Source organism: Hevea brasiliensis, chromosome 18, assembly GCF_030052815.1.
Source record: "Hevea brasiliensis isolate MT/VB/25A 57/8 chromosome 18, ASM3005281v1, whole genome shotgun sequence".
Taxonomy (NCBI): Eukaryota; Viridiplantae; Streptophyta; class Magnoliopsida; order Malpighiales; family Euphorbiaceae; genus Hevea; species Hevea brasiliensis.
In genome coordinates, this window is record NC_079510.1 from 9,701,427 (window position 1) to 9,773,515 (window position 72,089).

Sequence of the window (72,089 nt, forward strand, 5' to 3'; positions counted from 1 at the left end):
CTTAGTGCATTTTAATGCAAATTCTTTGGATTAGGGACACTGGTTTGACCTAACCGGACGATCCAGTTCCTCGGTTTCGGGTCTCGGTCGAAACTACAAACTTGTAGATTTAGGTCTTATGGACTGTGGTGCAAAATTTCAGGTCAATCCGAGTTAAGTAGACCGAGTTATGGTCATTACACTCTTGCTGGTCAAATGGTACCATTTTAGGTCAATTTTAGGTCAAATTGGTCAATTCTGGTTCGGCCAGTTTTTGGACCCGAACTTGTGCAAGTTGTTTGACTTGCTTATGGTCATTTCTGGGCTTTGGTGTCTTCATAAGACTTGTAGGTATGGGTCTTAACTATTCTTGGTTAAAATTTCAGGTCAATTGGACCTGGTTTGAGTGAGTTATGGCCCAAACACTCACTGCTGCCCAATTGGTCATTTTTCAGGTCCTAATTGCACCTAATCCGAATTGGTCATTTTTTTAGGTCACCTTGCAAGCAGAATTTTGGCATGGTTTCTCAATGAAAGTTGGCACATTTTGTGCCTAGTTTCACCTCAAATTGGTCTCATACCAATTGAGGTTACACATTTAAGGTTATAGGCTAAAATGTGTACTGCCCTCAATATGCTTTTCACACCCCATTCAAAACACATATTTACCTTGCAAAGTTTACTTCCATACCCTACCAAATCAGTTTTGGTACATTACCAAAAGCACTTTCTACTTTACATTAACATTATTTTGGGCAGATTCCAATCAGCCTCAACACACCAATATCATTCACAATTACAATTTCTAAGTACTATTACAAACACACCTAACCATTACAAATTTTACACACACTTTACAAGATCAATCTACATACATATCATCAATCCTTCTAGGTTAATATTCTGCATACATTTCCTTCAATATATACCATTACTCAAGTGTCCCCAAGCTGCCACAAACCATTCTTCAACATCAAAGTGCCGTCCATTTTACAATTTCCCATCCAAGTGCATAAATCACCACATAAACATGAAATAATTCACTAGGTTACTAATTCATCATGATCAACACCATTTCTCATCAATTATATGCACAAATATCTCATCAAAAACATGACTCATGGCTGTCCAAAATGAAAACAACAATAACCCTTCAAACTCAAAATTTTCTTTCACCAAACTAACACCCATAACATGAACATAAACTTTAACAAAGAAATTCTCAAAAATGCAAACTTACCTTTAATTGTAACTTGCTAAACCTTCATCAAACTTCTCAAAATTAGTATCAATATCTTCCTTGTGATGTGTAGACAAAGTTTAATGAAGAACACTAAGAGGTTGGAGTTGAAAATGGAGACTTAAGAAAGCTTGCATGAAAAATGGCTATGGAGTTTCCTTCACTCTTCAATTCGGCAATTTGAATGCAAATGAGGAAGATGACTTATTCAGCAGCATTTTAAGTGTACACATGTCCCACTATGTATTTAATTAATCCCCTTAGTGGTCCACTTAGTCACTTAATCATATAATAAAGTAATTATTCATTTATTCCACATTTAACCCATAATTTCCACTATTTATTTTAGGTACCACCAATTTAATTTTTCATTTTATTTTCTAAGTGTAATACTATTTATTTTTAATGGAAATTTAGGTCAAAAGACACTTCGGGATGTCAAATGACCATAATGCCCCTGTTCGGGTGGCATTCATGATTTTTAGGTATTACCGGGTTTTGTCTGTTTTTCGATTTCTCACTTTTCTTTGTACTAATTATTTAATTTTTCTTTGATATTTCTAATGATATTTATTCTTCAACAAGGGTCTATTTATGTCCCAAAAATGTTTTCCAGGTTTCCCCGCAGTCCAGGGCCAGTCAACGGTCCACGCCGTGACTTCCCAGTGCGGTCACCCATCGTTAGGTTTCCCGGCTCGTTTAACTTGATCACATTTCTTTGCAATCATTTTTCCTTTGTTTTTCTTGTACTTTCTTTTCTTTTATTTCATTATTTTATGTCTCCTCACTCTCATTGAAGTGTGGTTCTAGGCATCCTAGCTGTCCGGACAACACTGGTCACTGGAGCAGTGAGCAGCACTCTGAACTTAGGGGTGTTACAATTCTCCCCCCCTTAAATAAATTTCGTCCACGAAATTTTACCCAGTAATTATCTTACAATAGTCATACGTTTATTTTCTCCTTTCTATATGATCGTAAGACTTTTAACAATCTAATACAATGTTTACTTTGTTTGGATAACACCAATCTCCTCTTACTATTATGTTGTCTAATATTTCAGCTCACGTTCCTTCTTGAATGACCCTTGAGGTCATATTAGAATCATTCATCAGGCATTGGTCCTCTGACCATTCTAGTCCATAGTCTTCCTCACATTCAGAATATTTCTTTGTTACACATGAATCAACTAGTCAATTCTCTACTTTCATAACTCTTTTTATCTGTCAATGTTCTATAACTTACTTCCTTTTGTACTGAATGATGCATACATTTTGCATAATCATTTAAGTTTAATTTCATAGCTATTTTATTTGATTATTAGTCACTTTTAGCTAATTTCATTAGTTATTTAGTTAGTTTTCCATAATTGTCAATTTTGGATTAATTTGTAATTTTTACTTTGTTTTGTAGGAAAAATGGTGTTTTTGAAGGACTGAAGAGAATTTTGCCATTGAGGAGTGTCTTCTACAGCCAAAGATGTCAAAAACAAGTTTTCAAGCTGAAATATGCATTGACCAAATTGTGCATAACTTGCCGCATAAGCTATGCAGATCTGCATAAGGAGAAAGATCACTGTTTCAGAAAATCGCATAAGGGATCGCATAACTTATGCGATCCACTTATCTGATCCATAAAGAGTTCATTAATGAGCTGGCAGAAGATTCCCTCAATCAATTCCTCCTAGAACATACTATTTTAGGGCTCCATGTCAGAAAAATGCTATAAATAGTCCCATTTTCTCATTTTAGAGAGAGACAAGGAGCAGAAAAGGAAAGGAGAAGAGAGGCAGAATTTGAGGAGTCACTTTCACCTTCCACACCATTCTCAACCAAGATTTGCAGATTTCTTTCTTCCCTTACATTTTTCTACATTTATAGTGTTTAATTTCTTACTTCTTAGCTTAGATTAAAGCTTTATTTCCATTTAAACTCATCATATCTTGTAAGCATTATGGATAGTGAGTAGTTTACTTTGATTCTGGAGTAAGGGATGTAATATTTTAGTTATTTTTGTGGATTTGAACTGGGTTAGTCCCAATTTAATGAATTTATGAGGTTTAATCCATTTCTTGTGTGCTTATTCACATGCTTAATGAAGGGCCCCATTAAGTTATGTTCTTAATCCTTGGTTGAAGCACCGAAAGGAGAAAACCAAGTGATAGTTAATCAAGAAATTGGACTTAATTAACTTAGATCTAGAAATAGACTAAGGGTTAAGAGGGTTTTAATAGATTGATTAAAGAACCTAATGGGTCTTGGTTAATTTTAACTCCACGAAAGTAGGATTAAGTTAATTAAGGCACTCTTTGTCTCACTCGAAAGAGTTTTCAAAGGATTTTAGAATTAATCTCCTTTAAACCCATAAATTTCATGGATTGGGCTAGCTAGGAAAAATCCCAAAATGACTTAAATATGAACCCTTAACTCCAGAATCGTCTTTCATCAATTATTGGTTGGAATTTTACTTTTGAGTGTTTAGTTTAATCTTATTTTATTAATTTTCATTATTATCAATTTCTTTATTTTGCGAATTATTAAATTAGTCATTGTTTGAATTTAGTTTTGCATTTTCATACCTTCTGCTTCAAATTCCTAAATTTCTTTTATTAATTTGATTAAAATACAATTTTAACATATTTTATTTTACATCAAAAATTCAATCATTAACACAACTCCTCGTGGGAACGATATCTTTTTCTATACTACTTGAACGACCCGTGCACTTGCGGTAGGGACACATCACTGAACTATAACCTTTCGATATTTTAACTTTTGAGTTTTAGATCCCTAAGTAGGATTTTCAAACTTATTTCTAACAATTAAATTCTGTCCTGGCATAACTATGCCAAAACAGATGCCGTTGGCAACTATTCTCATCTAGGTGTACTATCGGTTAGTACGTAGCTCTACACAATAATCTCAAGTTAGTACTGTAATCTGCAGCTTACAGTATAAACATCAAGAACATTGCATAGTTACTACGATACATCCCAATAGATCAAACTTTGTTATCTTTTATTCTTTTTGAATTCACTGATATTCGAATCTTATTCTGATTACAATATCCATTAGCAATTTCTAACAGTAACCTCCTTACCCTCATCTAGAGCAATTCCATTACTGCATCTTACTTTTGTGTCCTCTTGCCTTACATTAAGTAGGCTCGCCAATTAACTTTATAATTTATGGTGTGTTAGAAAATACTTTTCGCCGATAAACTCTTTCAAAACTAATTTCACTTATTATCACAATCCTTATCTTAAGGGCTAATCACTAATGCGTCAAAATTTATTCCCCTGTAAAGGAATAACAACAGAACATATAGTTCTAACACTAACGTAAAAATATGCAAATTCCAGGTCAAACAATACATATATATATCTTAGTTGCTAATTGAGAAAGTACCAGCAATGATGTCAAAAGTCTCAGTCTCTTTTCTGTCGTATAGCGTGTACTCTAGTTGAAGCATCACCCTGTTTTGGCTGATTCACAGTAGTCTGACTTCTAGGTGTACTACCCCTACCTCTACCTTTGCCTCTACTAACTGATGGTGAACTATTTGGGGTAGAAACTTGGGTTGATCCCTTTGGTGTAGTAAATGATCCAGAACGACCTGGATTTACACAATCCCTAGCAAAATGACCAGTCTCTCCACAGTTAAAGCATGCTCCTACGGCTTTATAACATAGCCCACTATGTGGTTTACCACAAGTTTCACAAAGTCGATCTGACAGCGCATTTCTGGGTTTCTGTTGAGTTTCTTTGATCGGATCGAGGTGGTTTCGTCCAAAAGATCTATCTCTACCTGACTTCTTACTATCTCCATCGTATCCCCAAAGTTTTCCTCTTTCCAAGAGGACCACTAGAACTACTCACGACTTTCCCTCTTTTTCTGCCTTCTCTGATTTCTTTTTCTCAAGAGCCGCTTCAGATTCAATTCTTTCTAATTCTAGTGCTTGAGAAATAAGTTCAGAGAAGTTGTTATGTTTGAATCCGACCACTTGTAATCTGATACTAGGCTTCAAGCCGGTTTCAAACCTCTTACATCTCTCCCTGCTGGTAGAAAGTAGACTTACTGCATAATGGCTTAGGCGGGAGAATTCCCTTTCATACTCAGCCACTGATCTGCCCCCCTGTTTCAGACTTAGGAATTCTTGCAGCTTCTGGTCTACATAAGCATCAGGGACATATTTTTGCCTGAATTCCCTGAGGAAGTCATTCCATGTTAGCACTGCAGGTTCTATCAGACTGTGGGGGATGGTTTTCCACCAGTCATAAGCATCCCCCTGTAGCAAAGATACTGAGTACTCAAATCTAAGCTCCTCTGTACAATGCAGTTTCTTGAATACCCTATCCATCCTCTCTAACCATTGTTCTGCCTCTAGAGGATCTACTGTCCCCTTGAACTCTGTAGCCCCATACTTCATCAATTTGTCATATTGTCTAGCAGAAGACTGTGGTTGTACCACCGGTGTCTGTATTGGGACTTGAGTAGGCACATTACCATCCATTTGTTGGAACATTGCAGCCGTCTGCTGAGCGAACTGAGCAGAGAACTGCGGTACTGCAGGGGCTGGTGCTACTGAACCACTGACATTACGTAGGCATGGGGCATCCCCTTGCACTTCAGCCTCAATAGATTGATCGACTGAACGATCACCCTCTTCCATAGTCAATGCGAGGATTTTAGATCTCCTAAACCAATAACACAAGGAGATTTCCTCCCGTTAGTGCATATTTATAATGTAATGTCGTGTATGTAGCCAACACTGATAGTGAGCGGTTGTCTTTGTGAAGAAAGAATATTCAAATGACAGTGAAAACAGAATTTAAAACCTTTGCTCGATACCACTAAAACATGTCACACCCTACCCCTCTGTAGGCATAACATGATCCGTAGTATACCTAATGAATTACCAACTCCGTCATCGATAATCCATTAAATACACTACAAGGGATTTTAAAAACTTTTCTTACTTCTTTTACAATGGTGAGCACTATTTACAGTGTGAAAGACTTTGGTGAATCAAGTGAAACAACTAACTCATTTGGTTTATTTGGAATTTCAGAAAATTGTGGCAGAGTGCCATCGTATTTTGGACAAAGCAGTTCTTGAAACCTGTAAAAAGCACTTTAATATATTTTCAAATCTCAACTCCAACATTTTTATCAACACAACACATTTCTCAAGTCAAATCCACAGTGATTTTCAAAGACTAAGATACAAAGATATAACACAATTTTTACAAGCCAAATAACTCATAATTATTTTACAACTTTACTGTACAACTTAAATTTACAACTGCTCAAAACCAAGAACAAAATATACATACAGTGAATATACATTACAGTACAAAATGCCACATGTGGTATACTCACTATACCCAAAAATCTCTCGCTGGCGATACTAGCAGCCTAGCCTGCTGCCCTGTCTGTCTCTCTACCTGCGACAGCAATAAAAAGCTATCGCTGAGACAATGTCTCAGTGGTGCACAACATTAACCAAATACAAATTTTAAATCACAATTCATAAATCATATCAATAGTGGATACTTAAAACCATAGTTAAATTCAAGACAATAAATGTCAACAAGAATTTAAACTCCATTTGTTAATATCACAATAATTTTCAATAAGTCAGATCATGGTTGAATTCAATAGACAGTATATGTCAATAAGAGTTTAAATCAATTTCACAATCTCACAATACATAATAACACAATTCGATCAAATAACTGAAGAATACAGTGTTGCCAATCTATAACACAATTTAGGCCATGACACAATTTTTCCATATATGCCGTGTTGTACACCACGACAAGACATGCTCACCCCAATAATCGAAATCAATGAGGGAGGAAGCTAGCTATATAATGAGAACTCATCCATACTCACCTCAGACTGGGAAGTCAAAGAGGGAGGAACATAATCATACTCACCCCAGACTAATAAGTCAAAGAGGGAGGAATAATCACACTCACCCCATTAATGGAGGAGGAACATATTATCAGTGTCATGCCAATTGTGAGTCAAAACAATTCCTAACATTTTATTCAAATGATCCGTAAGAATCCAATAAATTTCCAAAGTTATAATTTCATTCACAAAATGGAAACACAATTCGTAATTCACTTCAATTTCCAAATTAACCATTTACAGTGCTTTTCAATCAATAAGTATCCATCAAATACCATTCAAACAATTTTTCACATTTTCAAACCATTCACAATGTTTTTCAATCAATAAGTGTCCACCAAACACATTTCCACAATTTAAAACAATGATATGCAAATAGTCAATATTTTTTCCATTGAAAATAATTCAAAAGAAAGCAGTTGTTGTGAACAAACCTCGATGGTATCCCCCGATCCGACTCGGTGTTTCCTTCCCTTTTCCTGAGTCTTTGGTAACTGAGAAACACAATTTGAAGTGTTTCAGTACTAATTTAAACTGTCTCTATCGATGGTGTTTGGTAAATAATGCACTGAACTCAATTATTCACTTAATCACCTAATATACCGACCCTCGTTGCGTTTTAGGTAAATTAGGTTTTAGTGTCGTTAATATGTCACATTTGATAGGGTTTTAGGTTTGGTATGTTTTACCAAAGTCATTTCCTTGCTTAGTGCATTTTAATGCAAATTGCTGGATTCCGGGACACTGGTTTGACCTAACCGGACGATCCAGTTCCCTCGGTTTTCGGGTCTCGGTCGAAACTACAAACTTGTAGATTTAGGTCTTATGGACTGTGGTGCAAAATTTCAGGTCAATCCGAGTTAAGTAGACCGAGTTATGGTCATTGCACTCTTGCTGGTCAAATGGTACCATTTTAGGTCAATTTTAGGTCAAATTGGTCAATTCTGGTTCGGCCAGTTTTTGGACCCGAACTTGTGCAAGTTGTTTGACTTGCTTATGGTCATTTCTGGGCTTTGGTGTCTTCATAAGACTTGTAGGTATGGGTCTTAACTATTCTTGGTTAAAATTTCAGGTCAATTGGACCTGGTTTGAGTGAGTTATGGCCCAAACACTCACTGCTGCCCAATTGGTCATTTTTCAGGTCCTAATTGCACCTAATCCGAATTGGTCATTTTTTTAGGTCACCTTGCAAGCAGAATTTTGGCATGGTTTCTCAATGAAAGTTGGCACATTTTGTGCCTAGTTTCACCTCAAATTGGTCTCATACCAATTGAGGTTACACATTTAAGGTTATAGGCTAAAATGTGTACTGCCCTCAATATGCTTTTCACACCCCATTCAAAACACATATTTACCTTGCAAAGTTTACTTCCATACCCTACTAAATCAGTTTTGGTACATTACCAAAAGCACTTTCTACTTTACATTAACATTATTTTGGGCAGATTCCAATCAGCCTCAACACACCAATATCATTCACAATTACAATTTCTAAGTACTATTACAAACACACCTAACCATTACAAATTTTACACACACTTTACAAGATCAATCTACATACATATCATCAATCCTTCTAGGTTAATATTCTGCATACATTTCCTTCAATATATACCATTACTCAAGTGTCCCCAAGCTGCCACAAACCATTCTTCAACATCAAAGTGCCGTCCATTTTACAATTTCCCATCCAAGTGCATAAATCACCACATAAACATGAAATAATTCACTAGGTTACTAATTCATCATGATCAACACTATTTCTCATCAATTATATGCACAAATATCTCATCAAAAACGTGACTCATGGCTGTCCAAAATGAAAACAACAATAACCCTTCAAACTCAAAATTTTCTTTCACCAAACTAACACCCATAACATGAACATAAACTTTAACAAAGAAATTCTCAAAAATGCAAACTTACCTTTAATTGTAACTTGCTAAACCTTCATCAAACTTCTCAAAATTAGTATCAATATCTTCCTTGTGATGTGTAGACAAAGTTTAATGAAGAACACTAAGAGGTTGGAGTTGAAAATGGAGACTTAAGAAAGCTTGCATGAAAAATGGCTATGGAGTTTCCTTCACTCTTCAATTCGGCAATTTGAATGCAAATGAGGAAGATGACTTATTCAGCAGCATTTTAAGTGTACACATGTCCCACTATGTATTTAATTAATCCCCTTAGTGGTCCACTTAGTCACTTAATCATATAATAAAGTAATTATTCATTTATTCCACATTTAACCCATAATTTCCACTATTTATTTTAGGTACCACCAATTTAATTTTTCATTTTATTTTCTAAGTGTAATACTATTTATTTTTAATGGAAATTTAGGTCAAAAGACACTTCGGGATGTCAAATGACCATAATGCCCCTGTTCTTGTGGCATTCCTGATTTTTCGGTATTACCGGGTTTTGTCTGTTTTTCGATTTCTCACTTTTCTTTGTACTAATTATTTAATTTTTCTTTGATATTTCTAATGATATTTATTCTTCAACAAGGGTCTATTTATGTCACAAAAATGTTTTCCAGGGTTCCCCGCAGTCCAGGGCCAGTCAACGGTCCACGCCGTGACTTCCCAAAGGCGATCACCCATCGTTAGGTTTCCTACTGCTTAACTTGATCACATTTCTTTGCAATCATTTTTCCTTTGTTTTTCTTGTACTTTCTTTTCTTTTATTTCATTATTTTATGTCTCCTCACTCTCATTGAAGTGTGGTTCTAGGCATCCTAGCTGTCCGGACAACACTGGTCACTGGAGCAGCAGAACGCACTACCGAACTTAGGGGTGTTACATCATCAAATTTTCTTTGTAATTTACACTCACTTAAGGTCCTTAAACATGAATTCAAAGTAAAAACCAAGGTTAGGTCACTAACCTCTATGGAGTGAGATTTTCCACTTGCTAGGGTTGCTCTTTTCCTTTTCTTTTTGCTCCCAAAAGAATCACCAAGATGCAAGAACACTTTTTTTTTGCTGGGTTTTGTGGGGTGAGAGCTAAGGAAATCAAGCTTTGAAAAAGCTTGCTATGGTTGGCAATGGTGGATAGGTCACGGCAAGGAAGAAATGAGGAAGAAGAGTTCTGATTTTCTTTTGTTTTCCAGCCCGTTTGGTCTCTTTTAAACAAGTTTATGCCATGTGTCAACATTGGGTTGGTTGGGAAAACTTTAATGCCATCACTATGATATCATAATGCCATTTTCTTTCATTTTCTCTCTATTTCTTATCTAATTAATTTCAATTAAATTTTTAACAACATTTAGTCATATTTTATGTTATATAAATTATTTATTTAACTGGACAAGTTGGCCAAAAATCATCTCTGAAGATGAAATGACCAAAATGCCCTCCGTTAGGCTTAATGAGCCAAAATTGTCTGTACCGATTGAAAAATTTTTCTAAGTATTTTCTTAGCATTCTAATCCCATAAGAACCTCAATGACCCTTCTCTGGAGTCCCAAAAATTATTTTATAATTTTTCTCCCGGGTCTAGGGCTCCTAGTTGCGAGAACGGCAACTTCTCAGTAGGTTACCCATCGCTAGGGCACCGGCTCATTTAACTTGGTTGTATTTTATTTCTAAAATTTTTTCTAAATTTTTCTTATTAATATTTGAGTTAATTATGGTTCCTCACTTTAATTTAAATATTTTTCCAAACGTTCTAGCTATTTGGACCGACTTTGATCACCAGAACAGTAGAATATACGGAGTTGCTACAAGGAGGGTGTTACAAGATACATACAAAATGATATGCTCTAGGGCATACCACTAACACTCTTCAAATTTAGGCACCAATTCTTCTTCAAGTAACTCCTTTTCTAGTGGAAACTTTACCAGTAAATCATTTTAAAAGGATTTTTTTTTATTTTAGTTGAGGCTTAACTTCTTTCATAGATTTAAATTCCCATGAAGTTTTTTCACCATTGAACTTGTTGTCCCTACCTTGCTTGTTTAATTCCTTCTCATAAAGTGATAGCTCATTGTTCATCATTAGGTTATCAAAATTTTTCAATTAAGCTACCGCCTCTTCAAGTTTCACTCCTTTCTCTAGTTGAAGCTCAAATGGTTGGTGTGAAATATTAGGTTGAAAAATGTGCAAGGGATATTAGTGACCTTAACCTTGAAGTAGAGGATCCCAATACCAATGCTAATCAAAACCCACAAGTAGGCTAAGCTCTATAATCTACTCAATTTCTTGTCACTTCATCCAAACCATCACAAAAAGTCCATGATCATACCATATTATTTGTTTATCCATGTATGCATGAGATGTATGGGAATATATGCAAGTATATGATATATGCATGCCAATTAGATAATGTGCAAAGTGGGGCCATAATAGTAATTAAGCCGACCACTAAATCTTCCAAACAAATGATTAAGTTGGAAATGTTATAATTAAAGTAATTATATCATGGCCCTCCATTGAGGTAATTATTTTAAGAAATTTTAAATACTTGCACGTGATGCATTTAATTTAAGAGATTTTCTTTAAGAATAATTGTTAAGCATGAGATGTTGTAAATATGTAAATAGTTGATGGCCAATAATGGATGTGCCTGAGGACATTAAAATTATTTGCATGTTTACTGGCTCAATGGGATCAACTTAACTAATGCAAGATAAATCAATAATGAATGTGCCTGAGATTTTGAGCATTAAGGGCTAAATAAATGATTGAACCTCACATGAGATGTGATGGGCAAGGAGTTGCACACTTATAGTTTATTGTAATTCCAATAATAGATGTGCCTAATGATGATCAATAAGACTATAAGAATTCAATCACCCACTAGAAATCCATCCAACTAGGATTTCCATTTCTTACTTTGGAAGTGTAGGATTTGCCAAGTTAGTGGGAGGACAAATTTGATTAAAAGACCATAATCATTTTGGTTAATTGCTTGATACATTTACTAATTAATCTAGTTATTTTCTGTAGTTAATTTTTTGATAATAATGAGCACACAACTGAAGGAGAGGAAGCATGAAAAACATAAATTTATATCATTGAATTCAAAAAATTTTCACCTAAGGTCACATGCATCATGCAAGATTCATTTTTGTCTATTTGATTTCAATGATAAATAGCATATTAAAACTCTTTTAATATGTTTTAGATCTAGATTTGCCATTTAAGATTTTAGAATTAATCAGATTAATTCATTAGAACCCTAGATTAGATCAAGAACAAGTGCACTAACCTTTTGATACAATGCAGTGTGTTTGACACCTTTGGGATGCGCCTTAGTACACCAGATGTTGTCCCTCTAGTTTGTCCACACCAAGATCACCTATGGCAACCCTTGAATAGCTTCTAAAGCTTTTTTTATGCATTAGAAAATCAAGTTTTGCCTTTTGAGAGATTACAGATATAAATAGGACACTAGAAATAATTTCTAGTATTTTAAATTCAAAAGATTATTTGCTAATCTCTTTGAATTGATGAGAGATGAAGAAGAAGAGAAGGGAAAGCAGCCAAGGGTGGCGGTACAAAGAGATGAATGGCAGCTTGTGTTTTTGTTCTTTCATCCTTACACTTATATAGTTAGGTCACCACTTAAAACCCTTGCCACATGTCACCCTCTGATTGGTTTTAGGTTTAATTAACCCAATCACATTGTGCGAAGTGTCAAACCTATATTTAATCTTGACTTTGATCATCTTACATGATTAAAAGACATTTGGCAAGCTTATGTGCAGTGCCATGTGTCACCCTATTAAATGACCAAAATACCCCTGTGACTTAATTTTGAGTTTTCAACCCAAAATAATTATTTCTCTTCTTCTAATCAATTTATATCAAATATAAATTAATTAATTAATCTTTATTTATTAATTAATTTCTCATTAATTAAATTCATATTTAAGCACTTTAAATATAAATTTAACTTATACTATACATCCAATAACCTAGATTTAGTTTCAAGCCATGCTAGGGACTTTGCAATCTAATTGCAAACCAAACCTATTTAATTAATCAATTAAACTCTTTAATTAATTAATTAAATCATATTTAATTTGGTGCTTACTTGTGTATGTGTGTGACTTACTAGGCTCATCAATAATTGACAATGAGACTTGATATCAACTCTTAATATCATTAAATCTCTTTCTTACCATAAATGATTTCTCTAAATCATTTTATGCACCTCATAGACTATGGTTAACACCTAGTATAGCATGCCATAGCCACCTAATCAGTAATAAGATTTACCTTAAATGAACCTATAATCATATGTTACCATGCACTAGAATCTCTCTGTTACAAAATCCCAATTCGAGTTGGAGTCATAGTTTATATCAAACCCCATTTGCTATGACTATTATGTTCTCTTTTAATTCCAGTTCTTGATTAAAAAGATTTTCTCATCAGAAACCCTTTTCTGATTAAATCTATCTGTCCTGGCCAGAAACTTGAAACATCAAGAATAATTAAATGAACATAGGATTTTATCCCTATTTACTTAGAGGAACAGATTCTATCTTGATCAACACCTACCTTAATATATAACTAATAGGAGCCAACACATGCCTATACACTACAAGAAAATATCGGAACAGAAATCGACTTTAGAAACGAATTTATATCGGTTTATAATTTAAAATAGCTTTTGCAACAGAAATTGAGTAGAACTAGTTAAATTTATCAAAAACCGATTAGAAACGGATTTGAAACTGAAATTTGAAACAGAAAAACATCGGTTTCAAAATTCCAAATTAGCAATAGTTTAGAAACCGATTAGAAACCGAAATCTAAAACTGACATATTTTTGTTTCTAATTTGGAGGCTCAAAATTAGTTCTATTATATTAGGTCATATTAGAAACCAAATAACGTCGGTTTCTAATTCATTAAATTTAATTTAGAAACCGATTGAATTCGGTTTCCACAATAAATGTATTTTCTATTTATATTTAGAAACCGATTTTTATCGGTTTCAAAATTAATATAATTTCTATTCTATTTATTAAATTTTAAAGTGAAAATAAAAACCGATTATTTTCGATTTCTAGTTTATTGTAGAAACCGATAACTTTCAGTTTCAAAATTTATTTATTGTATATTTTATTTAATAAATTTTAAAGTTAATTTAGAAACCGATTTGTTTTGGTTTCTATTTCTATTAGGTATATCTAGAAACCGATTTTGTCGGTTTCAAAATTAATATTATTTCTACTTTTTTATGAATTTTAATGTCAAAATAAAAACCGATTTTTATCGGTTTCTAATTTTCTTTTTGAAATTTAGAAACCGATATTTTTCTGTTTCAAAATTTATCTAATTGTGTATTTTATTTAATATATTTAAAGTCAACTTAGAAACCGATTTTATCGGTTTCTATTTCCAGTAATATTTAGAAACCGATTATTTTCGGTTTCAAACTAAATCTATCATCAATTTTATCGATTAAATTTAAAGTCAAATTAGGAACCGATTCACATCGGTTTCTAATTCTTTTGGCTAATTTTAGAAACTGATTATTTTCGGTTTTAAAAATTAAAGTGTTATTTAATTTCATTTAGAAATCAATTATTTTCAATTTCAAATTTAATCAAATTAGAAACTGATTCTTATCGGTTTCTAATTCTTCTATTTATATTTCGAAACCGATTAATTTTGGTTTCAAAATTAATCTATTATTTATTTTATTTATTAAAATATTAAAAGGAATTAGAAACCGAGTTTTATCGGTTTCTAATTTATTTTGTTATAATTAGAAACCGATTTGTGCAGTTTCAAAAGTTTACGTATACTTATGTATATTTAGAAACTGAATATTTTCGGTTTCAAAAAACCGTTGGATTAGAAACCGATTTTAGTCTGTTTCTAATTGCCATTTATTTATTTAAGAAAAAAAAACTCTCATCTAATTGAAGGAACGGAAGCGTGAAAAACACAAGATTATACCATTGAATTCAAAAATTTTCACCTAGGGTCACATGCACCATGCAAGATTTATTTTTATCTATTTGATTTCAATAATAAACAACATATTAAAACTCTTTTAATATGTTTTTGGATCTGTATTTTCCATTTAAGATTTTAAAATTAATCAGATTAATTTTAGAACCCTAGATTAAATCAAGAACGATTACACTAACCTCTTGATGTGCTGCAGCGTGTCTGCGCCTTTGAAATTCGTCTTCAGGACACCAGATGTTGTCCCTCTAGCTTGTCCACACCAAGAACACCTATGGCAGCCCTTGAATAGCTTCTAAAGCTTTTTCTATTAATTAGAAAATCAAGTTCTGCCTTTTAAGAGATTAAAGATGTAAACAGGACACTAGAAACAATTTATAGTGTTCTTAATTCAAGAGATTGATGGCTAATCTCTTTGAATTGATGAGAGATGAAGAAGAATGGCTGGAGAGGCTCAAAGTGGCGTGACAATTGAGAGGAGAGGCTGCTGGTTGTGTTTTCTTTTCATAACCCCACTTAAATAGCTAGGTTAACACATTAAACCCTAGCCACATGTCACCTTTTGATTAGCTCTAGGTTTAAGTGACCCAATCACATTGTGCCAAGTGTCAAACCTATATTTAATCTTGATTTTAATCATCTTACATGATTAAAAATATTTGGCAAGCTTATGTGTTATGCCATGTGTCACCATCTCATGGTGCCACGTGTCACACTGCAAAATGACCAAAATGCCCCTGTGTCTTAATTTTGAGTTCTTAACCCAAAATAATTATTTTCTTCTTTTAATTAATTATATCAAATATAAATTAATTAATTAATCTCTATTAATTAATTTCTCATCAATTAAATTCATATTTAAACACTTTAAATATAAATTTAATTTATACTACACATCCAATAATCTAGATTTGGTTTCAAGTCATGCTAGGGACTTTGCAATTTTATTGCAAACCAAATCTATTTAATTAATCAATTAAACTCTTTAATTAATTAATTAAATCATATTTAAATAGGTGATAACTTGTGTATGTGTGTGACTTACTAGGCTCATCACTAATTGGCAATGAGACATGATATCAACTCTTAATATCATCAGAACTCTTTCTTACCATAAATGATTTCTCTAAATCATTTTATGAACCTCATAGACCATGGTTAACACCTAGCATAGCATGCCATGGCCACCCAATTAGTAATAAGATTTACCTTAAATGAACCTATAATCATATGTTACCATGCACTAGAATCTCTCTGTTACAAAATCCCAACTCAAGCCGAGTCATGGTTTATGTCAAACTCCATTTGCTATGAATATTATGTTCTCTTTTAATTCCAGTTCTTGATTAAAAGATTTTTCTCATCGTAAACTCTTTCTCAATAAATCTATCTGTCTCCGACAGAACTTGAAACATCAAGAACAATTAAATGAACATAGGATTTTATCTCTATTTACTTAGAGGAACAGATTCCATCTTGATCAACACCTACCTCCATATATAACTAGCAGAGCCAACACATGCCCATATACCCATACATAGTACAAGTATGAAAGCAGATCAAACTCAAACTACCTATATACAAGATAACTGTGCTATCTCAGGTCTAAAGATTATATGCACTGATATGATTTATGACAAAACATTGACAAGAGTAAACTCCATGTGCTTGTCATAAGTGTCACTGGTTCGGCCTACTTATCATTTATAAGTGCCTATCATGTTTGTTATATGGCATGAGACTCACCATTCCATCTTATTTATATCTCATATAAATAACTTGGGAACAAACATGAATACAATCTTTCTGGATAAGTCATGTCCTTATTATGAAGTATCCTCGATTGTGAACCTATTTATGATACTTTGTGCTAGAAATATTGTCACTCATATTCTTAACAACTTAAGAATAATATTTCTAACAAAATATCAATGGACCTTTTCTATTACACATAAATATATTATGTAAACGGAAAAGTGGAAATGCCTTTTATTATTAAAAATATGTATAAGATGCATACTAAATGATATGCTCTAGGGCATACTACTAACAATCTCCCACTAGCACTAGAGCCATTCATTACAATATCTTAGACCTATCTTCTCAAGATGTCGGTCTAACTGAGTCTGTGACATAGGCTTAGTGAATGGATCATATAATTAACCAAAATGATTATGGTCTTTTAATCAAATTGGTCCTCCCACTAACTTAGCGAATCCTACACTTCCAAAGTAGAAAACGGAAATCCTAGTTGGATGGATTTCTAGTGGGTGATTGAATTCTTATAATTCTATTGATCATCCTCAGGTACATCCATTATTGGAATTACAATAAACTATAAGTGAGCAACTCCTTGCCCATCACATCTCATGTGAGGTTCAATCCTTTTGCTAGCCCCTAATGCTCAAAATCTCAGGTACATCCAATATTGACTTATCTTGCATTAGTTAAGTTGATCCCATTGAGCCAGTAATTATGCAAATAATTTTAATGTCCTCAGGTACATCCAATATTGGCCACCAAACCATTTACATATTTACAACATCTCAAGCTTAACAATTATTCTTAAGAAAATCTCTTAAATTAATTGCATCTCATGCAACTATTTAAAATTTCTTAAAATAATTGCCCCAATGGAGGGCTTATGTTATAATTACTTTAATTATAGCATTTCCAACTTAATCATTTGTTTGGAAGATTTTATAGCCATCCTAATTACTATTAAGGTCTCACTTTGCACATTATCCATTTAGCATGCATATATCATATAATTGCATACATTCCCATACATCTCATGCATTCATGGATAAGCAGTAAATATGGTATGATCATGGACTTTCTAAGGGATTCAATTATGAGCCACCAAGAATTGAATCAGGGCATTCCTAGGTGCATTTCATTCATTCATTTTACAAGAGTTGCTGAAGGAGTACATAATCAACACTTGATATTGAATTCCTCCCACTGGTCCCACCAATGCTCTTGACCTCCTTGAACTTCTTGCAATCCAATATTACATAGTAATCCTTGGCATACCAAGGCGAATTTACAAGAACTTAAATAAATGAAATTACAACCCAAAAATATTACAAACTTAATAATACATGCCCAAAATAAATTAAAATAAATTAATTAATTTACAATCCCAAAGAAACATAAAAGAAATAAATCCAATCACATTGGTCTTTTATAGTCCATGATCATCCATCATGCATATCACTATTTAACAATTAAATAAAACATATATTCTTAAATTAAATTGAATATCTCATATTCAACTTAAAAATCCAGATTTGAATATGATTCAAATAAATTTAAAAATTCAGATTTGAATCTCATTCAAACAAATTTAAAAATTCAGATTTGAATCACATTCAAACAACTTCAAAAATTCAGATTTGAATCACATTCAAACATTTTTTAAAAAATCAGATTTGAATCACATTCAAATATTTTTTTAAAAATCAAATCTGAATTTTATTGAATCAATTTTAAAAAATCAGATTTAAATATGATTCAAACAACTTTAAAAATTCAGATTTGAATCTCATTCAAACAACTTTTAAAATTCAGATTTGAATCACATTCAAACATTTTTTAAAATTCTGATTTGAATCATAATTTAATTGTGTGATTAAAACAACTAATTAAACACTTTAATTAGTCAAAGAATAGGCCTTAGATCATACAACAATTGCAGAATTAAAAGCCAAACCTTGAATCACCCATGGAACCATTGTTGCCGCCACCAATGGTGGCTTCTCCATGTGTGACGCCACATCTCATGATCCAACCAGCAATGAATCTCTTGATCTCATGATCAAACACACAATTAAATTATATAATCAACAATCTAAATGGCAAATATAGTGGCTCTGATACCAATTGAAGGAACGGAAGCGTGAAAAACACAAGATTATACCATTGAATTCAAAAATTTTCACCTAGGGTCACATGCACCATGCAAGATTTATTTTTATCTATTTGATTTCAATAATAAACAACATATTAAAACTCTTTTAATATGTTTTTGGATCTGTATTTGCCATTTAAGATTTTAAAATTAATCAGATTAATTTTAGAACCCTAGATTAAATCAAGAACGATTACACTAACCTCTTGATGTGCTGCAGCGTGTCTACGCTGAAATTGCCTTCTTGAGGACACGGATGTTGTCCCTCTAGCTTGTCCACACCAAGAACACCTATGGCAGCCCTTGAATAGCTTCTAAAGCTTTTTCTATTAATTAGAAAATCAAGTTCTGCCTTTTAAGAGATTAAAGATGTAAACAGGACACTAGAAACAATTTATAGTGTTCTTAATTCAAGAGATTGATGGCTAATCTCTTTGAATTGATGAGAGATGAAGAAGAATGGCTAGAGAGGCTCAAAGTGGCGTGACAATTGAGAGGAGAGGCTGCTGGTTGTGTTTTCTTTTCATAACCCCACTTAAATAACTAGGTTAACACATTAAACCCTAGCCACATGTCACCTTTTGATTAGCTCTAGGTTTAAGTGACCCAATCACATTGTGCCAAGTGTCAAACCTATATTTAATCTTGATTTTAATCATCTTACATGATTAAAAATATTTGGCAAGCTTATGTGTTATGCCATGTGTCACCATCTCATGGTGCCACGTGTCACACTGCAAAATGACCAAAATGCCCCTGTGTCTTAATTTTGAGTTCTTAACCCAAAATAATTATTTTCTTCTTTTAATTAATTATATCAAATATAAATTAATTAATTAATCTCTATTAATTAATTTCTCATCAATTAAATTCATATTTAAACACTTTAAATATAAATTTAATTTATACTACACATCCAATAATCTAGATTTGGTTTCAAGTCATGCTAGGGACTTTGCAATTTTATTGCAAACCAAATCTATTTAATTAATCAATTAAACTCTTTAATTAATTAATTAAATCATATTTAAATAGGTGATAACTTGTGTATGTGTGTGACTTACTAGGCTCATCACTAATTGGCAATGAGACATGATATCAACTCTTAATATCATCGAACTCTTTCTTACCATAAATGATTTCTCTAAATCATTTTATGAACCTCATAGACCATGGTTAACACCTAGCATAGCATGCCATGGCCACCCAATTAGTAATAAGATTTACCTTAAATGAACCTATAATCATATGTTACCATGCACTAGAATCTCTCATTACAAAATCCCAACTCAAGCCGAGTCATGGTTTATGTCAAACTCCATTTGCTATGAATATTATGTTCTCTTTTAATTCCAGTTCTTGATTAAAAGATTTTTCTCATCGTAAACTCTTTTCTCAATAAATCTATCTGTCTGGCCAGAACTTGAAACATCAAGAACAATTAAATGAACATAGGATTTTATCTCTATTTACTTAGAGGAACAGATTCCATCTTGATCAACACCTACCTCCATATATAACTAGCAGGAGCCAACACATGCCCATATACCCATACATAGTACAAGTATGAAAGCAGTATCAAACTCAAACTACCTATATACAAGATAATCTGTGCTATCTCAGTCTAAAGATTATATGCATCGATATGATTTATGACAAAACATTGACAAGAGTAAACTCCATGTGCTTGTCATAAGTGTCACTGGTTCGGCCTACTTATCATTTATAAGTGCCTATCATGTTTGTTATATGGCATGAGACTCACCATTCCATCTTATTTATATCTCATATAAATAACTTGGGAACAAACATGAATACAATCTTTCTGGATAAGTCATGTCCTTATTATGAAGTATCCTCGATTGTGAACCTATTTATGATACTTTGTGCTAGAAATATTGTCACTCATATTCTTAACAACTTAAGAATAATATTTCTAACAAAATATCAATGGACCTTTTCTATTACACATAAATATATTATGTAAACGGAAAAGTGGAAATGCCTTTTATTATTAAAAATATGTACAAGATGCATACTAAATGATATGCTCTAGGGCATACTACTAACACTAATATCACTCAGCTGCCCGTGCCTGTTCTCCCAAATACCCAAATAGCTTTCTTTGCTCTCTAGAACAAATCTCCTCAATTCGGTGGATTGAAGCACGAGTGGGATCTGCTCTTAAGGTTTGCTATTTAATTTGATGGTTATTTTGTTTCTTTGCTTCTGGGTCTTTCACGCTAGTTGGTCGTCTTTGATGCTTAGGGTTTCTTTCGTCTCGATTTCCTCCTGGAGAGTCGACCAGAGACTTTACTTTACGGATTCTTCTTGGCATTTTTTCCTCTTTTTTCAAGTCAAGCTCCTGTAATTTTCTATTTCCCTCTCTCTCACTCTCTTTTTTTGTTTATTTGTTTTTTTTTATTCCTTCTTTCTGCGTTGAAAATAGCACGATGAATGAGAACAAACATTACTAATCTTATTATCAGCAGAGTGGAACGTCAATCCAAGTTTAAAATTCTATTTGTAATTTTAGTTACTGTTAAATTAGAAGTGACAGATGAATTAATTTGATTTGTGAACTCAGATTTTCTTTGAAAGAGAAAAAAAAAAGTTTATTTTCTCTGTTTGTAATGTATGTAACTTTGGTGCGTGAGCCTGATGACCTCTCAATACTATTTTTTGATCTTGATTTCTGGTATTTATTGATGAGAGTGTAAGACACTTAGCTAATTGATGTCCATTTTTATACTAAACCTTTTTAGTATAATTCCTTTCCAAAGTTCTTATTTACAAGCCAGATATATTGTACAAGTTTCCCTTTTACTTGCTGTTCTGATATTACCATTTCAGTATGGTCTTTTGTTTTTATTAGAAGATGATGAATGCATTTCATCTTCGCCTCACCTCAAGAATGGCCATTGTATTGTTTTCATTCTGGTTGGCAGAACAGAGCACCGAATGTAGGCTCATTTTTTCTTAGTTTCATAACGGTGGAAAGTAATCACAACTCACACACATTTGGCGTTAATTGCTTGCATTTTGTTCCTTTCTCCCTTCTGAGAAATGAGTAGGATAATTCCCCTTCAGTACTTGTTATCTGATGAACCTTTTTTCTGTTGATAGGTCTTATTTGAATTGATAGAGAACAGCGATAGATGAATAGATGGATTGACTGAGGAAAACAGTCAGGTTTGTTCTATTACTTCAATATGAAAGTTTGCTTCACATAAATCTAGTTTAGAGAAATTTTTCATGAACTCTAGGTAATTGTTTGTATGCACAATGTTACACATCTTGTGTAATGCAATGAGCAAAATTCTTGTATTTATTTATGGATCCTATTTAAAATACATTTTCAGTTCTATGCCTATAGAAGTAGGGTCTCTATATATTGACAAATTTCTTTCTTATTATAAATTAAATTAAACTAACTTTTTACTTATATTTTTGAATTATTTCGTTAACTACCTCAACTTTTAGTTGATATGTAATGTTATCTCATCATAATATTGCATTAGTTTAGAGAAATTCCCAATACAGATTGGTTTGAATGCACTCATCAAATTTTCTATACCTTGATCTTCCTTGCACCTTCTAAATTGAACCGCCCATAGTATTTGTTTGAATTCAATGATTTGCAAGTTTAATGGCTTAGTAATCAGACTGCAAGTGTATGCCATTTTCTTAATAAGATTTTGGTTGGGTTGTGTCATCCAACTAGTAATACTGAGAGGGAGTAATATTATAGCTTTTGAAAATACAAAAAACCAAGTGAAAATTTCAAAGAATCTTAACAGAGTCCTATTACAAAAGAAGAAAAGGCATATAAAAGGAGAATAATGTTTCCTCCTAAAATGAATAAAACAAAAATGAGATAAATCTGTTGAATATTCAACTGAATGCCTGACTAAACAACTCCTCTAAAAGCTCATCACATGACCAAAGGAAAACCAATAAAAATAAAAATGTCTAGAGTAACTGCACATGCACAGACTGGTTGATGCAGTATTAGAAGATACAATTTAGAAATTACGTTCCATGTAAAACTAGGAATAGAAGATTTCAATTATTTAGGAATATTTATAGAGTTCTATTAGGAAGGAGTATCTTGTTTAGAAAATTAAGTTTTTGTGGGATTCTTAATCCTAATGTTAGTACGATTAAAAATATTCTATATATAGGCCTAGGTTCTTTACATATTTTAATTGACTTATATTATGATATTATTGACAATTGACAGTTAATAAAGTTGAGAACTAATTTCTCTAGAGAATTTGTTTCTCATTTTTTAATCTTGAGAATTTGTTTCTCTTGATCTTTGGTTTCTTCTTTTTCTACATCATTGGTATTTAAACTTTAGGCATCCAATATAAGCCTATTAGAAACTAATTTCACAGGAAAAATTTGGTTCTGAAATTACGGTTGTCCAAACACATCATTCAGTTGAAGGCCTAAAGCTTAATTAATGCATCCAACTTTGATACCACATCAGCAAAATCCATGGTTAAGTATGGCTAAATTGCATCCTTAAACATGATTAGGTATATAGATAAATTTGTAACCCAAGTCTACCCAATAATTTCTTCTATGTCATCACTCATCAAAACTGCATAAATAATATTCTCCACAATGCAGAAAATTTTCCAAATTTTCCAAAATAATACACATTATGCAATATTATAGGAGAAAAAAAAGAGTTGGCGAGTGTAAGCATAAAGTAAGAAGATTTACCACTTGAGAAATGCGCACTGCTTCAGTTAAGACCTGAACATTGACAAGCAGAACAATTACCAAATGATAATAATCAAAAAGGAAGAAGTAAAGCTATTCATTTGCCTTATAAACATATTAAAAAAGAGGATTCCAACTATCCAAGTCTGCTAAGCTAACCCAAGAATTGCCCAAGTTTCAACCTAGAGCAACTCACATTGTGACTTATATAAGCACAACTGACCGTAGCCTAAAATCACATTGTGAGACAAAATCTTTTCAGTTAGTTCAACAGAGGCCTAATTATCTAGGATTGCAGGCGGCTAAGAAAGAATCAAGCTAAACTAGCAGGCTCACTATTTGTTCCAATCAATGTCCTTCTTTTGGTGATTCTAGTCATACAATTACTGGGTAAAATAGGAAACCCAATTTTTTAAAGAGGGAATCATTAGGAGTGATTACCAACAAAGCTTGCTTGGGATGTCCGAAGTAGAAGTGCATCATCCCTAAACATAACAAAGCAATCTCGTATCTTGCAGAATTATTTGATCCAGAAGGTGGAACAAAATCAAATCCCTCTATCCCTGCACTTTTGTAACAAGATTTATCAAATTAGTTCATTTTGAATCCTAAACATCAAATAAGTTCATTTGAGATGAAGAAAAGAGCCTTAAAAGTCATCTTTTATCATGTGGCTGCTTGAAAGGTTTAGAGGAAAAGGAAAAAAAAATATCAATAATTAAGCTAACTCAAAGATCATGCTACCAGAAAGTGGTATGATATGGTATGTGGTACAAGAATGAGGTACACAAATGGTATAGGGTACCAGGAAAGGGAGGAGGCTTAGTTGGATCACTATTCTAGACTACAATAAATTTAAGAGGGTTCATGTGTATGAGCATGGGTAGCTAGAAATATAGCAAGAAATCTCCATTTCCTGACATAAATATTCAATATCTAGTAATACAAGAAAAACCATGGTGCTAATAGAACTGCCAAAGGAGATATTTCAATTAAATACTAATGAACAGTGTAGATCAGGTAATGATAAGTGTAAAGGGGTAAAAAACAGCAGCAATAAGTCACCATTTAGCATATTAAGGAACTAAAATGTACGTAAAATTTGTTCGTTACCTGTAATCAAAGTAGCAATGAAGATTCTCAACAGCAGCAAAATAATCGTCATGATAAAGGCTATTTAAGTAATGTAGATAGTGAACCTGGATCATAATTCAGCACAGACCCCAAAAAGTGAAAATGTTTCCAGAAAACTGTAGAAAATATTTTTACGAGCAGTTTTTTTACGCGCCTCCTTCTTTGTTCTTGGAAAACGGGCTTGGATTTCAACCCATGACCTGAACTAATCAGTTGACATGTAGAATAACAGAATAATACTTCCTCTAATTCTTTAACTTAAATTGCTTTTCATGTGGCCTCTGGAACATATAAGTTGTTGTTGTCCAAGCAGTATGCTCCTATCTTTTTCTATAAGTTCTGCTATTCAGCTTGGATTTCTAGTAAGCATACACTATAATAGATCTACCTCTCTCATTGTTGATATTTTAAATTATTGTCTGTTTGTGAGATATTGTTACAAAATAATATGTTTAATATATCTAATTTCATAAATGAATTCTAATTTCGTGTTTTTTTTTTTTTTATAGGTATGTATATTCTATTTGGCTCTTCGAGCCCTTGACACTGTTGGTTTGTCTCTATCTCTATTATCTTTAACCTTACCAATTTGGTGCGATTTTTCTTACATCATCAGGTGTCAAATTGGATTTGAAGTTGCTATCTTTAGCAATAGATCTATTTTATTAAATACTCGGGAGAATTTTAAGCTGAAGGCAAGTATATATCAGCTTAGGTTGGGTTGAAACTGAGTGAGGTCCCTTTTTCTCTTTGCATTTTTCAGCATGAGAATTTGTGTCATTCATGGTTGTATAAGCAAATAGGAGGCTTGATTACATTTCAAATGCCTTTAATAATCTTCTGCTTGCAATGAATGCCACTTGTTGGATCTGAGATAATATTTTAGTTTTACATTTAAGAAGATGGATCTTGTCATTGTGAAAATGGACTACTACATCATGCCAAGCGGCCCCATGTTGCATGGTAGAACCAGAAACTCTCAGGCCACCATGTTGTGCAGGGTTTGAGAAGATAGAGAAGAGAAATATGGGTTTTATTTTAGGAAAAATTGTTATTTAGTCTTTCTATTTTAACGAAGTTAACTACTTGGTCCTCCTATTTTAAAAAATACATTAGTTAGTCTCTATATTTTTGTTTTGTTTATTCTTTAGTCCGTCTATCCAATTTAAATTAAGTTTTCTATTAGTCAATGTGATACAGTGTGTAGTGTGTAGAGATAATTACATGAACAAATCTTCAAAGAACAGCAAAGGTTTAATCCAAAACTTCAAGAAGAAAGAGATAAAAATAAAGTAAAGAAACTTTATTGAAAATTGAAGAAATAAATAAAATTACAAATAAAAGATTGTATGTTTATTTTATTGCTATACTAATATCTATTTTTTCATGTCCTTTAATTTTAATGATTATTATGTTTTTTAATTTTATACTATTATGCCATATAATGTGGTTATTTATTTATTTACTTTGAGGTGTTAAATTTTATACAAGAATTTACTGACGGAATTTCTTTATTTTTTTTTTTGGAACTACAGTCTGTCGCATTCTCTTTTGGTCACTATCTCTCGTTATTTTGTCCCTTGCTTTCAGTATCATACAGGTAAGTAATATTTTAATATGGCGTTTTAATTTGTAGATGCATGCATATCAATTTTTGAGGTGATAATTTTTTCTATTTGTAGAAATTTTGTAACATCTCTCATTGTTCTCTGGGTGCAAATTTTATGTTGTGCACTTGGAGAACTAATGGGAGATGCTGCTGGAATTTTTACAAATATATGACATGTCATTATCTGTCTGTTATTGGCAGAGATGATACAATTCTAATTGAGTTAGGGCCCTACCTTTCAACGCATGATTGGGGATATGATGTAATTCTGATATATGACATATCATTACTAATATTCACTTAATTATTACACAGCTATTAGGAAAATGGGATCAGATCGGAGATGGATGTATGCTAGGTTAAAAGATGGTCTATTGACCTCAGAATTCATAGAAGGTATTGAACAATTCATAACATTTGCTAAGCAACATCCAGAGTGGATGGATGGGGATAAACTGAAGTGTTCATGTAATCATCGAAAGTGTCAGAATCGTAATTATGCTGATGAGAATACAATTCGGTTACATTTGATGAAGCATGGATTTGTGCCATATTATTATAAATGGATTCTACATGGGGAACCCCGCACAAGTAATATTGATAGTCAAAACATAAATGTTATGATAGCGGAATCTGTTCAAGAGGTTGATAATAGCACAAGCAATACCTATGAGCAAATGGTAATGGATGCAAAGAGTCCCGATTTCTTTCAGGATGTAATGGAGGAGCCTCCAAATCCATCAGCTCAAAAATTGTATGACATGTTACAAGCTGTTAATCAAGAGGTGTGGCCAGGTTGTGAAAGCCATTTGCAGCTCTCAGTTGTTGCAAGGATGTTGAACATCAAAGCAGAACATCATTTGTCAGAAAGGTGTTTTGATGACATTTGTCAACTTATGAAAGAGGTGTTACCGGATGAAAATTTAATGACTGAAAACTTTTACAGTACGAAGAAGTTGGTTCAAGCATTGGGCCTACCTGTTGAGAAGATTCATTGTTGTACTAATGGATGTATGTTATATTGGGCTGAAGATAGTGAGTTAACGAATTGCAAATTTTGTGACCATCCACGGTTCAAACGACATAGTCGAGGCTCTTCTAATTTTCAAACCAATGTGCCACATAAGAAAATGTACTACTTTCCTCTCACACAGAGATTGCAAAGATTATATGCTTCGAATGCAATAGCAAAAGAAATGAGATGGCATGCTGAGCATGACCATGAAGATGAGGTAATGTGTCATTGTTCAGATGCAACTACATGGAAGCATTTTAATAAAACACATCCTTCATTTGCTGCTAAGGTTCGGAATGTAAGGCTAGGACTATGCACCGATGGGTTTCAACCATTCGGTCAGTCTAGACAACAATATTCATCTTGGCCAGGCATTGTCACTCCTTACAATTTGCCTCCTTGGTTATGTATGAAGGAAGAGTATATGTTCCTAACGGTAATAGTTCCTGGTCCGAGAAACCCAAAAGACAAATTGGATGTGTACTTACAGCCCCTTATTGCAGAGTTGAAACAGTTGTGGGAAGTTGGAGTTGAGACATATGATGCATCAAAGAAGAATAATTTTAATATGAGGGTTGCGATATTATGGACAATAAGTGATTTCCCTGCATATTCAATGTTAGCAGGCAAGACTGCTTGTCCATATTGTAGGGACGATTCAGATGCATTCACATTGACAAAGGGTGGTAAACAATCATGGTTTGAAAATCACCGTAAATTCTTACCAGCTAACCATCCTTTCAGAAGGAATAAAATTGCTTTTAGAAAGAACAAGACAGTAACAAAAAGTGCTCCCCCCATTCTATCTGGAGAGGAAATTTTAGAACAAATAGAACATCTAGGATTAATGTGTGTCACAGATATGGGTGTAGATGAGAATAACAGTTGCAAAGCCAAAAACATGGGTTGGAATAGACGAAGCATTTTTTGGGATTTGCCATATTGGAGTACTAACATGCTTCGCCACAACCTGGATGTCATGCATATAGAGAAAAATGTATTTAAAAATATTTTTAATACTGTGATGAATGTTGAAGGGAAGACGAAGGACAATGCAAAATCAAGGGAAGATTTGAAAGAGTTTTGTCACCGACCTGAGTTAGAGAGGGATATGGCAACAGGAAAGTATCCTAAAGCATTTTACACATTAGACAAACAAACAAAAGCAGTGTTGTGTGAATGGTTTAAAAATCTTAGATTCCCAGATGCTTATGTGTCAAACATGGGTAGGTGTATAGACATGCGAAAATAAAAGTTGTTTGGGATGAAAAGCCATGATTGTCATGTCTTTATGCAAAGATTACTCCCAATAGCATTTAGGGAATTGCTTCCAAAAAATGTGTGGCAAGCATTGACCGAATTGAGCAATTTCTTTAGAGAGTTAACTTCAACAACACTTAGAGAAGAAGCCATGTTACAGCTCAATGAAGAGATTCCTATTATATTATGTAAACTAGAGCATATATTCCCTCCAAGTTTCTTTAACTCAATGGAACATCTCCCAGTGCATTTGGCTTATGAAGCATGGATTGCTGGTCCTGTGCAATATCGGTGGATGTATCCATTTGAGAGGTAACTAGTTTAATGTATTGTTGTATACTATCATTACATGGAGAAATAAAAACTTTGTTGTGACTAAATAGTAAATGGTACAGGTACCTTAGGAAGTTAAAAAATAATGTGAAAAATAAAGCCAGAGTGGAAGGTTCCATATGCAATGCATACTTAGTTGAAGAAGCATCGTCATTCTGTGCTCATTATTTTGAACCCCATGTCAACACAAGGCATCGAAAGGTTCCACGCAATGATGATACAGTCGAACATATGGATGAACATCTAGGGAATCTATCAATTTTCACTCATTTCGGTAGGCCACTGGGAAAAGGAAAGGTTAGATATCTCATAGAACAAGAATTTCAAGCAGCAAAAATGTACATCTTGTTGAATTGTATAGAAATAAAACCGTACATTGAGTAAGTTTTTCTAATATTCAATTATTATAATTGTTGCAATGCCATTATTGATTCCAAACATTTAATTAACTATTTTCATTGTGTGTAGCATTTTTGTTAATGAGTTACACATGGCCAATCCAAATATCAATGATAAACAAGTTGATGAGAAACTAGAGCGTGAATTTGACAAGTGGTTCAATAAATATGTTCACAATCCCTCCAACAATATATCAAGCCAGTTTTTAAAGGATCTATCAAAAGGTCCATTAAGAAGTGTTATGTCCTACAATAGTTATGTAGTTAATGGTTATAAATTTCACACTAAAAGTCATGGTTCGCATAGGGCAACGATGAATAGTGGGGTATGTGTCAAGGGGACTAATTACAGTACTAATGAAAGTGACTACTATGGACAATTAATTGAAGTGCTACGATTGGAGTACCCTGGATTACCAATCAAAAGAACTGTATTGTTTAAATGTGATTGGTTTGATCCAACACCAAATGTGGGAACAAAGATTCATCCAAAATATAAACTTGTGGATATTAATCATAAAAGATCCTTCAATAGGTATGAACCATTTGTTCTTGCTATCCAAGCTGCTCAGGTGAATTATTCCATATATCCAAGCTTAAAGCGAGACAAGGATGATTGGTGGGCCGTGTTCAAAATCAAAGCGAGATCTGTTATTGATCTTCCTGAGCAAGTGAATGTGACAACCCCCCCTGCACGGGAAGAACCATTTCAAGAAGATGAAATGGAAGTCCCTTTGATTCAAATTGATGATGATGATGATCAACAACAATATTTGAATGATCAAAATGGTGTACTAGTTGAAATTAATGAAGAGGACGTTGAAGATGAAGAAGAGCTTGAGTTGGACTCAGAAAGCGATGAGGAATGCGACGATGTATATGATAGTGATACTAATTAGAATTAGGTATTTCTCTTAATGAATTTATATTTCTAAACTTGAAGTATAAATTCTAACTATTGGAAAATTTCATCTGTATTATGTATCATAAGTTGAATGAAGCTAACTTGTTAATACAATTATTTATGCAGGATGCGAGGCAACGGTCGCAGGGGAGGTTTGTTGGGTCATTCACAGTCAAGGCAGTTACCTGTGCAAGATGAGTCCAATGATCAACTAGACCAATCTACATAGGGTTAGCCTCAGGTTCCTTTATGATCCACTGGGAGGTCGACACCAGATCCGGAGGGGTCTACTGCTTCAACACAGCATCGAGCTACACCTCCACCTCCACCGCCACCACCTATTACCCCATCTTCTGAGCCTGCAATTGGATCAACCTCTGGTCATGAAGGTCATTCAGTTGGGGCAGCACCAATATCATCAATGGATGGCCTATCACTCACTACATTTGGAAGAAAGAAACGAATAAAGCTCATTAATGGCACGTAAGTATTAAAAATTAATTAACTTTATCTATGATTTGTTATTACATATCATTGGCAATTGAAGTACCATGTTTCTACATTTACATAAAATCAATATATTTGCTGTCTTTCTTTTGTATAGGTTACATCCATCTGAGGAATGTGCTAAGAAGATGAAGAATATCTTCAAGGAGAGGATGGACCCAGAGGGGCACTGTTGGAAAACTATCACGCCTGAAACAAAAGAGTTTTACTGGGATGAATTTCAGGTAATAAAATAAATATTTAAATATAATTATCTATCAGATAACTAATTTGCATAGTTTATGAAACCTCAAAAAAGAATGTTACAAACAAATATCATTTAAGTGATGAGAATTTGTGAATTAATGTAAAAGAACACAACTGAAGCATATTAATGCTTAAATGTTCTATATACAACTTGTGTGTTGAGGATGTTGAAAATATATATTGTTGTGAGTTGTTGTAGTTGGGGTGGATGTTATTTGTTGTTGAGAATATATGAAGTGTTTTTAACAGGTGCAATTAATACCTAATAACTAGGCTGGATTGTCCAAAATTAAGGGGAAATGCTGTCAATTTTTTTCTAAAATATTATCATACTAATACAACTGTCTTAATTTTTATTTGTTTTATAACAGAAATACTTTGATTGGCAAGAGGTGACTCCACTGGTAAAGGAAGCTTGGAGGCGTAAGGCTGCAAAGCGCTACAAGGCGCTAATGTGCAATGTTAGGAAAGGAAAATCCAAGGTCATCGTGCCTAATAGTACAATGCAAAAATGGAAGGAGGCATGGAGTAGCCCAGAGTTTAAAGCCAAGAGCCATCAGTTCACTGCTAACCGCTGTAGTGAGATAGGGGGAGTTGGGGCAGGCATCTCTAGACACACAGGGGGTTTAGTTTCACATGCTACTCACGCAGATAGAATGGTAATGATTTCATATTTACTAGTTTTGTTATTGTCTGTCTACATATTAGTAGCAAATAATCGAACATTATTATAAACATTACTAAAATCATTATATCTTTTCAGGAAGCCAAGCTTGGCCGAAGACCTTTTCCTTATGAACTTTTCCATAAGACCCACACTAGGAAAGGCACCTCCGATATGGTTGATTCACGAGGGCAATCAATTAAGGTAAGTGAACAAGTATTTTATGTCTTTCAATTATACAAAAAAAATGAATAAGTGAGTTTGTTTATTCAATTGCCAAGAAAAATAAATTTAAAATATGTGTATTAACTTATGCAGGATGCATTTTTGGCGCTTAAGGAGCAGTCGTCTCAACCACAAGAGGGGTGCAATGACCCTCCTATTGTAGATGAGGTCGCACTATATTATCAAGTTGTGGGGGGGGGGGGGGGAAGAAGAACAGGATTTATGGCATTGGATCTCAAGCATCAATTTTTTACCCTAGCTCATCACATGGATCATCTTCTACTGCATCCTATTGCGCTCAGTCGGAGGCAATGGAGGAAGAGATTCAACAATTGCATCGCATCAAGGTAACGCTCAAGGATAGTTTGGTTGCAATGGAGGAGAGAGACCGACAACGCGAGTTGATGCTAGAGGAGAGATATAGACAACGTGAGCAGACATTGGAGGAGTGCATGCAACAAATGATGCAAAACATGATGGCACAAATGATGCAGAGTACGCAGTTTACAACCCCAACTCCAGATGCGACTCATCAGGATGATGGTAGAGAGGCTGATAGTGGTGATGAGTGATGATCTTGTTAATGACAAGTAGCTTGTTTTTTTTGTTATTATGATATTTTATTTTTCCATACAGTACATTATTATCATAACCCTTCACTGTCATATTTATATATAATATTGACTGATATTTGATATTTGACAGCCTGATATTGTAAATATTATGATATTAAGCATTTAAAATTAATATTATATTATATACTTCAATACAGGAAATAATAAATTAAAAAAAATTAAAAATTTTCTACTAGTAATTTGAAACGGATTGGAAACGAATTTTTCCATTTCTAATCCAATAGCATAAGGATCGGTTTTAGAATTTAGAAACCAATTTGAAACGGAATTTCTGTTTCAAAAAAATTGAAACCAAAATATCCGTTTTTAAATTGAAACGGATTTTGAAACCGAATATATGTGGTTTCTAACTTTGAAGTGGAATAGTGGTTTGAAAACAGCTTTAGAATTTGAAACGGACGCCACTTTCCGTTTTAAATTTATTTAGAAACTTGCGGATTTAAAACTGAATATTTCGATTTTAAATCGGTTTCTAAATGTATTTAGAAACCGATTTTCATTGATTTGAAATCGAATATTCGGTTTCAAATCTCCTTTTTTCTTGTAGTGATATACCCATACACAGTCTAAGTATGAAAGCAGTATCAAACTCAAACCACCTATATATAAGATAACTATGCTATCTCAGGTCCAAAGATTATATGCACTGATATGATTTATGACGATACATTGACAAGAGTAAACTCTATGTTCTTGTCATAAATATAACTGGTTTGGCTAACTTATCATGTATAAGTGCCTATCATGTTTGTTGTATGGCATGAGACTCAATATTCCATCTTATTTACATCTCATATAAATAACTTGGGAACAAACATGATTACAATCTATCTGGATAAGTCATGTCCTTATTGTGAAGTATCCTTGATTGTGAACCTATTTATGATACTTTGTTTTAGAAATACTGTCACTCATATTCTTAACTGAATGAGCGGAAGCATGAAAAATATAAGTTTATATCATTGAATTCAAAAATTTTTCACCTATGGTCACATGCATCATTCAAGATTTATTTTTATGTATTTAATTTCAATGATAAACAGTATGTTAAAACTCTTTTAATATGTTTTTAGATTTACATTTGCCATTTAAGATTTTAGAATTAATCAGATTAATTTTAAGAACCCTAGATTAGATCAAGAATAAGTGCACTAACCTCTTGATGCACTATAGTATGTTTGGCACCTCTGGGATGCGTCTTTAGGACATCAGATGTTGTCCCTCTAGCTTGTCCACACCAAGATCACCTATGGCAGCCCTTGAACAGCTTCTAAAGCTTTTTCTATGTATTAGAAAATCAAGTTTTGCCTTTTGAGAGATTACAGATGTAAACAGGACACTAGAAACAATTTCAAGTGTTTGAGAATGAGCAGATTATAATATTTGTTCTTTCATCCTTACACTTATATAGCTAGGTCACCACTTAAAACCCTTGCCACATGTCACCTTTTGATTAGCTCTAGGTTTAATTGACCCAATCACATTGTGCCAAGTATCAAACTAATATTTAAGCTTGACTTTGATCATCTTACATAATTAAAAGACATATGACAAGCTTATGTGTAATGCCATGTGTCACCATCTCATGGTGCCACATGTCACCTTGTGAAATGACCAAAATACCCCTGTGTCTTAATTTTGAGTTCTTAACCCAAAATAATTATTTCTCATCTTCTAACCAATTTACATCAAATATAAATTAATTAATTAATCTTTATTAATTAATTTCTCATTGATTAAATATATATTTAAACATTTTAAATATACATTTAACTTATACTATACATCCCATAACCTAGATTTGGTTTCAAGGCATGCTAGGGACTTTGTAATCTAATTGCAAACCAAACTTATTTAATTAATATCATCAGAACTCTTTCTTACCATAAATGATTTCTCTAAATCATTTTATGCACCTCATAGACCATGGTTAACACCTAGCATAGCATGCCATGGCCACCTAATCAATAATAAGGTTTACCTTAAATGAACCTATAATTATATGTTACCATGCACTAGAATCTCTCTGTTACAAAATCCCAATTCGAGCTGGAGTCATGGTTTATGTCAAACTCCATTTGCTATAACTATTATGTTCTCTTTTTATTCCAGTTCTTGATTAAAAAGATTTTCTCATTAGAAACTCTTTCCTAATTAAATCTATCTATTCTGGCCAGGAACTTGAAATATCAAGAACAATTAAATGAACATAGGATTTTATCCCTATTTACTTAGAGGAACATATTTCATCTTGATCAAAACCTACGTCCATATATAACTAGTAGGAGCCAACACATACCCATATAACCATACACAGTATAAGTATGAAAGTAGTATCAAACTCAAACTACCTATATACAAGATAACTATGCTATCTCAGGTCTGAAGATTATATGCACTGATATGATTTATGACAGTACATTGATAATAGTAAACTCCATATGCTTATCATAAATGTCACTGGTTCAACCTACTTATCATGTATAAATGCCTATCATGTTTGTTATATGGCATGAGACTCACCATTCCATCTTATTTATATCTCATATAAGTAACTTGGGAACAAACATGAATACAATCTTTCTGGATAAGTCATGTCCTTATTGTGAAGTATCCTCGATTGTGAACCTATTTATGATACTTTCTACTAGAAATACTGTCACTCATATTCTTAACAACTTAAGAATAATATTTCTAACAAAATATTAATGGACCTTTTCTATTACACATAAATATATTATGTAAACGAAAAAGTGAAAATGCCTTTTATTAATAAAATATATATAAGATACACACTGAATGATATGCTCTAGGGCATACTATTAACAATCTCTCACTAGCACTAGAGCCATTCATTGCAATACCTTAGACCCATCTTCTCAAGATGTCGGTCTAACTGAGCTTGTGACAAAGGTTTAGTGAATGGATCAGCTGGATTTTCAGCTGATGCTATTTTCTGCATGGCTGTTTCGCCTTGCCCAACTATTTCTCTGATAATGTGGTAGTGCCTTTCTATGTGTTTGGATTTCTAGTGAGATCGGAATTTCTTATATCCAAACAGCTTCCTTTACAGCATTTGATGCAGCAATATACTCAGCCTCAGTAGTGGAATCTACAGTCGTACTCTGTTTAGAACTCTTCCAACTGACTGCACCTCCATTACAAATGAACACATACCCAGAGGTAGACTTTCTATCATCGATATCTGATTGGAAATTAGAATCAGTATAATCATCCAATTACAAGTCACCATCTCCATAAATCAAGAATAAATCTTTAGTTCTTCTCAAGTACTTAAAGATGTTCTTGACAACTATCCAATTTTCCAAACTTGGATTGGATTGATACCTGCTAGTCAAACTAACAGCATATGCGATATCCGGCCTAATACACAACATTGCATATATTAAACTTTCAATAGCCAAAGCATATGGAACCCTGACCATTTTTGTCTCTTTCTTCAAGTGTCTCTGGAGACATCTCTTTAGAAAGGTGGATACCATGTCTCACTGGTAACAATCCTCTCTTGGAATCAAGTATGTTAAACCTCTTTAACACCTTTTCCAAGTATAGACTTTGGGATAAACCAATTATTCTTTTTACTCTATCTCTATAGATGCAAATCCCAACAATATAGGTTGCCTCTCCTAAGTCTTTTATGGAGAATGTATTTGACAACCATATCTTCATTGTTGTCAACATACCTGTGTCATTACTTATCAACAGAATATTGTCCACATATAAGATAAGGAAAGTGATCACACTATCACTAACCTTCTTATATAGACATGGCTCATCGTCATTTTTAACAAAACCAAATGACTTAGTGGCTTCATCAAAATGAATGTTCAAACTCCTCGAAGCTTGTTTTAACCCATAAATGGATCGCTTTAGCTTGCACACTTTGGAACCATCTTGGGATACAAAAACCCATAAGTTATTCCATGAAAATGTTTTCTTCAATGTATCAATTGATAAAAACTGTTTTGACATCCATCTGCTGTTTGCTAGTTTTACAACCCCGCAAGTGCATGGATCGCTAACAAGTAATAAAGTGATGAGTAGAGTATCGTTCCCACGAGGACCATGTTGAATACCAAACTATAGTGATTTTAATAGACGATCAAATTGTAGAGAAATAATAATTATATCTAAAATGAAAGAAATAAAATCTAAATAATTAACTAAAATAAAATACTAATGGATAAAGGCATTCTAGAGCTAGGGATTCACACTTCAATCAATTATATAATCGATATGATTCATTCAATAAATGCGAGATTATCACTTTGATGGAAATTAATCCTAGGTTATCTTAAGTCCTCTCTCAAGGCACTCAAGGTGCATTTTAATTAACATAAACCCTACTTTTGTGGTGATTAAATTAATTAAAACCCTTTAAGATCTTTGATTAATTTTAGAACTCCACAAAGGTCATCAGCCTATCTCTAGGTCAGAATTCCTAGGTTCAAAATCTCAATTTTCTAATATTAATCTTCACCTTTCAGTCCTTCAATTAATAACTATAATCAATACTAAGTAGGTGCCAACACATAGCATGCATTAAGATCACAAGAGATTGAATCAAAGAATAAAATACCCAATGTATTAAATAAAATCAAACCAGATCCATAATGAAATTGAGTGCTCCACCCTAACCCTAGAACAAAGAACCTACTCACCCATGGTGAGTTTTACAATCAAGTTTATAAAAAGATAAAGAGAAGACATGAGAAGAAAATAGAGTGAAAGAACCCAGAAAGAGAATTGTAGCCTTGGACTTTTGGAACTTCAGCTGAAAATCCCTTAGAGAAATCTTGCAGATCTTGTTTTCTCCCTTGCCTCCCTTGAAGTTGATGTGCATCCTTTAATGTAAATCGGCTCCTCTTGAATGTAAATTATGTTCTTGGATGTCAATTCTCTTCCTCCCCTCAATTCTTGACTTGTTCTATTTATATTTGGTGTAAAAACCCTAATTTCAGAGTCCTAGAAGCATTAGGAGTCCATCCAGGTCGAGTTGGAGTGAAGAAAAGTCGCATCAGAATTGCTGTCAGGGGACTTTACACGGGTCGTGTAGTGATACACGCCCCGTGTAAATTTCTACCGCTTCATTTTTCACATTTTCTTTAGTCTAGAGAGTTACACGGTGTCCAGGAAGTTACACGGGGTGGATTACACGGCTCGTGTAATGTTTTTGGCACTGTATTCTTCATGTTTTGACCTCCAAATCTCTTCCAAACTCGTCCTTGATTCTAGAATCACATAAAAACACCTGATAAAATATAAAAATCAATGAATTGAGTTGGATTAACATGTTTTCTAAAATAATATTGAAAACATAAAAATAAATATAAAATAATACTAAATTCTAACAAAATGCAATAGATGTTAACCTTAAATGTCTATATAATTTGATGCAATCAAATACCCTCAAACTCAAACCTTTGCTTATTCTCAAGCAAATTAAAACTTTATAAAAACTCATTGGGGTACTTAAAAACATAACAGAAAAATTTACTTGCACATAATTAGACACTCTTCAACCTTCTTACCAATTCCCACTTTCAAGGCATAGGGACCTCAATAGTTGCCCACTAGAACCTCACCCCCTTTATGGTGCTTGAACTAATTATTCCTCTATGCAAGGCCATTAATAAGTCACAAATAACTTGTTTTATCAGGATAGACTTGAGAAACACTTACTCCCCCAAATTTGCCTCTATTGCGAATAATTGTGACAAAGTGACTCAATTCCAACTCCATAGGCATATCTCAATTTTCTATCTCCACTAATGTAGCATACACTTTTCAAAAGATCAAAGGTCTTTAAAAGGGTTGTAATGGGGCTAAAGGGATAATGACTTGGTTCCCAATGAAAGGTTTTTAGGGAATGCAAATATGAGGATAGCATGTATGCATAAAATATCAAGTATACTAAGTTTATTCTACTGATTTTATATTGAGAGGAAGGGCTTTTAGCTTTTTATAGTGCCAAGTATGCTTCCATGATACTTATCTTGGGACTTCTTCTTCTTCTTTTCTCTCTCTCTTCTTTTTTTTTTTTTTTTGTCCTCTTCCCCATACTCATTGCTTTTGCTGGGTTGGAAAGGTAAATTTTTTCTTTGATTTCAATTGCACACTTGCACTCTTTCTTGAGTTCTACATCCTCTCTCCACATTTTTTTGTTGTACTTAATATACTTTTTACTTATGCATTTAGCTTCCTTAAAAGGGTAGGATAGGTGTTTTGGTTAGGGGCTAGGTAAATAATATGGGTAAGCAATAAATTCTAAGGGATAAATATAGGCTTCAAGTTGGCTATAAGGGATATATTTTAATTAGGGGTAGTTAAGACTTAGTGAGGTTATATCAAAGAATGCCTTAATCATCTCTTCATCAAGCATATGCTAGGATTTCGCCTTAATAGGTCCAAAAGACATGTTCTAGAGCTGGTGAGGCATTTTTAGGCTTGCTTGTATTTCAAAAATTTTCTCCTAATTTTTCAAGTTCAATGTGACAGATTAATGGCTATGAAGGGGTTTAACTAGTTTAACTCTACTTAGGTGATTTAGCTTTTCACAAACAACATATTGAAGCCTTTTTGCCCATTTAATTAAGTTCATTCCTTTTTCCTAGAGAGTCCAATCATTAGCTCATCAAGGTTTTAGTTATAATTCTACGTTAAAAACTTTTTGAAAAAGTCCAAAATTTTCAAAATTTGTAAAAATCTTTTGGTTTTTGACACACAAATATAATATAGACATAATAAGGTAATGAAATGCAATATATGAATGCAATGCATGAAATGCACCCCCAAACTCAAATTTTACATTGTTCTCAATGTCATCAAGATAGCACAATCAGGTCAAGAGCAATATCATAATTATAATATCAAGGAAAAACTAATGGATATAGAATACTCCCCCTTGAAGCGTGCCTTCCCTTGAAGATTTGTGAGTTTGATCTCCATTACTCTTTTTAAGTACTTCTTGAACCTACAAAGTGAACAAACATCAAAATCAAGTTTGGGAGGGTGATAAAACAAAAGAAATAGACAAATGCAAAGATTAAATTTAAAACTTGGGTTGCTTTCCAAGAAGCGCTAATTTAAGGTCATTAGCTTGACCCCTTTTTAGAATTGCTGATCAAAAAGCGGTTTTCGGCCATAGTAGTTGTCATGTAATACCACATATGGGTCTTGATTTGTGGTACCCTCAAGATTAGCAAGATTTGGAACAATATTGAACATAGCACAAACAACATATGGTTTAGAGTTATATGCTTGGGAAGAGGACTATTTTAGTTCATGGAGGATATATGATGATGTAGGAGGTGTCCATGATAGAAAAAGGTCTTTTGGTGGTGTATGTGTAAGCATCATTAACGAACTTAAATTGATAGTCTCATCAATTTCTTCATCCACCATCTTTATCTCTGATTTGTCTTCATGTAAGCATTCTTCCAATGACCCACCAACAATAAAGGAATTGTTTTATTCAAATTTAGGTTCAATTTCTTTTTCAAGTAACTCCTGCTCTTGTGGGAACTCTACTAGTAAGTCATCTTCATAGGAATTTTGTTCTTCAGGTTTAACTTCTTCTATAGGTTCAAATTCCAATGAAGCTTCTTCATTCTCCCAACTTTGTTCATTTGTTTCCTCCTCATAGAGTGATAGCTCATTGTTCATCATAAGATTGTCAAAATTTTCCAATGGAGCTATCACCTCTTCAAGTCCCACTCCTTTTCTAATTACAGCTCAAATGGTTGGTGTGAAATATTATGTTGATAGATGTCTGGAGGGTATTGATGACTACAACCCTGCAGTGAAGGATCCTAATGCCAATGGTAATCAAAATCTGCCATGTCATTCAATAAGTGAATGGCATCCTCATGGTTTCTTTGAAGAACATGATCACCAGTAGCCCAAGCTCCATAATTTACCCAATTCCTTGTCGCTTCATCCAAACCGTTGTAGAAATTGAGAGTGAGTTCATAATTTGAAAGACAATGATTGGAAAATTGCTCTACAAATTCATTGAATCTTCTCCAAGCATCGTAAAAAGGCTCATTGTGTTGTTGAATAAAGCTTGTGAAGACTTGTTGATGAAACATCTCAATGTACCACACAGGAAAAAACAAGTAAAAAAAAATTAATGAAGAAATAAACTATAAAAGAAATAAGAATGCCTAGAGTAATCAAATCACTAATCATTCAATATCAAGCACCGGTCCCCAGCAACGACTCCAAAATCTTGTTTGCTGGTTTTACAACCCTGTAAGTGCACGGATCGCTAATAAGTAATAAAGTGATAAGTAGAGTATCGTTCTCACAAGGACCGTGCTGAGTACCAAACTATAGTGATTTTAATTATCTAGACGATCGAATTATAAAGAAATAATAATTATATCTAAATTGAAAGAAATAAAATCTAAATAATTAACTAAAATAAAATACTAATGGATAAAGGCATTCTAGAGCTAGGGTTTCACACTTCAATCAATTATATAATCAATATAATTCATTCAATAAATGCAAGATTATCACTTTGATGGAAATTAATCCTAGGTTATCTTAAGTCCTCTCTCAAGGCACTCAAGGTGTATTTTAATTAACATAAACCCTACTTTCATGGTGATTAAATTAATTAAAACCCTTTAAGATCTTTGATTAATTTTGGAACTCCACAAAGGTCATCAGCTTATCTCTAGGTCAGATTTCCTAAGTTCAAAATCTCGATTTTCTAATATTAATATTCACCTTTTAGTCCTTCAATTAATATCTGTAATCAATACTAAGTGGGCGCCAACACATAGCATGCATTAAGATCACAGGAGATTAAATCAAAGAATAAAATACCCAATGTATTAAATAAAATCAAACCAGATCCATAATGAAATTGAGTGCTACACCCTAACCCTAGAATAAATAACCTACTCAGCTATGGTGAGTTTTACAATCAAGTTTATAAAATGATAAAGAGAAGACATGAGAAGAAAATAGAGTGAAAGAACACAAAAAGAGAGTTGTAGCCTTGGACTTTCGGAACTTCAGCTGAAAATCCCTTAGAGAAATCTTGCAGATCTTGTTTTCTCCTTGCCTCCCTTGAAGTTGATGTGCATCCTTTAATGTAAATCGGCTCCTCTTGAATGTAAATTATGTTCTTGGATGTCAATTCTCTTCCTCCCCTCAATTCTTGACTTGTTCTATTTATATTTGGTATAAAAACCCTAATTTCAGAGTCCTAGAAGCATTAGGAGTCCATCCGGGTTGAGTTGGAGTGAAGAAAAGTCGCATCAGAATTGCTGTCAGGGGACTTTACACGGGCCGTGTAGTGATACACACCCCGTGTAAATTTCTACTGCTTCATCTTTCACGTTTTCTTCAGTCTAGAGAGTTACACGGGGTCCAGGAAGTTACACGGCCCGTGTAATGTTTTTGGCACTGTATTCTTTATGTTTTGACCTCCAAATCTCTTCCAAACTCGTCCTTGATTCTAGAATCACATAAAAATACCTGATAAAATATAAAAATCAATGAATTGAGTTGGATTAACATGTTTTCTAAAATAATAATGAAAACATAAAAATAAACATAAAATGATACTAAATGCTAACAAAATGCAATGGATGTTAACCTTAAATGTATATATAATTTGATGAAATCATCTGCTAAATCTCATAATCATAGTATGCAGCTATTGCTAATAGAATCCTAATTGATTTAAGCATGGCAATAGGCGAGAAAGTCTCCTCATAGTCGATTCCTTGCCTTTGGCAAAACCTTTTTGCTACTAGCCTTGCTTTATAGGTCTCTATCTTTCCATCAGAACCAATTTTATTCTTGAAAACCCATTTGTTCCCCATAGATACAATACCTTCATGAGGGTCAACAACATCACAAACTTGATTCTTATACATGGAATCAATCTCGGATTTCATAGCATCAATCCATTTTGAAGAGTCTATATCTGATATAGCTTCTTCATAGGTAACTAGATCATCTCCATGATCTACTTCTTCATGAGTAGACAACTCTTGTTCTTCTTTATGAAGGAAACCATATCTCACTGGTGGGTGAGATACCCTGGTTGTTCTATGAGGAACAGTTGTAGATGTTTCATCAATAGGTGTAGGTTAACTAGATGGATCTATATCCATCTGATCTGTTGGTTGGTCAAAATTCTCCAATTCCAACTCTATTTGCCTTCCTTTGCCTCCTTCTTGAACAAACTGTTGTTCAAGAAATGTGGCATCTCTACTCACCACAACCTTTTGTGATGTAGGCAAATAAAATTAATATCCAAAAATATCTTTTGAATATCTAACAAATCGACCCTTTTCTGATATGGTCTCCCATTTATCAGTGTTTATCTTTTTAATATAAGCTGGATAACCCCAAATCTTAACATGCTTAAGACTTGATTTTCTTCCATGCTATATCTCATAAGGTGTGGAAGATACTGATTTCGATGGAATCCTATTCAGAATATACAAAGTTGATTCTAATGCAAATCCCCGAAAGGAGATTTGTATATCAGTATAGCTTATCATACTACGTACCATATCCAATAGGGTATAATTTCTCCTTTCAGATACTCCATTCAGCTGTGGTGTTTCTGGAGAAGTCAACTGAGAAACAATGCCGTGCTCTCTCAAGTAATCATCAAATTCAGTACTCAAGTATTCACCTCCACGATCTGATCGAAGAGATTTAATACTCTTTCCTGTTTGATTTTCTACTTTAGATTTAAATTCTTTGAACTTTTCAACGGATTCATGTTTGTATTTCATCAAATACAAATACCCAAACCTTGATTTATCATCAGTAAAGGTAATAAAGTAATGAAAATTACCTCTAGCCATTTCTTTAAATGGACCACATACATCACTATGTATTAACTCCAGAATATTTTCAGCTCTTAGTCCTTGTCCAACAAAGGGTGATCTAGTCATTTTGCCTTAAAGGCAGGATTCACAAGTTGGAGAAGGCTCAGAGCCCAATAAGGATAAAATCCCCATTTTCTCTAGTTTTGCAATATTATTTTCTGCAACATGACCTAACCTTAAGTGCCAAATATATTTTGAACTTGAGTTGATTTTCATCATGGCATTGCATTCCTTTAGATTGCTTGCATTAAATTTGTATTTAACATTATTATCTAGATAATAAAATCGATCATGCATATAACCTGAACCAACATATTTATTTCCAAAATAAATATTGTAAACATCATTTATGAACTGAAATTCATAACCATCTTTAGTTAAACTAAATATAGAAATGATGTTCTTAAAAGGCATTAGGTATATGCAAAACCTTATTTAAATACAAAAACATGTCCACACATGTATAAAGATTTAGATCCTATGGCGAAGGCTTCAATAGTTGAGCCATTGCCAACCCGGAGTCTAATATCTCGTTACTGCAAGCTGGTGCTACTTGCCATACTCTGGGCAATTCCTATTACTGTGCCCATCCTACTGGCAATGGAAATATTTTCCTTTGCCTCCATCAGCTTTAGTCTTCCCTTTCTGTTTAGCTATTTTCTTGGAAGGACTAGGAATCCGTGTTTTCCTTTTTTTATTGCCCTTCTTCTTGTTGGACTTTCCAGCATAAGAAGATGCAATCAAAGCTACCTCTTTTCCATTATTGCCCGATATATTCTTTTGCGCAATAACCAACATGTTGAGTAAACCAGCCAGGGTCCATTCCTACTTAGTCATATGGAAATTTATCACAAAACTCCCAAAAGACTCAGGAAAGGACTAAAGGATCAATTCCGTCTGTAGTTGGAAATCCAAGTTGAAGTCAAGATGTTCCAACTGCTCAATCAGTCGAATCATCTTGTGGACATGATCCCCAACATTCTATCCCTCAGACATCCTCATGCGGAACAACTGTCTAGATATCTCATACCTAACATTCCTACTGTGCTCACCATACAACTCTTGTAGGTGAAGGAGGATCTCACTCGCACTCTGCATGTTTTCATGCTGCTTCTGTAACTCATTACTCATGGAAGCAAGCATGTAACACTTAGCTCTCATATCATGCTCCTTCCAATTGTCCAAAGTTTCATGTTCCTCTTGAGTGGCCTCTGGAGGTAAGGGACCAAGAACATTTGAGTCTAGTGTTAGTAGTATGCCCTAGAGCATATCATTTAGTATGTATCTTGTACATGTTTTTTTATTAATAAAAGGCATTTTCACTTTTCTGTTTACATAATATATTTATGTGTAATAGAAAAGGTCCATTGATATTTTGTTAGAAATTCTATTCTTAGGTTGTTAAGAATATGAGTGACAGTATTTCTAGTACAAAGTATCATAAACAGGTTCACAATCGAGGATACTTCACAATAAGGACATAACTTATCCAGAAAGATTGTATTCATGTTTGTTCCCAAGTTATTTATATGAGATATAAATAAGATGGAATGGTAAGTCTCATGCCATATGACAAACATGATAGGCACTTATACATGATAAGTAGGTCGAACCAGCGACACTTATGACAAGCACATGGAGTTTACTCTTATCAATGTATTGTCATAAATCATATCAGTGCATATAATCTTTAGACCTGAGATAGCACAGTTATCTTGTGTATAGGTGGTTTGATTTTGATACTGCTTTCATACTTGCACTGTGTATAGGTATATGGGCATGTGTTGGCTCCTACTAGTTATATATGGAGGTAGGTGTTGATCAAGATGGAATTTGTTCCTCTAAGTAATTAAGGATAAAATCCTATATTTATTTAATTATTCATGATGTTTCAAGTTCCTGGCCAGGATAGATAGATTTAATCAGAAAAGAGTTTCTGATGAGAAAATCTTTTTAATCAAGAACTGGAATTAAAAGAGAACATAATATTCATAGCAAATGGGGTTTGACATAAACCATGACTCCAGCTTGAATTGGGATTTTGTAACAGAGAGATTCTAGTGCATGGTAACATATGATTATAGGTTCATTTAAGGTAAACCTTATTACTTATTGGGTGGCCATGGCATGCTATGCTAGGTGTTAACCATGGTCTATGAGGTGCATAAAATGATTTAGAGAAATCATTTATGGTAAGAAAGAGTTCTGATGATATTAAGAGTTGATATCATGTCTCATTGCTAATTAGTGATGAGCCTAGTAAGTCACACACATACACAAGTGATCACCAAATTAAAATATAATTTAATTAATTAATTAAAGAGTTTAATTGATTAATTAAATAAGTTTAGTTTGTAATTAGATTGTAAAGTTGCTAGCATGGCTTGAAACTAAATCTAGGTTATTGGATGTATAGTATAAGTTAAATTTATATTTAAAGTGTTTAAATATGAATTTAATTAATGAGAAATTAATTAATAGAGATTAATTAATTAATTTATATTTAATATAAATTGATTAGAAGAAGAGAAATAATTATTTTGGATTGAGAACTCAAAATTAAGGCATAGGAGTATTTTGGTCATTTCACATGGTGACATGTGGCACCATGAGATGGTAACATATAGCACTACACATAAGTTTTCCAAATGTCTTTTAATCATGTAAGATGATTAAAATTAAGATTAAATATAGGTTTGACACTTGGCACAATGTGATTGGGTCAATTAAACCTAGAACCAATCAGAAGGTGACATGTGGCAAGGATTTTAAGTGGTGACCTAGCTATGTAAGTGTAAGGATGTAAGAACAAATCACACAAGTTGCTATATTCTCAGAGATGCCGCCACCCCTTGGTTGCCTCTCCCTCTCTTCTTCTTCATCTCTCATCAATTCAAAGAGATTAGCAAACAATCTCTTGAATTAAAAATACTAGAAATCGTTTCTAATGTCCAGTTTACATCTGTAATCTCTCAAAAGACAAAACTTGATTTTCTAATTCATAGAAAAAGCTTTAGAAGTTGTTCAAGGGCTGCTATAGGTGATCTTGGTGTGGACAAGCTAGAGGGACAACATCTGGTGTCCTAAATACGCATCCCAAAGGTTACAAACACACTGCAGTGCATCAAGAGGTTAGTGCACTTGTTCTTGATCTAATCTAAGGTTCTTAAAATTAATCTGATTCATTCTAAAATCTTAAATGGCAAATGTGGATCCAAAAAACATATTAGAAGAGTTTTAATATATTGTTTATCATTGAAATTAAATAGAAAAAAATAGATCTTGCATGATGCATGTGACCCTAGGTGGAAAAATTTTTGAATTCAATGATATAAACTTATGTTTTTCATGCTTCCGCTCCTACAATTGGTATCAGAGCCACTATATTTGCCATTTAGATTGTTGATTATATGATTTAATTGTGTGATTTGATCATGAGATAATTAATTCATTACTGTTTGCAAGGTCAAGGTGGCGGCATGGAGGTGAACTCCATTGATGGGCACAGTTTGGTGCATCCAACCATGCGCATGCCTTTGGGCTTGTTTGTGGGCTTGGATTCAAAGGCCCATAATTAGGCCTATGACTAATTAAAGTGTTTAATTAGGATTTTTAATCACACAATTAAATTTTGATTCATATCTGAATTTTAAAAATTATTTGAATGTGATTCAAATATGAATTTTAAAAGTTGTTTGAATGTGATTTAAATCTAAATTTTTAAAGTTGTTTAAATGTGATTCAAATCTGAATTTTTAAAGTTGTTTGAATGTGATTCAAATATGAATTTTAAAAGTTGTTTGAATGTGATTCAAATCTGAATTTTTAAATTTGTTTGAATCAATTCAAATCTAAATTTTTAAGTTAAATATGAGATATTCAATTTAATTTAAGTATGTATATTTTATTTAATTGTTAAATAGTGATATGCATTGATGGATAATCATGGACTATAAAAGACCAATGTGATTGGATTTATTTCTTTTATGTTTCTTTGGGATTGTAAATTAATTAATTTATTTTAATTTATTTTGGGCATGTATTATTAAGGTTGTAATAGTTTTTGGGTTGTAATTTCATTCATTTAGTTCTTGTAAATTCGCCTTGGTATGCCAAGGATTACTATGTAATTGGATTGTAAGAAGATCAAGGAGGTCAAGCATATTGGTGGGACCAGTGGGAGGAATTCAAGATCAAGTGTTGATTATGCACTCCTTCAGTAACTCTTGTAAAATGAATAAATGAAATGCATATCGGAATGTCTTGATTCAATTCTTGGTGGCTCAGAATTGAATCCCTTAGAAAGTTCATGATCATACCATATTTACTGTTTATCCATGAATGCATGAGACGTATGTGAATGTATGCAAGTATATGATATTTGCATATTAAATGGATAATGTGCAAAGTGAGACCTTAATAGTAATTAGGATGACCATAAAATCTTCCAAATAAATGATTAAGTTAAAAATGCTATAATTAAAGTAATTATAACATGGGCCCTCCATTGAGGCAATTATTTTAAGAAATTTTAAATACTTGCATATGATGCAATTAATTTAAGAGATTTTCTTAAGAATAATTGTCAAGCATGAGATGTTGTAAATATGTAAATGGTTTGGTGGCCAATATTGGATGTACCTGAGGACATTAAAATTATTTGCATAATTATTGGCTCAATGGATCAACTTAACTAATGCAAGATAAGTCAATAATGGATGTACTTGAGATTTTGAGCATTAGGGGCTAGGTAAAGGATTGAACCTCACATGAGATATAATGGGCAAGGAGTTGCTCACTTATAGTTTATTGTAATTCCAATAATGGATGTACCTGAGGATGATCAATAGAATTATAAGAATTCAATCACCCACTAGAAATCCATCCAACTAGGATTTCCATTTTCTACTTTGGAAGTGTAGGATTCGCTAAGTTAGTGGGATGACCAATTTGATTAAAAGACCATAATCATTTTGATTAATTACATGATATATTTACTAATTAAAAGAGTTTTAATATGTTGTTTATCATTGAAATCAAATAGATAAAAATAGATCTTACATGATGCATGTGACCCTACGTGAAAAAAATTTTGAATTTAATGATATAAACTTATGCTTTTCATGCTTCCGCTCCTACATCTAGAACATATCATATATGTTCAAGGTTCAGGACAAGTTTCAAATTTCTTAGCCAATTAGACAGATTATGTCCTCTCAACCTATTGCGATCAAGTATGCTTGCAAGAATATTGGATGGTGGTGGTTGTTCTGTGCTCATTATTATCAGAAAATTAACTATAGAAAATAACCAGATTAATTAGTAAATGTATAATGTAATTAACCAAAATGATTATGGTCTTTTAATCAAATTGGTCCTCCCACTATCTTAACGAATCCTACACTTCCAAAGTAGAAAACGAAAATCCTAATTGGATGGATTTCTAGTGGGTGATTGAATTCTTATAATTCTATTAATCATCCTCAAGTATAACCATTATTGGAATTACAATAAACTATAAGTGAGCAACTCCTTGCCCATCACATCTCATGTGAGGTTCAATCCTTTACCTAGCCCCTAATGCTCAAAATCTCAAGTACATCAATTATTGACTAATCTTGCATTAGTTAAGTTGATCCCATTGAGCCAGTAATTATGCAAATAATTTTAATGTCCTCAGGTACATTCAATATTGCCCATCAAATCATTTACATATTCACAACATCTCATGCTTAAGAATTATTTTTAAGAATATCTCTTGAATTAATTACATCATATGTAACTATTTAAAATTTCATAAAATAATTGTCCCAATGGAGGGCCCATGTTTTAATTACTTTAATTATAACATTTCTAACTTAATCATTTGTTTGGAAGATTTTATAGTCATCCTAATGAAGGAGCGAAAGCATGAAAAACACAAGTTTATATCATTAAATTCAAAAATTTTTCACCTAGGGTCACATACATCATACAAGATTCATTTTTATCTATTTGATTTCAATAATAAATAGCATATTAAAATTCTTTTAATATGTTTTGGATCTAGATTTGCCATTTAAGATTTTAGAATTAATCAGATTAATTCATTATAACCCTAGATTAGATCAAGAACAAATGCACTAACTATTTGATGCACTGCAGTGTGTTTAGCACCTTTGGGATGCATCTTTACGACACCAGATGTTGTCCCTCTAGCTTGTCCACACCAAGATCACCTATAGCAGCCCTTGAATAGCTTCTAAAGCTTTTCTATGAATTAGAAAATCAAGTTTTGCCTTTTGAGATATTACAGATGTAAACAGGACACTAGAAACAATTTCTAGTATTTTTAATTCAAAAGATTGTTTGCTAATCTCTTTGAATTGATGAGAGATAGAGAAGAAGAGGGGAGAGGGCAGCCAAGGGTTGCGGCACAAAGAGAGAATAGAAGCCCACACATTTTACTATTTCATAACAACACTTATATAGCTAGGTCATCACTTAAAACCCTTGCCACATGTCACCTTCTGATTGGCTCTACGTTTAATTGATCCAATCACATTGTGCCAAGTGTCAAACCTATATTTAATCTTGCTTTTAATCATCTTACATGATTAAAAGACATATGGCAAGCTTATGTGTAGTGCCATGTGTCATCATCTCATGGTGCCACATGTCACCCTGTAAATGACCAAAATACCTCTGTGTTTTAATTTTGAGTTCTCAATCCAAAATAATTATTTCTCTTCTTCTAATCAATTTATATCAAATATAAATTAATTAATTAATCTCTATTAATTAATTTCTTATTAATTAAATTCATATTTAAACACTTTAAATATAAATTTAACTTATACTATACATACAATAACCTAGATTTGGTTTCAAGCCATGCTAGGGACTTTGGAAACTAATTTCAAACCAAACCTATTTAATTAATCAATTAAACTCTTTAATTAATTAATTAAATCATATTTAATTTGGTGATTACTTATGTATGTGTATGACTTACTAGGCTCACCACTAATTGGCAATGAGACATGATATCAACTTTTAATATCATCAGAACTCTTTTTTACCATAAATGATTTCTCTAAATCATTTTATGCACCTCATAGACCATGGTTAACACCTAATATAGCATGCCATGCCCACCCAATTAGTAATAAGGTTTACCTTAAATGAACCTATAATCATATGTTACCATGCACTAGAATCTCTCTCTTACAAAATCCCAACTCTAGCTAGAGTCATAGTTTATGTCAAACCTCATTTGCTATGAATATTATGTTCTCTTTTAATTCCAGTTCTTGATTAAAAAGATTTTCTCATCAGAAACTCTTTTTTAAATAAATCTATCTATCATGACCAGGAACTTGAAACATCAAGAACAATTAAATGAACATAGGATTTTATCCCTATTTACTTAGAAGAACAGATTCTATCTTGATCAACACCTACCCCCATATATAACTAGTAAGAGCCAACACATGCCCATATACCCATACACAGTACAAGTATGAAAGCAGTATCAAACTCAAACCACCTATATACAAAATAACTGTGCTATCTCAGGTCTAAAGATTATATACACTGATGTGATTTATGACAATACATTGACAAGAGTAAACTCCATGTGCTTGTCATAAATGTCACTGGTTCGAACTTCTTATCATATATAAGTGCCTATCATATTTGTTATATGGCATGAGACTCACCATTCCATCTTATTTACATCTCATATAAATAACTTGGGAACAAATATGATTACAATCTTTCTGGATAAGTCATGTCCTTATTGTGAAGTATCCTCGATTGTGAACCTATTTATGATACTTTGTGCTACAAATACTGTCACTCATATTCTTAACAACTTAAGAATAGAATTTCTAACAAGATATCAATGGACCTTTTCTATTACACATAAATATATTATGTAAACGAAAAAGTGAAAATGCCTTTTATTAATAAAAATATGTACAAGATACATACTAAATGATATGTTCTAGGGCATACTACTAACATCTAATTAATATTAAGGTCTCACTTTGCACATTATCCATTTAGCATGCATATATCATATACTTGCATACATTCCCATACATCTCATGCATTCATGGATAAACAGTAAATATGGTATGATCATGGACTTTCTAAAAGATTCAATTCTGAGCCACAAAGAATTGAATCAGGGCATTCTTGGGTGAATTTCATTCATTCATATTATAAGAGCCGCTGAAGGAGTACATAATTAACACTTGATCTTGAATTCCTCCCACTGGTCTCACCAATGCTCTTGACCTCCTTGATCTTCTTGCAATCCAATTACATAGTAATCCTTGGCATACCAAGGCGAATTTACAAGAATTAAATAAATGAAATTACAACCCAAAATTATTACAACTTTAATAATACATACCCAAAATAAATTAAAATTAATTAATTAATTTACAATCCCAAAGAAACATAAAAGAAATAAATCCAATCACATTGGTCTTTTATAGTCCATGATCATCTATCATGCATATCATTATTTAACAATTAAATAAAATATACATACTTAAATTAAATTGAATATCTCATATTCAACATAAAAATCCAGATTTAAATATGATTCAAACAAATTTAAAAATTCAGTTTGAATCACATTCAAACAAATTTAAAAATTCAGATTTGAATCACATTCAAACAACCTTAAAAATTCATATTTGAATCACATTCAAACAGTTTTTAAAAATCAGATTTGAATCACATTCAAACAATTTTTAAAATTCAGATTTGAATATGATTCAAACAACTTTAAAAATTCAGATTTGAATATGATTCAAACAACTTTAAAATTTCAGATTTGAATCACATTCAAATAACTTTTAAAATTCAGATTTGAATCACATTCAAACAATTTTTAAAATTCTGATTTGAATTTAAAATTTAATTGTGTGATTAAAACTCTAATTAAACAATTTAATTAGACATAGGATGAGGTTTTAGATCATATAACAATTGCAAATTAAAAAGCCAAACCTTATGCACACCATTGGAGGCCATAAAGGGTGCGCACCAATGGTGTTGGTCACCATGCCGCCACCTTTCATTACAACTAGCAATGGATCTATCATCTCATGATCATACCACACAATTAAATCATATAATCAACAATCTAAATGGCAAATATAATGGCTCTGATACCAATTGAAGGAGCGGAAGCATGAAAAACACAAGTTTATATCATTGAATTCAAAAATTTTTCACCTAGGGTCACATGCATCATGCAAGATTCATTTTTGTCTATTTGATTTCAATGTTAAACAGCATATTAAAACTCTTTTAATATGTTTTGGATCTAGATATTCCATTTAAGATTTAAGAATTAATAAGATTAATTCATTAGAACCCTAGATTAGATCAAGAACAAGTGTACTAACCTTTTGATGCACTGCAATGTGTTTGGCACCTTTGGGATGCGTCTTTAGGACACCAGATGTTGTCCCTCTAGCTTGTCCACACCAAGATCACCTATGGCAGCCCTTGAACAGCTTTTAAAGCTTTTTCTATGAATTAGAAAATCAAGTTTCGCCTTTTGAGAGATTACAGATGTAAACAGGACACTAGAAACAATTTCTAGTATTTTTAATTCAAAAGATTATTTGCTAATCTCATTGAATTGATAAGAGATGAAGAAGAAGAGGGGAGAGGGCAGCCAAGGGTGGCAGCACAAAGAGACAATAGAAGCCTACACGTTTTACTCTTTCATAACAACACTTATATAGCTAGGTCATCACTTAAAACCCTTGCCACATGTCACCTTCTGATTGGCTCTAGGTTTAATTGACCCAATCGCATTGTGCCAAGTGTCAAACCTATATTTAATCTTGATTTTAATCATCTTACATGATTAAAAGACATATGGCAAGCTTATGTGTAGTGCCATGTTTCACCATCTCATGGTGCTGCATGTCACCCTGTGAAATGACCAAAATACCCCTGTGTCTTAATTTTGAGTTCTCAACCTAAAACAATTATTTCTCTTCTTCTAATCAATTTATATCAAATATAAATTAATTAATTAATCTCTATTAATTAATTTCTCATTAATTAAATTCATATTTAAACACTTTAAATATAAATTTAACTTATACTATACATCCAATAACCTAGATTTGGTTTCAAGCCAAGCTAGGGACTTTGGAATCTAATTGCAAACCAAACCTATTTAATTAAGCAATTAAAATCTTTAATTAATTAATTAAATCATATTTAATTTGGTGATTACTTGTGTATGTGTGTGACTTACTAGGCTCATCACTAATTGGCAATGAGACATGATATCAACTCTTAATATCATCAGAATTCTTTCTTACCATAAATGATTTCTCTAAATCATTTTATACACCTCATAGACCATGGTTAACCCCTAGCATAGCATGCCATGGCCACCCAATTAGCAATAAGGTTTACCTTAAATGAACCTATAATCATATGTTACCATGCATTAGAATCTCTCTGTTACAAAATCCCAACTCAAGCTGGAGTCATGGTTTATGTCAAACCCCATTTGCTATGAATATTATGTTCTCTTTTAATTCTAGTTCTTGATTAAAAAGATTTTCTCATCAAAAACTCTTTTCTGAATAAATCTATTTGTCCTGACTAGGAACTTGAAACATCAAGAACAATTAAATGAACATAAGATTTTAACCCTATTTACTTGGAGGAACATATTCCATCTTGATCAACACCTACCTCCATATATAACTAGTAGGAGCCAACACATGCCCATATACCCATACACAGTACAAGTATGAAAGCAGTATCAAACTCAAACCACCTATATACAAGATAACTATACTATCTCAGGTCTAAAGATTATATGCACTGATATGATTTATGACAATATATTGACAAGAGTAAACTCCATGTGCTTATCATAAATGTCACTGGTTCGACCTACTTATCATATATAAGTGCCTATCATATTTGTTATAAGGCATACTAAATGATATGCTCTAGGGCATACTACTAATATTAACAACTAAAGAATAGAATTTCTAACACAATATCATTAGACCTTTTCTATTACACATAAATATATTATGTAAACAGAAAAGTGAAAATGCCTTTTATCAATCAAAACATGTACAAGATACATAGTATATGATATGCTCTAGGGCATACTACTAACAATCTCCCACTAGCACTAGAGGCATTCATTGCAATATCTTAGACCCATCTTTTCAAGATGTTGGTTTAGTTGAGCTTGTGACATAGGCTTAATGAAAGGATCAGCTGGATTTTCAGCTGATGCTATTTCTTGCATGGCTACATTGCGTCACCCAACTATTTCTCTGATAATGTGATAGCGTCTTTCTATGTGTTTGGATTTCTGGTGAGACCGGGGTACCTTATATCCAAACAGCCTCTTTTGCAACATTTGATGCAGCAATATACTCAGCTTTGGTAGTGGAATCTACTGTCATACTCTGTTTGCAACTCTTCCAACTGACTGCACCTCCATTATAAATAAACACCTTTCGCTACTAGCCTTGCCTTATAGGTCTCTACCTTTCCATCAGAACCAATTTTCTTCTTGAAAACCCATTTGTTCCCTATAGGTACAATACCTTCAGGTGGGTCAACAAGATCTCAAACTTGATTCTTATACATGGAATCAATCTCGGATTTCATAGCATCAATCCATTTTGAAGAGTCTATATCTGATATAGCTTCTTCATAGGTAAGTGGATGATTTCCATGATCAACTTCTTCATGAGTAGACAACTCTTGTTCTTCTTCATGAAGGAAACCATATCTCATTGGTGGGTGAGATAACCTGGTTGTTCTACGAGGAACAGCTATAGATGTTTCATCAATAGGTATAGGTTGACTAGATAGATCTATATCCATCTGATCTTTTGGTTGGTCAAAATTCTCCAATTCTAACTCTATTTGCCTTCCTTTGCCCCCTTCTTGAACAAACTGTTATTCAAAAAATGTGGCATCTCTACTTATCACAACCTTTTGTGATGTAGGCAAATAAAAATAATATCCAAAACAATCTTTTGGATATCCAACAAATCAATCCTTTTCTGATCTAGTTTCCAATTTATCAGTGTTCAGCTTTTTGATATAAGCTGGACAACCCCAAATCTTAACATGCTTAAGACTTGGTTTTCTTCCATGCCATATCTCATAAGGTGTGGAAGATACTGATTTTGATGGAATCCTATTCAGAATATGCAAAGCTGATTCTAATGCAAAATCCCCAAAAAGAGATTGGCATATCAGTATAGCTCATCATACTATGTACCATATCTAATAGGGTACGATTTCTTCTTTCAGATACACCATTCAGCTGTGGTGTTCCTAGAGGAGTCAGCTTGGAAACAATGCCATGCTCTCTCAAGTATTCATCAAATTCAGTACTCAAGTATTCACCTCCACGATTTGATCGAAGAGATTTAATACTTTTTCCTGTTTGATTTTCTACTTCAGATTTAAATTCTTTAAACTTTTCAAAGGATTCATGTTTATATTTCATCAAATACAAATACCCAAACCATGATTTATCATCAGTAAAGGTAATAAAGTAATGAAAACCACCTCTACCCATTTCTTTAAATAGACCATATACATCACTATGTATTAGCTCCAAAATATTTTTAGCTCTTAGCCCTTGTCCTACAAAGGGTGTTCTAGTTATTTTGCCCTGAAGGCAAGATTCACAAGTTGGAGTAGGCTCAAAGCCCAATGAGAATAGAATCCCCGTTTTCTCCAGTTTTGCAATCCTATCTTTTGCAACATGATATAACCTTAAGTGCCAAATATATTTTGAACTTGAGTTGATTTTCACCATGGCATTGCATTCATCACTTGCATTCATTTTGTGTTTGTCATTGTTATCCAAAAAATAAAGACCATCATTCATATAACTCGAACCAACATATTTATTTCCAAAATAAATATTGCAAACATCATCTGTGAACTGAAATTCAAAGCCATTTCTAGTCAAACTAGATATAGAAGTGATGTTCTTAAAAGCATCAGGTACATATAAAATATTATTCAAACACATAACATGTCCAAACATATAAAAAGATTTAGATCCTATGGCTAAAGCTTCAACAGTTGAACCATTGTCAATCCAGACTCTAACATCTCGAGAATGCAAGCTGCTACTATTTGCTAGTTCCTACAAATCATAAGAAATGTGAGAACTGGCATCAGTATCTAAAACCCAAGCTATAGATGAACTATGAGTATCATTAGAATCTAAATAACAAGATATGGACATACCTTCCGAAGGTGTATCCTTCTTGTCCTTCAGAGAAGCAAGATACTCTAGGCAGTTCCTTTTCCAGTGCCCATCCTTCTGGCAGTGGAAACACTTTCCTTTACCTCAATTAGCTTTAGTCTTCCCTCTCTGTTTAGCTATTTTATTAGGAGGACCAGGAATCTGAGGTTTCCTTTTCTTATTGCCCTTCTTCTTATTGGACTTTCCAGCAGAAGAAAATGCAATCAAAGCTACCTTCTTTCCTTTATTGCCCGGCATATTCTTTTGGGCAATAACTCGCATGTTGAGTAAACTAGCCAAGGTGCATTCCTGCTTAGTCATATGAAAATTTATCACAAAATTCCCAAATGACTCAGGAAGGGACTGAAGGATCAAATCCGCCTGCAGTTGGAAATCCATTTTAAAGTCAAGATGTTCCAGCTGCTCAATCAGCTGAATCATCTTGTGGACATGATCCCCAATATTCTGTCCCTCAGACATCCTCATGTGGAATAACTGTCTAGATATCTCATACCTAGCATTCCTGCTGTGCTCACCATACAACTCTTGCAGGTGAAGGAGGATCTCACTCATACTCTGCATGTTCTCATGCTGCTTCTGTAACTCATTACTCATGGAAGCAAGCATGTAACACTTAGCTCTCATATCATGCTCCTTCCACTTGTCCAAAATTTTATGTTCCTCTTGAGTGGCCTCTGGAGGTAAGGGACTAGGAACATTTGAGTCTAAAACATATCCTATATGTTCAAAGTTTATGACAAGTTTTAAATTTCCTAGCCAATCAGATAGATTAGGTCCTGTCAACCTATTGTGATCAAATATGCTTGCAAGGATAATGGATGGTGGTGGTTGTTCTGTGCTCATTATTATCCAAAAATTAACTGCAGAAAATAACGAGATTAATTAGTAAATGTATCATGTATTTAACTAAAATGATTATGGTTTTTTAATCAAATTGGTCCTCCCACTAACTTAGCGAATCCTATACTTCCAAAGTAGAAAACGGAAATCCTAGTTGGATGGATTTCTAGTGGGTGATTGAATTCTTATAATCCTGTTGATCATCCTCAGGCACATCCATTATTGGAATTACAATAAACTATAAGTCAGCAACTCTTTTCCCATCACATCTCATGTGAGGTTCAATCCTTTACCTAGCCCCTAATGCTCAAAATCTCAAGCACATCCATTATTGACTTATTTTGCATTAGTTAAGTTGATCCCATTGAGCCAGTAAACATGCAAATAATTTTAATGTCCCAGGCACATCCATTATTGGCCACCAAACCATTTACATATTTACAACATCTCATGCTTAATAATTATTCTTAAGAAAATCTCTTAAATTAATTGCATCATATGCAACTATTTAAAATTTCTTAAAATAATTGCCCCAGTGGAGGGCCCATGTTATAATTGCTTTAATTATAGCATACCCAACTTAATTATTTGTTTTGAAGATTTTGTGGTCGTCCTAATTACTCTTATGGTCTCACTTTGTACATTATCCATTTAGCATGCATATATCATATACTTGCATACATTCCCATACATCTCATGCATTCATGGATAAACAGTAAATATGGTATGATCATGGACTTTCTAAAGGATTCAATTCTGAGCCACCAAGAATTGAATCAGGGCATTCTTGGGTGAATTTCATTCATTCATATTATAAGAGCCGCTGAAGGAGTACATAATTAACACTTGATCTTGAATTCCTCCCACTGGTCCCACCAATGCTATTGGCCTCCTTTATCTTCTTGCAATCCAATTACATAGTAATCCTTGGCATACCAAGGCGAATTTACAAGAACTAAATAAATGAAATTACAATCCAAAATTATTACAACCTTAATAATACATACCCAAAAATAAATTAAAATTAATTAATTAATTTATAACCCAAAGAAACATAAAAGAAATAAATCCAATCACATTGGTCTTTTATAGTCCATGATCATCTATCATGCATATCACTATTTAGCAATTAAATAAAACATACATGCTTAAATTAAATTGAATATCTCATATTTAACTTAAAAATCCAGAATTGAATATGATTCAAACAAATTTAAAAATTTAAATTTGAATCTCATTCAAACAAATTTAAAAATTCATATTTGAATCACATTCAAACAAAGTTAAAAATTCAGATTTCAATAACATTCAAACAAATTTAAAAAATTCAGATTTGAATCATATTCAAATAACTTTAAAAATTTTGATTTGAATCACATTCAAACAACTTCAAAAATTCAAATTTGAATCACATTCAAACAACTTTAAAAATTCAGATTTGAATCACATTCAAACAACTTTAAAAATTCAGATTTGAATCACATTCAAACAACTTTTAAAATTCAAATCTGAATCAAAATTTATTTGTGTGATTAAAACTCTAATTAAACAATTTAATTAGACATAGGATGAGCTTTTATATCATACAACAATTGTAAATTAAAAACCGAAACCTTGTGCACACCATTGCTGACCACAAAGTGTGCGCACCAATGGTGTTCATCACCAAGCCGCCACTTTTCCTTTGAAACCAGTAATGAATCTATCATCTCATAATCAAACCACACAATTAAATCATATGATCTACAATCTAAATGGCAAATATAGTGGATCTGATACCAATTGAAGGTGCCAAAGCATGAAAAATATAAGTTTATATCATTGAATTCAAAAATTTTTCACCAAGGGTCACATGCATTATGCAAGATTCATTTTTATCTATTTCAAATGATAAACAGCATATTAAAACTCTTTTAATATATTTTGGATCTAGATTTGCCATGTAAGATTTTAGAATTAATCAGATTAATTCATTAGAATCCTAGATTAGGTCAAGAATAAGTGCACTAACCTTTTGATGCAGTGCAGTGTGTTTGACACCTTGGGGATGCGCCTTAGGACACCAGATGTTGTCTCTCTAGCTTGTCCACACCAAGATCACCTATGGCAGCCCTTGAACAGCTTCTAAAGCTTTTTCTATGAATTAGAAAATTAAGTTTAGCCTTTTGAGAGATTACAGATGTAAACAGGACACTAGAAACAATTTCTAGTATTTTTAATTCGAGAGATTGTTTGCTAATCTCTTTGAATTAATTAGAGATGAAGAAGAAGAGAAGGGAGAGCAACCAAGGGTGGAGGCACAAAGAGATTAATGGTAGCTTGTATTTTTATTCTTTCATCCTTACACTTATATAGCTAGGTCACCACTTTAAACCCTTGCCATATATCACTCTCTGATTGGTTCTAGGTTTAATTGACCCAATCACATTGTGCCAAGTGTCAAACCTATATTTAATCTTGACTTTGATCATCTTACATGATTAAAAGACATTTGACAAGCTTATGTGTAGTGCCACATGTCACCCTCTTATGGTGCCACATGTCACCCTATGAAATGATCAAAATACCCCTGTGACTTAATTTTGAGTTCTCAACCCAAAATAATTATTTCTCTTCTTCTAATCAATTTATGTCAAATATAAATTAATTAATTAATCTTTATTTATTAATTAATTTCTCATTAATTAAATTCATATTTAAACACTTTAAATATAAATTTAACTTATACTATACATCCAATAACCTAGATTTGGTTTCAAGCCATGCTAGGGACTTTGCAATCTAATTGCAAACCAAACCTATTTAATTAATTAATTAAACTCTTTAATTAATTAATTAAATCATATTTAATTTGGTGATTACTTATGTATGTGTGTGACTTACTAAGCTCATCACTAATTGGCAATGAGACATGATATCAACTCTTAATATCATCAGAACACTTTCTTACCACAAATGATTTCTCTAAATCATTTTATGCAGCTCATAGACTATGGTTAACACCTAGCATAGCATGCCATAGCCATGCAATCAGTAATAAGGTTTACCTTAAATGAACCTATAATCATATGTTACCATGCACTAGAATCTCTCTGTTACAAAATCCCAATTCAAGCTGGAGTCAAGGTTTATGTCAAACCCCATTTGCTATGAATATTATGTTCTCTTTTAATTCCAGTTCTTGATTAAAAAGATTTTCTCATCAGAAATCCTTTTCTGATTAAATCTATCTGTCTTGGCCAGGAACTTGAAACATCAATAACAATTAAATGAACATAGGATTTTATCTTACTTAGAGGAATAGATTCCATCTTAATCAACACCTACCTCCATATATAACTAGTAGGAGCCAACACATGCCCATATACCCATACATAATACAAGTATGAAAGCAGTGTCAAATTCAAACCACCTATATACAAGATAACTATCCTATCTCAGGTCTAAAGATTTTATGCACTGATATGATTTATGACAATACATTGACAAGAGTAAACTCCATGTGCTTGTCATAAATGTCATTGGTTCGGCCTACTTATCATGTATAAGTGCCTATCATGTTTGTTATATGACATGAGACTCACCATTCCATCTTATTTACATCTCATATAAATAACTTAGGAACAAACATGATTACAACCTTTCTGGATAAGTCATGTCCTTATTGTGAACCTATTTATGATACTTTGTGCTAGAAATACTGTCACTCATATTCTTAACAACTTAAGAATAGAATTTCTAACAAAATATCAATGGACCTTTTCTATTACACATAAATATATTATGTAAACGGAAAAGTGAAAATGTCTTTTATTAATTAAAACATGTACAAGATACATACTAAATGATATGCACTAAGGCATACTACTAACAACAACAACCACTACCATCCAATATCCTTACGAGCATACGTGATCACAATAGGTTGACGGGACCTAATATTTCTGATTGGCTCAAAAATTTAAAACTTGTCCTGAACCTAAAACGTATTGGATATGTTTTAGACTCAAAGGTTCCTAGTCTCTTACCTCTAGAGGCAACTCAAGAGGAACTAGATACTTTGGACAAGTGGAAGGAGCGTGATATGAGAGCCAAATGTTACATGCTTACTTCTATGAGTAATGAGTTACAGAAGCAGCATAAAAATATGCAAAATGCAAGTGAGATCCTCCTTCACCTGCAAGAGTTGTATGGTGAGCATAGTAGGAATGCTAGGTATGAGATATCTAGACAACTATTCCGCATGAGGATGTCTGAAGGACAGAATGTCGGAGATCATGTCCACAAGATGATTCGGCTTATTGAGCAGCTGGAACATCTTGACTTTCACATGGATTTTCAACTGCATACGGATTTGATCCTTCAGTTCCTGCTTGAGTCATTTGGGAATTTTGTGACCAATTTCCAAATGACAAAGCAAGAGTGTAATTTGGCTGGGTTACTTAACATGCTAGTTATTGCCCAAAAGAATATGTTGGGCAATAAAGGAAAAGAGATGGCTTTGATTGTATCTTCTTCTTCTGCTGGAAACTCTAAAAAGAAGAAGGGCAATAAGAATAAAAAACCTCAAATTCCTTGACCTTCCAAGAAGATAGCTAAATATAGGGCAAGACCAAAGCTGACAAAGGCAAGGAAAAGTGTTTCCACTGCCAGAAGGATGGGCACTGGAAAAGGAAATGTCTAGAGTATCTTGCTTCTTTAAAGGACAAGAAGGATAGACCTTCAGAAGGTATGTCTGTGTGTATTATTTAGATTCTGATGATACTCATAGTTCACTATAGCTTGGGTTTTAGATACTAGTGCTAGTTCTCACATTACTTATGATATGCAGGAACTAGCAAATAGTAGCAGCTTGCAGTCACGAGATATTAAACTCTGGGTTGGCAATGACTATTAAAGCTTTAGCCATAGGATCTAAATCTTTATACATGTGTGGACATGTTTTGTATTTAAATAATGTTTTGCATGTACCTGATGCTTTTAATAACATCATTTCTATATCTAGTTTGACTAGAAATGGTTATGAATTTCAGTTCACAAATGATATTTGCAATATTTATTTTGGAATTAAATATGTTGGCTCGGGCTATATGCATGATGTGTCACACCCTACCCCTCTGTAAGGCATAACATGATCCCGTAGTATACCTAATGAATTACCAACTCCGTCTACTGATAATCCATTAAATACACTACAAGGGATTTTAAAAACTTTTCTTACTTCTTTTACAGTGGTGAGCACTATTTACAGGTGTGAAAGACTTTGGTGAACTGAAGTGAAACAACTAACTCATTTGATTTATTTGGAATATCTGTAAAAATTTTGGCAAGGTGCCATTTGTATTTTGGACAAAACAGTTCTTGAAAACTCAGAAAAGCACTTCAATATATTTTCAAATCTCAACTCCAACATTTTTATCAACACAACACATTTCTCAAGTCAAATCCACAGTGATTTTCAAAGACTAAGATACAAAAATATAACACAATTTTTACAAGCCAAATAACTCATAATTATTTTACAACTTTATCAGACAACTTAAATTTACAACTGCTCAAAACCAAGAACAAAATATACATACAGTGAATATACATTACAGTACAAAATGCCACATATGGTATACTCACTATACCCAAAAATCTCTCGCTGGCGGTACTAGCAGCCTAGTCTGCTGCCCTGTCTGTCTCTCTACCTGCGACAAAGAATAAAGCTATCACGAGACAATGTCTCATGGTGCACAACATTAACCAAATACAAATTTTAAATCACAATTCATAAATCATATCAATAGTGGATACTTAAAACCATAGTTAAATTCAAGACAATGAATGTCATAAGGAATTTAAACTCCAATTCACAAATTATCAAAATTCATAATAACCCAATTTAGTCAAATAGTTTAAGAATACCGTATTGCCAATTCATGCACAATTTGATCAAATAACTGAATAATACCTTTTTGCAAATCAATAACACAATTGTTCAAATAACTGAATAATATCATTTTGCAAATCAATAACACAATTCGATCAAATAATTGAATAATATCATTTTGCAAATCAATAACACAATTCGATCAAATAATTGAATAATATCGTTTTGCAAATCAATAACACAATTCGATCAAATAATTGAACAATACAATGTTGCCAATCAATAACACAATTTAGGTCATGACACACATTTTTTCCATATATGCCGTGTTGTACACCACGACAAGACATACTCACCCCAATAATCGAAATCAATGAGGGAGGAAGCTAGCTATATAATGAGTACTCATCCATACTCACCTCATACTGGGAAGTGAAAGAGGGAGGAACATAATCATACTCACCCCAGACTGATAAGTCAAAGAGAGAGGAATCATCACACTCACCCCATTAATGGAGGAGGAAATAGTATCAGTGTCATGCCAATTGTGAGTCAAAGCAATTCCAAACATTTTATTCAAATGATCTGTAAGAATCCAATAAATTTCCAAAGTTATAATCTCATTCACAAATGGCAACACAATTCGTAATTCATTTCAATTTCCACAAAAACCATTTACAGTGCTCTTCAATCAATAAGTATCCATCAAATACCATTCAAACAGTTTCTCACAGTTTCAAATCATTTACAATACTTTTCAAGCAATAAACATCCATTCAAGTACATTTCCACAATTTAAAACAATAATATACAAGTAGTCATAATTTATTTCAATTGAAAATAATTCAAAAGAAATAGTTGTTGTGCACAAACACAATTTAAAACAATAATATACAAATAGTCAATATTTATTTCAATTGAAAATTTCAAAAGAAATAGCCGTTGTGCACAAACCTTTGATATTTGTCTCCTGGTCCTGACTCAGTATTTCTTTCTCTTTTCTTTGAGTCCTTGTTAATCGAGAAACACAATTCGAAGTGTTTCAGTACCAAATTAAATTGTCTCTATCGATGGTGTTTGGTAAATAATGCACTGAACTCAATTATTCACTAAATCACCTAATATACCGACCCTCATTGCGTTTTAGGTAAATTAGGTTTTAGTGTCGTTAATATGTCACATTCGATAGGGTTTTAGGTTTGGTATGTTTTACCAAAGTCATTTCCTCGCTTAGTGCATTTTAATGCAAATTCTTTGGATTCCGGGACACCGTTTGACCTAACCGACGATCTAGTTCCTCGGTTTTCGGTCTCGGTCGAAACTACAAACTTGTAGATCTAGGTCTTATTGCACGCGTGCAAAATTTCAGGTCAATCCGAGTTAAGTAGACCAAGTTATGGTCATTATACTATTGCTGGTCAAATGGTACCATTTTAGGTCAATTTTAGGTCAAATTGGTCAATTCTGGTTCGGCCAGTTTTTGGACCCGAACTTGTGCAAGTTGTTTGACTTGCTTATGGTCATTTCTGGGCTTTGGTATCTTCATAAGACTTGTAGGTATGGGTCTTAACTATTCTTGGTCAAAATTTCAGGTCAATTGGACCTGGTTTGAGTGAGTTATGGCCTAAATACTCACTGCTGCCCAAATGGTCAGTTTTTAGGTCTCAAGTGTACCTAATCCGAATTGGTCATTTTTCACATCACCTTGCAAGCAGAATTTTGGTATGGTTTCTCAATGAAAGTTGGCACATTTTGTGCCTAGTTTCACCTCAAATTGGTCTCATACCAATTGAGGTTACACATTCAAGGTTATAGGCTAAAATATACACTGCCCTCAATATGCATTTCACACCCCAACTTCAAACACACACTTACCTTTGCCATTTGTTTACTTACCTACCAAACTGTTTTGGCACATTACCAAAAGCATTTTCTACATTACATTAGCATTATTTTGGGCAGATTCCAATCACCCTTAACACACCAAATATCATTCACAATTACAATTTCTAAGTACCATTACAAACACACCTAAACATTACAAACTTTACATACACTTTACAACATTAATTTACATACATATCATCAATCCTTCTAGGTCAATATTCTGCCCACACTTCCTTCAATATACACCATCACTCAAGTATCCACAAGCTGCCACAAACCATTCTTCAATATTACATTGCCGTACCAATATACAATTTCCCATCCAAGTGCATAAATCACCATATAAACATAAAGTAAATCACTAGGTTACTAAATCACCATGATCAACATTATTTCTCATCAATTATATGCATATTAAATCATCAAAAACGTGACCCCATGGCTGTCCAAAATGGAAACAACAATAACCCTTCAAACTCAAAATTTTCCTTCACCAAACTAACACCCATAACATAAACATGAACTTTAACAAAGGATTTCTCAAAAATGCAAACTTACCTTTATTTGTAACTTGCTAAACCTTCACCAAACTTCCCAAAATTGGTATCAATATCTTCCTTGTGATGTGTAGACAAATTTTAGTGAAGAACACTAAGTGATTTGAGTTGGAATGAAGGGAGTTAAGAGAGCTTAAGTGAAATGGCCATGGATGTTTTCTCTCACCATCAATTCGACATATTTGATGGAATGGAGAAGATGAACTATCTGGTGGGTTTAGTGGACTTACACCTGCCATACTTAATGTTTAATTAATCCTATAGTGGTCCACTAAGAAGAATTAAATCATATATTAAGTTAACTTTCCCATAATCCACATTTAACCCATGATTTCCACTATTTATTTTAGGTACCACCAAATTAATTTTTCATTTCATTTTCTAAGTGTAATACTATTTATTTTTAATGGACATTTAGGTCAAAAGACACTTCGGGATGTCAAATGACCATAATGCCCCTGTTCGGGTAGCTTTCCCGATTTTTCTGAATAATCGTATTTTATGCTTTTTCGATTTCTCACTTTTCTTTGTACTAATTATTTAATTTTCTTTGATCTTTCTAATGATATTTACTCTTCAAAAATGGTCTATTTAAGTCCTAAAAATGTTTCCCGTGGTTCCCCATGATCGGGAGCTAGTCAACGGTCCACGCCGTGACTTCCGGTCATGATCACCCATCACTAGGTTTCAGCTCACTTACTCGGTTACATTTCTTTACTATGATTTTTCCTTTGTTTTTCTTTTCTTGTATTTCATTATTTTATGTCTCCTCACTCATATTGAGGTACGGTTCTAGGCATCCTAGCTGTCCGGACAACACTGGTCACCGGAGCAGTAGAACGCACTACCGAACTTAGGGGTGTTACAATTCTCCCCCCCTTAAATAAATTTCGTCCACGAAATTTTTACCCAGTAGCCATCTTACAATAGTCATACGTTTATTTCTCCTTTCTATATGATCGTAAGACTTTTAGCAATCTAATACAATGTTTAATTTGTTTGGATAACACCAATCTCCTCTTACTATTATGCTGTCTAATATTTTGGTTCACGTTGCTCCTTGAATGACCCTTGAGGTCATGTTAGAATCATTCATCAGTCATTGGTCCTCTGACCATTCTAGTCCATAGTCTTCCTCACATTTGTAATATTTCTTTGTTACACATGAATCAACTGTTCAATTCTCTACTTTCATAACTCTTTTTATCTGTCAATATTCTATAACTTACTTCCTTTTGTACTGAACTATAACCTTTCGATATTTTAACTTTTGAGTTTTAGATCCCTAAGTAGGATTTTCAAACTTATTTCTAACAATTAAATTCTGTCATGGCATAACTATACCAAAACAGATGCCGTTGGCAACTATTCTTATCTAGGTGTACTATCGGGTGATGCGTAGCTCTACACAATAATCTCAAGTCAAGTCGATCATGTCTGACTTACGGTATAAACATCAAGAACATTGCATAGTTACTACGATACATCCCAATAGATCAAACTTTGTTATCTTTTATTCTTTTTGAATTCAACGATATTCGAATCTTATTACGATTACAATATCCATTAGCAATTTCTACAAGAACCTCCTTGCCCTCATCTAGAGCAATTCCATTCGTGCATCTTACTTTTACGTCCTCTTGCCTTACATTAAGTAGGCTCGCCAATTAGCTTTATAATTTATGGTGTGTTAGAAAATACTTTTCACGATAAACTCTTTCAAAAGTAATTTCACTTATTATCACAATCCTTATCTCAAGGACTAATCACTAATGCATCAAAATTTATTCCTCAGAAGGAATAACAACAGAATATGTAGTTCTAACACTAACATAAAAGTATGCAAACTCTAGGTCAAACAATACATATATATATCTTAGTTGCTAATTGAGAAAGTACCAGCAATGATGTCAAAAGTCTCATCTCTTTTCTCGTCAGATAGCGTATACTCTAGTTGAAGCATCACCTGTTTTGGTGATTCACGATGAGTCGACTTCTAGGTGTACTACCCTACCTCTACCTTTGCCTCTACTAACGATGGTGAACTCTTTGGGGTAGAAACTTGGATTGATCCCTTTGGTGTAGTAAATGATCCAGAACGACCTGGATTTACACAATCCCTAGCAAAATGACCGATCTCTCCACGCTTAAAACATGCTCCTACGGCTCTATAACATACCCCACTATGTGGTTTACCACAAGTTTCACAAAGTCGATCGACAAAGCGCATTTACGGGTTTACGTTGAGTTCTTTGCTCGGATCGAGGTGGTTTTACGTCTAAAAGATCTATCTCTACCTGACTTCTTACTATCTCTGTCGTATCCCCCAAAGTTTTTCCTCTTTCCAGTAGGACCACTAGAACTCTGTTCTGCTGACTTTCCCTCTTTTCTGCCTTCTCTGATTTCTTTTTCTCAAGAGCCGCTTCAGATTCAATTCTTTCTAATTCTAGTGCTTGAGAAATAAGTTCAGAGAAGTTGTTATGTTTGAATCCGACCACTTGTAATCAGATACTAGGCTTCAAGCCGGTTTCAAACCACTTACATCTCTCCTATTTGGTAGAAAGTAGACTTCTTGCATAATGGCTTAGGCGGGAGAATTCCCTTTCATACTCGACCACCGATGCCCCTGCTTTGGACTTAGGAATTCTTGCGACACGGTCTACATAAGCATCGGGGACATATTTTTGCTGAATTCCACGAGGAAGTCATTCCATGTTAGCACTGCAGTTCTACTGCATCGTGGGGAATGGTTTTCCACCATCATAAGCATCTCCTGTAGTAAGGATCTTGAGTACTCAAATCGAGCTCTTACGTACAATGCAGCTTCTTGAATACCCTATCCATCCTCTCTAACCATTGTTCAACTTCTAGAGGATCTATCCCTTAAACTCTGTAGCCCCATATTTCATCAATTTGTCATATTGTCTAGCGAAGATCGTGGTTGTACCACCGGTGTCCGTATTGGGACTTGAGTAGGCACATTACCATCCATTTGTTGGAACATTGCAGCCGCTCTTGAGCGAATCGAGTAGAGAATCGTGGTGCTGCGGTGGTGCTCTTGAACCACTGACATTATGTAGGGCTGGGGCATCCCCTTGCACCTCAGCCTCTATCGATTGATCGACTGAACGAACACTCTCTTCCATAATCCATTCGAGGATTTTAGACCTCCTGTACAATGATACAAGGAGATTTCCTCCCGTTAGTGCATTTTTATAATGTAATGTCTTGTATGTATCAAACAATGATGTTGAGCGGTTATCTTGTGAAGAAAGAATATTCAAGTAACAAGTGAAAGCAATTTAAAAACTTTGCTCGATACCACTAAAACATGTCACACCCTACCCTCTGTAGGCATAACATGATCCGTAGTATACCTAATGAATTACCAACTCCGTCTCACGATAATCCATTAAATACACTACAAGGGATTTTAAAAACTTTTCTTACTTCTTTTACGATGGTGAGCACTATTTACAGTGTGTGAAAGACTTTGGTGAATCAAGTGAAACAACTAACTCATTTGATTTATTTGGAATATCTGTAAAAATTTTGGCAAGGTGCCATTTGTATTTTGGACAAAACAGTTCTTCAGAAAACCTGTAAAAAGCACTTAAATATATTTTCAAATCTCAACTCCAACATTTTTATCAACACAACACATTTCTCAAGTCAAATCCACAGTGATTTTCAAAGACTAAGATACAAAAATATAACACAATTTTTACAAGCCAAATAACTCATAATTATTTTACAACTTTATTGTACAACTTAAATTTACAACTGCTCAAACCAAGAACAAAATATACATACAGTGAATATACATTCTGATTACAAAATGCCACATATGGTATACTCACTATACCCAAAAATCTCTCGCTGGCGGTACTAGCAGCCTAGTCTGCTGCCCTGTCTGTCTCTCTACCTGCGACAGCAATAAAAAGCTATCGCTGAGACAATGTCTCAGTGGTGCACAACATTAACCAAATACAAATTTTAAATCACAATTCATAAATCATATCAATAGTGGATACTTAAAACCATAGTTAAATTCAAGACAATGAATGTCATAAGGAATTTAAACTCCAATTCACAAATTATCAAAATTCATAATAACCCAATTTAGTCAAATAGTTTAAGAATACCGTATTGCCAATTCATGCACAATTTGATCAAATAACTGAATAATACCTTTTTGCAAATCAATAACACAATTGATCAAATAACTGAATAATATCATTTTGCAAATCAATAACACAATTCGATCAAATAATTGAATAATATCATTTTGCAAATCAATAACACAATTCGATCAAATAATTGAATAATATCGTTTTGCAAATCAATAACACAATTCGATCAAATAATTGAACAATACAATGTTGCCAATCAATAACACAATTTAGGTCATGACACACATTTTTCCATATATGCCGTGTTGTACACCACGACAAGACATACTCACCCCAATAATCGAAATCAATGAGGGAGGAAGCTAGCTATATAATGAGTACTCATCCATACTCACCTCATACTGGGAAGTGAAAGAGGGAGGAACATAATCATACTCACCCCAGACTGATAAGTCAAAGAGGGAGGAATCATCACACTCACCCCATTAATGGAGGAGGAAATAGTATCAGTGTCATGCCAATTGTGAGTCAAAGCAATTCCAAACATTTTATTCAAATGATCTGTAAGAATCCAATAAATTTCCAAAGTTATAATCTCATTCACAAATGGCAACACAATTCGTAATTCATTTCAATTTCCACAAAAACCATTTACAGTGCTCTTCAATCAATAAGTATCCATCAAATACCATTCAAACAGTTTCTCACAGTTTCAAATCATTTACAATACTTTTCAAGCAATAAATATCCATTCAAGTACATTTCCACAATTTAAAACAATAATATACAAGTAGTCATAATTTATTTCAATTGAAAATAATTCAAAAGAAATAGTTGTTGTGCACAAACACAATTTAAAACAATAATATACAAATAGTCAATATTTATTTCAATTGAAAATTTCAAAAGAAATAGCCGTTGTGCACAAACCTCTGATATTTGTCTCCTGGTCCTGACTCAGTATTTCTTTCTCTTTTGCTGAGTCCTTGTTAACTGAGAAACACAATTCGAAGTGTTTCAGTACCAAATTAAATTGTCTCTATCGATGGTGTTTGGTAAATAATGCACTGAACTCAATTATTCACTAAATCACCTAATATACCGACCCTCGTTGCGTTTTAGGTAAATTAGGTTTTAGTGTCGTTAATATGTCACATTCGATAGGGTTTTAGGTTTGGTATGTTTTACCAAAGTCATTTCCTCGCTTAGTGCATTTTAATGCAAATTGCTGGATTCCGGGACACTGGTTTGACCTAACCGGACGATCTAGTTCCCTCGGTTTTCGGGTCTCGGTCGAAACTACAAACTTGTAGATCTAGGTCTTATTGCACGCGGTGCAAAATTTCAGGTCAATCCGAGTTAAGTAGACCAAGTTATGGTCATTATACTATTGCTGGTCAAATGGTACCATTTTAGGTCAATTTTAGGTCAAATTGGTCAATTCTGGTTCGGCCAGTTTTTGGACCCGAACTTGTGCAAGTTGTTTGACTTGCTTATGGTCATTTCTGGGCTTTGGTATCTTCATAAGACTTGTAGGTATGGGTCTTAACTATTCTTGGTCAAAATTTCAGGTCAATTGGACCTGGTTTGAGTGAGTTATGGCCTAAATACTCACTGCTGCCCAAATGGTCAGTTTTTAGGTCTCAAGTGTACCTAATCCGAATTGGTCATTTTTCACATCACCTTGCAAGCAGAATTTTGGTATGGTTTCTCAATGAAAGTTGGCACATTTTGTGCCTAGTTTCACCTCAAATTGGTCTCATACCAATTGAGGTTACACATTCAAGGTTATAGGCTAAAATATACACTGCCCTCAATATGCATTTCACACCCCAACTTCAAACACACACTTACCTTTGCCATTTGTTTACTTACCTACCAAACTGTTTTGGCACATTACCAAAAGCATTTTCTACATTACATTAGCATTATTTTGGGCAGATTCCAATCACCCTTAACACACCAAATATCAT

At 33.4% G+C, this 72,089-nt stretch overlaps 2 protein-coding genes across 2 annotated transcripts; one reads left to right on the forward strand and one right to left on the reverse strand.

The window, feature by feature from the left end:
• Window positions 1-22,763: 22,763 nt before the first annotated feature.
• Window positions 22,764-25,633, reverse strand: LOC110656375 (anaphase-promoting complex subunit 5-like). Its single transcript, XM_058140491.1, has 6 exons — window positions 25,522-25,633; window positions 24,999-25,048; window positions 24,828-24,913; window positions 24,156-24,282; window positions 23,715-23,747; window positions 22,764-22,784 (listed from the first exon to the last, which is right to left on the reverse strand). The coding sequence occupies exons 1-6, from the start codon at window positions 25,631-25,633 to the stop codon at window positions 22,764-22,766; spliced, it is 429 nt and encodes a 142-aa protein (XP_057996474.1).
• Window positions 25,634-26,783: 1,150 nt separating this feature from the next.
• Window positions 26,784-30,565, forward strand: LOC110659548 (uncharacterized). The gene is made up of 7 exons (XM_058140492.1): window positions 26,784-28,698; window positions 28,786-29,044; window positions 29,257-29,403; window positions 29,534-29,620; window positions 29,999-30,191; window positions 30,279-30,338; window positions 30,494-30,565. The coding sequence occupies exons 1-7, from the start codon at window positions 26,784-26,786 to the stop codon at window positions 30,563-30,565; spliced, it is 2,733 nt and encodes a 910-aa protein (XP_057996475.1).
• The last annotated feature ends 41,524 nt before the right edge of the window (window positions 30,566-72,089 follow it).

Coding starts and splice junctions, on each gene's coding strand:
- LOC110656375 (XM_058140491.1), bottom strand. CDS start 25,633: ATGAATGACACAAATTCTCATGCTGAAAAATGCAAAGAGAAAAAGGGA. Junction 24,283..24,827: donor CATTGCTACTTTGATTACAG/GTAACGAACAAA, acceptor TTGTTACAAAAG/TGCAGGGATAGAGGGATTTG. Junction 22,785..23,714: donor CAGTGCGCATTTCTCAAGTG/GTAAATCTTCTT, acceptor CTTTTGTAATAG/GACTCTGTTAAGATTCTTTG.
- LOC110659548 (XM_058140492.1), top strand. CDS start 26,784: ATGGGATCAGATCGGAGATGGATGTATGCTAGGTTAAAAGATGGTCTA. Junction 29,045..29,256: donor TGGATGTATCCATTTGAGAG/GTAACTAGTTTA, acceptor TGTCAACACAAG/GCATCGAAAGGTTCCACGCA. Junction 29,621..29,998: donor GAGCGTGAATTTGACAAGTG/GTTCAATAAATA, acceptor ATCCTTCAATAG/GTATGAACCATTTGTTCTTG.